Source organism: Podarcis bocagei, assembly GCF_964188305.1.
Source record: "Podarcis bocagei genome assembly, chromosome: 18".
NCBI classification, from domain to species: domain Eukaryota; kingdom Metazoa; phylum Chordata; class Lepidosauria; order Squamata; family Lacertidae; genus Podarcis; species Podarcis bocagei.
The window spans coordinates 3,461,475-3,532,328 of NC_138144.1; the positions used below are offsets into that span (position 1 = coordinate 3,461,475).

Here is a 70,854-nt window from a genome sequence, read left to right on the forward strand (position 1 = left end):
TGAGTCACTTACAGGATACTGCTAAGGGAGACCCCTCGTTTCCCAGTCTTATTTTCGAAGCGATGGGCATATATATTATTATATCATTATCATTATTTTATTATTCTTTCTTATCCTTGGAAAAGGATGTGGTGATTACTAAGACCCAGCATGGGTTTTTCAAAAATAAGTCATGGCAGACTAATCTCCTTCCTTTTCTTTTCTTTTAAAATGGAATTACAAACTTGGTTAGGGACGCAGGTGGTGCTGTGGGTTAAACCACAGAGCCTACGACTTGCCGATCAGAAGGTCGGTGGTTCGAATCCCTGCAATGACGGGGTGAGCTCCAGTTGCTCAGTCCCTGCTCCTGCCAACCTAGCAGTTCGAAAGCACACCAGTGCAAGTAGATAAATAGGTACCACTCCGGCGGGAAGGTAAACGGCGTTTCCGTGCGTTTCCGGCGTTTCCGAAGCGGCTTAATCCTGCTGGCTACATGACCCGGAAGCTGTACGCCGGCTCCCTCGGCCAGTAAAGCGAGATGTGTGCCGCAACCCCAGAGTCGGCCACGACTGGACCTAATGGTCAGGGGTCCCTTTACCTTTAGGGCCCCATCCCCCTCCTCAATTTTTTTGGTGTGTGTGTGTGTGTAGGGGAAAGTGGCTGCCTGATTCCCCCCTATATGGGAAGAAGGGTCCAACCCCCTCCCCTCCAATTTGCAATTATGGGTAGGGGGGCTTCTCTCTCCATTGGGGGCAGCCCCTGAAAGGAAGAATGGAAGGGGTGAATTAGGCTGCTAGGAATCGCAGGTGGGAAAGGCCGCGTTGAACCCACATCCTGCTAGCAAGCTTCCCTTTGGCCCAATCCGGCACTGTTTTCTTCCAGCTCAGCAGCAGAGTGCCGGCAAAAGAGATGAGCGTTTCGTGGTTGAGGGTGGCGGCGTCAGAGTATTCTTAAGTGAGTCCCTGGTGCATCTTCTCGTGAGTTTCTCCCACCTTGCTGCTAAGCAAGATCTCCAAGAGAACAGATTCCTTTATTAAACAAGTAATAAACAGGGCTGCCCTCTGAGGCCACGGAAAAAACGAGCGTCAGTCCAACCACAGAGCCTAGGGCTTGCCGATCAGAAGGTCGGCAGTTCGAATCCCTGCGACGGGGTTAGCTCCCATTGCTCGGTCCCTGCTCCTGCCAACCTAGCAGTTCGAAAACACAAAGTGCAAGTAGATAAATAGGTACCACTCCAGTGGGAAGGTAAACGGCGTTTCCGTGTGCTGCTCTGGTTCACCAGAAGCGGCTTAGTCCTGCTGGCCACATGACCCGAAAGTTGTCTGTGGAGAAACGCTGGCTCCCTCGGCCAATAAAGCGAGATGAGCACCGCAACCCCAGAGTCGGTCACGAATGGACCTAATGGTCAGGGGTCCCTTTACCTTTACCTAAAGCATTAAAAAAGAGAGCTAAAAAACAACAACAAAAACCACTTTATTTTTTTTATAAAAAAAACAATGAGGACTGGAATGTTACTTGATCTTCAGCAAAAGGCCCTCAGCTCAAGGGCAGAACATCTGCTTTGCATGCCAAAGCCCTTTATTCAATCCTTGACGTGTTTTTCTGAGTAGGGCCAGGACAGACTCATCCTCCATGAATTGGTCTAATCCTTTTTTAAAGTCATCCAGTCACTCGCTGTATCTTGTGACACTCTTACTGAGTCAACACTTGTTCTCTCCCTCTCTCTCTTTCCTAGTCAGAAGGCATACAAAAACTCCTGTATTTAGGCACGGATTCAGTTTTTACGCATGGGCACAAACACATAGCTCCTCTGCTGGCATCAAGAGTGGGAGGAGATAACTCTGTCTGTCTGTCTGTCTGCCGGTCGCGCGCGCGCTCTCTCTCTCTCTCTCTCTCACACACACACACATAAACACACCTTCCAAAATGTCATCGCTGCCTTGCCTGTGCCTCTCGGCTCATTGGCACACAGGACTCAGCCAAACAGCCGCTCCCAGGGGCCAGACAGCCCCAGGAAAAGGCAGACAGAAGGACGTGCGAGGAAAGGCCAAACAGGTGCAGCTCTCGAACGCTTTGCAGAATGGTGCATCGTGTTTTGAAAGGATCCCACCCGGCAGAAAAGTGAGGAGAAAGAGGGAATGGTGAAAGTCGTTCCGAGGCAAAGGTTCAACAGCATCGTAAGGACAGAAGTCGAGCCCTGATGGATCAGCGCCCCATCTGTCCCAACACCATGTTCTTAAAGTGGCCGGTCCGCAAGCAAGATTTAAGCACACAAGGGCACATTCCCCTTCTGTGGTTTCTGGAAGCGCCGCTGCTGTGGACACGGGGCAAAGCCATCGTGGCTTAGCCATCAACAGCCCTTGAATTTGTATGTTGGTATCTATCAGGGACGCGGGTGGCGCTGTGGGTTAAACCACAGAGCCTAGGACTTGCAGATCTGAAGGTCGGCGGTTCGAATCCCCGCAAAGGGGTGAGCTCCCGTTGCTCGGTCCCTGCTCCTGCCAACCTAGCAGTTCAAAAGCACACCAGTGCAAGTAGATAAATAGGTAGCACTCCAGCGGGAAGGTAAACAGTGTTTCCGTGCACTGCTCTGGTTGGCCAGAAGCGGCTTAGTCCTGCTGGCCACATGACCCGGAAGCTGTACGCCGGCTCCCTTGGCCAGTAAAGCGAGATGAGCGCCGCAACCCCAGAGTCGGCCACGACTGGACCTAATGGTCAGGGGTCCCTTTACCTTTATCTATCTGCCTTGAGAGGCAATGGGGTTCACCTCCAGGGGTGAAGTCAAACCGCTGTGCTAGCAGCACCCAAGCGACCTCCTGTGGGGTGTGCTGCCCAGACGACAGGACCACCCCCCCTCAGCCTCAAAGATGGGGGTCCGAAGGAAAGCAGAGTGAGACGTTTGGCACCGGCTTGGCTGCAGCAGTTGCCAGAAGGAGGCGTACAAGGCGCCAAGCAACCACTCCAGATTTGTGTAGGGTTTACAACAGTTAACGGAGAAATCTGAGGGCTCCCTTGGACAAAAAAAAAGGATACCAGCCAGGAATACCAGAGCAAAACAGCAGCCAGTAGGCTTGGTCTTTATTGAAGACTGCTGTGAGAGGACTCCCACCTGCCACAAGGTGGAACAAGATGGAAGCCCCGTACAAAAGAGAACCCCAACTTTTATTAGCTGCTAATTCCCATGTTACATCCCCTCCAAACTACATCACTCATACATCACGGTTACATCATGAAAGGGGAGGTCTGGTGGCAGTAATCTGGCTCGATCTTTTGCTAAAGTGCTCAGCCCCAGCCCAGCTTCTGGCAGCCTCACAGTTTAGGGGAGTTAGAACAATAAAACAATGAGATAAAACAATACCGTGGCACCTCGGGTTACAGACGCTTCAGGTTACAGACTCCGCTAACCCAGAAATAGTGCTTCAGGTTAAGAACTTTGCTTCAGGATGAGAATAGAAATCGTTCTCCGGTGGCAGCAGGAGGCCCCATTAGCTAAAGTGGTGCTACAGGTTAAGAACAGTTTCAGATTAAGAACGAATTAAGTACTTAACCCGAGGTACCACTGTAAATTAAAACAACAAAACAAAGCACTAAAAGGGGTTAAGAAATAAAATGGGAGAGAGGATAGAAACAAATGCTAAGGGTTGGTTATAGAGCAGAAACTTGCCTGAGAGCTCAAAGCCCTGCTTCAAACATACCTCTAGCTTGGTAGCTGTCGTCTAAACCACAGAGCCTAGGTCTTGCCGATCGGAAGGTCGGCGGTTTGAATCCCCGCTACGGGGTGAGCTCCCGTTGCTCGGTCCCTGCTCCTGCCAACCTAGCAGTTCGAAAGCACACCAGCGCAAGTAGATAAATAGGTACCGCTCTGGCGGGAAGGTAAATGGTGTTTCCATGCGCTGCTTTGGTTCGCCAGAAGCGGCTTAGTCATGCTGGCCACATGACCCGGAAAAACTGTCTGCGGACAAACTCCGGCTCCCTCGGCCAGTAAAGCGAGATGAGCGCCGCAACCCCAGAGTCATTCGCAGCTGGACTTAACTGTCAGGGGTCCTTTACCTTTTTTTTTTAAGCTTGGTAGCTGTCCCTGCAGGAGTGAGTTCCGTAGTTTATGCACCGCATGAAGTTCTACATTATTTTTTGTATCCCTTCCGAACACTTAAAGGAGATCTGCATGGTCGCATCATTTAAGCGCCACAATAACCCTGCAAAGTAGGTCGGGCTGAGAGGATGTGAGCAGCTAGCCTAGTTCTTTACTCCAGATGTTTTCAGACAGCAGCTGGCATCATCCCCGGCACGAACTCAAAACATCTGGACATTGTTCAGTCAGGGAAGGTGGATCTAACCACTACACCTTCCCGATTTCAGAACACGAACTCCCGTTCTGCCAAGGATGTAAACTGGAGAGCAAGGCCAACGTTGGTCCTCCGGCACAGATTCGCAAGCCACTTCCCCTCAGTTTTGCTGTCTGGAAAATGGGTGCCCAAGCCCGAGAATAGCCTGCTCCATGGGGCTGCTTTAAGGGCCAATGCAAGGCTGAAATGCTTTCTGCATCTAAAGCAAAATATGCACAGCCGATTCCCTGCTTCCCATCCAGCCACCACTTCCACTTAATTTTTTATTTTTTTAAAAAAACGCCTTCATGCATTTGCATATGAAATTAGGCTGCTCTGCATCCCGGGACCTGAGTATTATGGGCTGTGACACTAATACTATTTCGCCCTCCTTCTTGAGGATGGGCAGCCTAAATTAGAAGCCTCTCCGGCGGCAAAATTTGGCCCTGGGGAGGTGGGTGGCTGAGCATGGAAATTCTGGGTCGCATCAGGCCGCAATCTTATCCCACCAAGACAGACCAAGCAATTGGGCTGAAATCTCCTCCATAATCTATCAGAAGAGGCCTGCAGCTCAGTGAGGCTGAATGTCCATCTTAGTCCAGCACTCTGTTCTCATAGCGGCCAAACAGTTGCCCCAGCCGGCGTTGCATATAATCTAATCGCCAAATGGCACCTTAAACCTGGGGTAAAGGTAAAGGGACCCCTGACCATTAGGTCCAGTCGTGACCGACTCTGGGGTTGCGGCGCTTCTGGGTCAGGTGGCCAGCAGGACTAAGCCGCTTCTGGCGAACCAGAGCAGCGCACGGAAACGCCGTTTACCTTCCCGCCGGAGTGGTACCTATTTTTCTACTTGCACTTTGATGTGCTTTCGAACTGCTAGGTTGGCAGGAGCAGGGACTGAGCAACGGGAGCTCACCCCGTCGCGGAGATTCGAACCGCCGACCTTCTGATCGGCAAGTCCTAGGCTCTCTGGTTTAACCCACAGCGCCACCCAAACTTGGGTTACGGTCACCATAATGGAAAGTCGAGGCACCATTTATTCCATCCCCCTGCACTTTGGACCTTCATTCCCACCTTCTCTGGCATTCTGCTTTCTTCCCATTTATTATTCCTTTCTCTCCTTCCTTCTACTAAACCTTCTTCCCTCCCTCTCTCCTTCCTCTCCCTCTCCCTTGACCTTCTCCCCCAGTTCTTTTCCTTCTCCCCCTTAGCCAAAGCAATCCCTCTTTGACCTTCCTTCCTCTCTTGACCTTCTTCCCCATCTCCCTTTTCCCCTTCTCTCTGACCTCCCTCCCTTTCCTCCTCCCTCCTCCTCTCTCTTGACCTTCCTCCCCATCATTCCTACCATTGCACTCCCCTAGGTCCCCCCCTCTCTGTCTGACCTCCCTCCCCTCCCTCTCCCTTTACCTCTCCCCTCCTTCCCTCTCTCTTGACCTCCCCTCCTCTCCATCTTTTGCCCTTGTCCCCCTCTGTTTGACCTCCCTCTCCCCTCTCTTGACCCTACCCCTCCTTCTCCCCCCCATCCTTTGCCCTTGTCCCCCCCTCTCTGCTTGACCTTCCTCTTCCCCATCCCTTGACCTTCCCCTCCCTCCTCTTCTCCCCCCTCTATCCTTTGCCCTTCTCTCCCTGCTTGACCTTCCCCTTCCTCTCCATCCTTTTGCCCTTGTCTCCCGCCCCGGTTGACTTTTCTCTTCCCCCTTGACCTCCCCCCCTCCCCTTCTCTCCCCTCCCCCCTGTTTGAGCTTCCTCCCCTCCCCCTCTCTCTTGACCTCCCTCCCCCTCCCTCCTTTGCCCTTCTCTCCCCTCTCTTTGACCTTCCTCCTCTCCCCCTCTCTTGACCTTCCCCTCCCTCCCTCTCCATCCTTTGCCCTTGTCCCCACTCTCTCTCTTTGACCTTCTTTCTCTTGACCTACCCTCCCTCTCCTTCTATCCCCTCTCCCCTCTGTTTGACCTTCCCTCCCCCTCTCTCTTGACCTTCCCCTCACTTCTCTCCCCCTCTCCATCCTTTGCCCATCTCTCCCCCTCTCTCTGCTTGACCTTCCTCTTCTTCCCCTCCCCCTCTCTCTTGACCTTCCCCTCACTCCTCTTCTCCCCCTCCCTCCTTTGCCCTTCTCTCCCCCCTCTCTGACCTTCCTCCCCTCCCCTCCCTCCCTTCTCTCCCCTCCCCCTCTGTTTGACCTTCCTCCCCCTTCTCTCCCCTCCCCCTTTTGACCTTCCTCCACTCCCCCTCTCTCTTGACCTCCCCCTCCCTCCCTCTCCATCCTTTGCCCTTGTCCCCCCTCTCTTTGACCTTCCCCTTCCTCCCTCCCTCTCTCTTGACCTCCCCTCCCTCCCTCTTCTCTCCCCTCCCCCCTCTGTTTGACCTTCCCTCCCCCTCTCTCTTGACCTCCCCCTCCCTTCTCTCCCCTCCCCTCCCTCTCCATCTTTTGCCCTTGTCCCCCCGTTTGACCTTCCCCTTCCCCTTCCTCCCCTCCCCCTCTCTCTTGACCTTCCCCTCCCTCTCCTCTCCCCTCCCCCTCTCTCTTGACCTTCCCCTCCCTCTCCATCTTTTGCCCTTGTCCCCCCCCTTTGACCTTCCCCTTCCTCCCCTCCCCCTCTCTCTTGACCTTCCCCTCCCTCTCCTCTCCCCTCCCCCTCTCTCTTGACCTTCCCCTCCCTCTCCTCTCCCCTCCCCCTCTCTCTTTGACCTTCCCCTTCCCTCCCCCTCTCTCTTGACCTCCCCCTCCCTTCTCTCCCCTCCCTCTCCATCCTTTGCCCTTGTCCCCCCCTCTCTCTTTGACCTTCCTCTTCCTCCCTCCCTCCCCCCTCCCCTGCCAGCCAGCCAGCCCCTCCCCGGGGCCTCGACGCTCCTCCCCCTCCCCTCCCCTCCCCGTCTCTGCCTCTCCTCCCCGGTCTCCTCCGCCGTCGCCGCCGCCGCTGCAGCAGCAGCAGCAGCCGCCGAGGGGCTGGTGGTTCTGGCTTGCGCGGCGGCGAGTCCATCATGCGGACCGGCGGCGGCGGCGGCGGCGCGGCCACTGCAGCATCCGCAGCATCCTCGGGGCGCGCCTCTCCGGCCGCGTCTCCCCCGGCGGCGGCGTCTCCGGCCTCGAAGGGGCGGCTGCTGTCCCTGCGCGGAGGCGGGATGGGCAGCCGCGCCGCCAAGGGGGGCTCCCCCAACGGGGAGTGCCGCCGAGGGGGCGGCGAGGAGGGAGTCGGCGGCGGCGGCCCCGATCCGGCGCCCTCTTCCCAGCCCAAGGTCTCCTTCTCCTGCAGCGCCGACGGCTCCCCCAAGGCGGCCGAGGAAGGGGCATCCTCGGGGGCGGCGGGCGCCCCGTCGGAGGGCGAGCCGGGCGGCAGCCAGGCCAGCTTCATGCAGCGACAGTTCAGCGCCATGCTCCAGCCGGGCGTCAACAAGTTCTCGCTGCGGATGTTCGGCTCGCAGAAGGCCGTCGAGCGGGAGCAGGAGCGGGTCAAGTCCGCCGGAGCCTGGATCATCCATCCTTACAGCGATTTCAGGCGAGTGGGCCTTTTTCCCCTTGACCCCTAGCCGGGGAGTGGACTCACCTGTGTGGGTGGGGAGTGGACTCACCTGGGGTGACTCACCTGCGATTTGGGGAAACAGGGAAGGGGGGGTCTGGGTTAGATACATACCTGCAGTGATTTCAGGCCAGTGGGCCTTTTTCCCCTTGACCCCTAGCCGGGGAGTGGACTCACCTGTGTGGGTGGGAGTGGACTCACCTGGGGTGACTCACCTGCGATTTGGGGAAACAGGGAAGGGGGGGAATGGGATAGCTTGCCATGGAGATACATACCTGCAGTGATTTCAGGCCAGTGGGCCTTTTTCCCCTTGACCCCTAGCCGGGGAGTGGACTCACCTGTGTGGGTGGGAAGTGGACTCACCTGGGGTGACTCACCTGCGATTTGGGGAAACAGGGAACGGAGGGGGGTCTGGGTTAGATACATACCTGCAGTGATTTCAGGCCAGTGGGCCTTTTCCCCTTGACCCCTGGCCCTCACCTGTGTGGGGAACTCACCTGGGGGGTGGGTACTACCTGCAGAGCAGCGGAGCAGCTGAGGGGAACTGTCCTTGCCAGGAGGGGTTAGAAACCGACAGGGATTTTAGGCAAGTGACTCACCTGCGATTTGGAGAAACAGGGAAGGGGGGTCTGGCTTACCTGGCCTTGGGGTTAACTACCTGCAGTGATTTCAGGGAAGGTGGGGGAATCGGAGGTAACTCACTCCTGGGGTAACTCACCCCTGGGGTAACTCACCTGGGGGATGCTACCTTCAGCGATTTGGGGGAACAGGGGGTGGTGGTCTGGGGTAACTAGCCTTAGGGATAACTACCTGCAATGATTTCAGGCAAGTGGGGGAGATCAGGGGTAACTCACCCCGGGGGAACTCCTCTCACGGGGGAACTACCTGCAGAGATTTGGGGGTAGTGGCGGAGTTGGGGGGAGACTCTGGGGGGAATCTCCTTGGGAGGGGGGTAAGCAACTGCAGCGAATTTCAGGCAATTTGGCTAACTCACCTTGGGGGTAACTACCTTGCGGTTTGGGGGAAGAGGCGGTTTTTGTAGTAACACATATTGGGGGGTAGGGCATTAACTACCTGACACTTTTATGGGGTATGGAGCAGAGGGAGACCTGGGGTATCTAAACTTGGGGGGAACATACTTGGGGGGGTAACTGCCACAGGGTAGTTACCTCTGGTTTGTACTGACAGGGAGCCTTAAGGCAATTTTAGGCAAGGTCACTACTTTGTCTAGGGACAGAAAACCCTATATGTACTTGAATATATCTGTCACACAGCAAATTCGGGCCTAGCAAGGGGTTTTTCCCACTCCTTGCCCCCCCCCGAATTGAGGGAGGAGCAACTGGGGTAACTAACCCAAGGTAACTACCTCAGTTAGGGACGGAGGGGGATATTCAGCGTGGCCGAGGCGCCGTGGAGAAATCTGGGCTGGATCCCACTGTGGCAAGGTCTCTCGGGGGTGGGAGAGAGGTAGAAATCCTTTGGTGGGGGGTTAGTGACAGAGGGTCACTTTTCCTGCTGGAAGGTCCTGTTGTGATTTGGAGAAAATCAAAAACCCATGGAAAACCTGGCAACCCCTGGGTAACTATCTCGGGGTTCGAGATGGTCCAGGGCTGGGTGCCGATCGAACGGCGCAAGGAGATTTCCGGCGAATCAAAATTTAGGCGGTTAAATTGGGTGGAGGATCTGGTGGGGGGCAGCGAAAAAGGAAGGGTGGTTATTTGAGGGCAACTACCTTGGTGGCAGTAATCTGGGGTAACTACCTCTGGAGGTGGGTTGAGCGGTGGAAAAGATGGAATTTTGACTCCCTAAAGTGGTGGAGAATGTTTTGTATTGCCAGTCACCCCCATGGGTGATTTAAGGAAGGGAACGGGGGGGGGGGGCAGAGCTGGCCGGGTGAGGTTAACTACCCTGGAGGGGTAGTATCGAGGGGTAAGGCTCATAAGGATCGATGCCATAAGCTGGCCATGATTTCTTCGGCCGTTTCATTTCTTATTACGGTTCCTCCAGGGATCTACTCTGGGGAGTCTTTAGGGTGGGGGCTCAAAGGCAGTTCCCACCAGGGTAAGGGGGGGGGGCTTTTTCTAGGGAGCAGAGAAAGGCCAATACAGAGGCAACAGGGCAATGGAGACAGAATCGAACATTCACATCTCTCTTTAGTGATTTAAAGCTTCTGTTTTATTCAGGGGTGGGGAGACAGAGTTGGCAGTTCAAGGCAGTGATTTTTTTTGGGGGGGGTGATCCAATGTGCGTTGACTTGAAAGCAACCCCCTCTCCCCTACCCTTGCGTAGGCGAGTCTGTTTTAGGATCGCTCCCCTCCAAAGTTAATAATCAGCCAGTATAATCTGGCCGCTGCTTGTGGTCTGTAAGGCAGGGGTATGTGTGGGGGGGGGAGAGAGCCTTTGGTCTACTGGGTGCTACTGAACTACAACTCCCATCAGCGCCCAGCGATGATGGGAGTTGTAGTTCAGGAACATCTGGGGGGGGCAGAGGTTCCCCAGACCCTAGACTAGATGAGCCTTGGAGTTTCCTCCCAACTTGATGGTTCTAGGTTCTTCAACCGTCTAGTGGTTTGAGGGGAGGGGGACGTTGTTTAGTGCAAGGTGCCTTTCTATGGGGTGGGGTGGTCAGGATCCTCACTGCCCAGTGACTTCGGATAACGTTGGAGGGTCGCTGTCGTTTCCCCCCACACACTTCAAAGGTGGTGAGTGGAAATATTCGTGAGATGTTAAAGGTTGAAACCCCTTAACCTGATTGAGTTCAGCTCCACAGAACGACCTTCTGTGCAGAACGTGGGATTTGCACTGAAAATGACTTTGCAAAAATCTTGATTTAACTCCAAGAAGCTCTGCTGGGGGGGGGGGGCGGCGTTGGCAGGTGTGGGGTCACCTGTTAAGCCTCTCCGTGGGATGTGGGCCTCTAGAGAAGTAAGGTAGGGGGTCCTCTGGGGTATGGAGCCGCCAATCACCTTTTCAGAGGCAGAAAACTCATCCTGGGGTAAGCCTGGCGTAACAGAGCCCAGGAGACATGTCTGGTTACCCCCACCCCACCCCAAGGTAGCTGGTTCACTCCCATAAACCCTTAAAAGAGGAAAATCGACTTTTGCCCACCCACTTGGTGTCCAATTCCACCTCTGGGATTTGTGGAGGGTCAGTTTGAAGCGCTCTGGAGTTTGGGCAACTATTTAAAGGTAAAGGGGCCCCTGACCATTAGGCCCAGTTGTGGCCGACTCTGGGGTTGCGGCGCTCATCTCGCTTTGCTGGCCGAGGGAGCCGGCGTACAGCTTCCAGGTCATGTGGCCAGCAGGACTAAGCCGCTTCTGGCGAACCAGAGCAGCGCACGGAAACGCCGTTTACCTTCCCGCCGGGGCGGTACCTATTTATCTACTTGCACTGGTGTGCTTTCGAACTGCTAGGTTGGCAGGAGCAGGGACCGAGAAACGGGAGCTCACCCCGTCATTGCGGGGATTCGAACCGCCGACCTTCTGATCGGCAAGCCCTAGGCTCTGTGGTTTAACCCACAGTGCCACCCATGTCCCTGGGCAACTATTTAGGGAGACCCAAAAATGGCAGGTTGGGGAGAGGGGAGGGGAAGCAGCTAGCCACGAGGTTTGGGGGGAGACGACGACTTGGTGGTCTTAACCGCACCTTTGATGCCCTTCAAAATGGGTGGGGTGCTGGAAGGGGACCCCAAAAAGTGTTGTTTGCCAGCAGAGATTTGCCGAGAGCACCCCGGCTGAAATTAGGGGGCCGCTGATTTCAACCGGTCTGCTCTGAGCAGGGCCTGATGTCGGAGACAGCTCCAGGAATCCGCCCCAGATTTAATTTATTTATTCTATATCCACCTCCTCTCACCCCCCCCCCCCCCGCTAAAGATCTTTTAATCTCCACAACAACCCTGTGAGGTAGACTGGGCCAAGAGAAACGGCGAGTGGCCCCCCCCTCAAGGACACACACAGAGAGCTTCATGGCCGCGTGAAGGGGGGACGGATTCGAACCCCGGTTTCCCAAGTCATTTCCAGTTACCCCCATATATATTTTTTTATTTTGGGGGGGGCCTGTAAAGCTGGACGACCCCTCCAGCGATTTTGGGGTGCTGACCCAACCCAAAGAATCAACTTCAGATATCTGGTCCTTGTAAGTGTATGTGTGGCGGGAAAAGATCTCTCGCCCCTTTCTTAATAGTTTTGAAGTTTTAGGGCGTGGTGGGGGGCAATATCTAGGTTTTTGTGTGTCGGTTTTGCTTGCGATCTCCCCCCTTTTCACAGCAGCTCCAAGTGGAGGAATGCTCCTGTATCAATAACTTCTGCGTGTTAATCCCTGCCAGATAGGTGGCTTATTATTAGTGTTATTATTATTTATTATCGTTATTTTGTTGGGTTGGGGGGGCAATATATGTTAGGGCAAGGAAAAAGCGACTTTCCTGAGTTCCTTCTGTTGTTATGGGAAGTTGGGGTGCCCACCGGGCAATGACTTTGCGGGCAACCCCCCCGGGCGCCCTTGTGGACTGAAGGCTCTGGTGGGGAGGGGGGGCGCCTTCCCAAATGTGCCCCCCTCCCAAGGACCGGCTGGCTGGGGATGAAGATAGAGGGAGACCTTTGAAATCAAGCTCTGCATCCCATAACCGGCAAGGAGAGTAGAGTATGGAGAAATTGGGGGGGGGGCTGTTTGAGGAAAAAGCTGGATTGACACTTGAGTAACACCAAAGGAAGGAAATTACTCGGTGTGTGAATTATTTTTTTTGGGGGGGGCGCTTTACCGGGTCTGGGAGAGGGGCCACCCACCGCGAGTCGAATTAGCCAGCAAGGGGGGGGGGGAAATGTGCATTTTCATTTTTTTGTGTTTTTAAAGGCTTGAACTAGGAGAAAAGGTTATCTCTCTCTCCTCCCCCCCCCCCACCCCATCTCCCCGGAACCTATGCGTCTTCCTTCTCCCACCCCCCTTGGTTTTTGGTACCCTTCTGCGCCCCCACCCCTCCCCCAAATTTGGAGAGACGGGGATGCTTGAAAGGGCACCTTGAGACGTTCAGAGAGAAGATGCTGTCTGAGATCATGTGTTTTGGGGTGGCAGAAACGAGCTGCTGTTCCCCCCCTTCCTGTATCTGCACCACTATAGATATGTGTCTGATAACTAATCTCCCCCCCCCCCAGTTTTTCTAGATCTCTGGCAATCCCCACAATTTGGGAAACGCAACAGCCCCTTTATAGAATCAGCAGTTGCCTGGGGGACTGGGGGGGGGGGGGGAGAGAATCCATTTTGAACAAGGATGTACATTGCCCCCACCCCCCGTATTTTTTTTTTCCTGTGCGTGCTTCCCGTCCTTGAGCTTTTATGTTGTTGTGGGGGGGGGGGCAGGCGCAGGATCATAATATAACTCATCCTTTTGCAAAAAAACCCACGGTCAGGCGACAGATAGATTTGGGTGGTTGTGCTCTGTGTGTGTGTGGTTTTTTTGGGGAGGGGGGGTTGCATCTAGAGGCATTGCAGGAATGCTGATATTCCCCCTCTCATCTCAAAACCGCCCCCCTCCCGCATTGCATGCTCTTAAACCGCTAATCCCTGCCAACTACATTGTCCTTTTTTTTTTTGGACAGGCTTGCAAAAAGATTTATGACGCCGATTTCCTCCTCATTTCCGTGCAACATGCCTGGGCGCTGAACTCTCAATTTGCCGGCTTTTTCTGCGGTGTGTCCCCCCCCCCTGCTCCCAGCCCCCTCCCTCCCTCCCTCCTTTCTCAGGTGTGTTTATAAACTGGATCTGGCGTGCCTTGAATTTTGGGAGGGAGACGGTGGAGCGTCACTGCTGCGTTTTGCAGCCGATGGCAATGCTGTCTGCCTCTGCTGAATGCTCAGGAATGTATCTGGAAATTCAGCTTGGGAGGGGGCTTTTCCGAGACTCGTGGCAGCGCCGTGCAGTGGTTAGAGCAGGTTTCGGCTGGAGATTTTGGACTGGACTTCTGGAGGCTAGAGGCTGTGCTACAGACAAGGGAGAGAGAGAGAGAGACAGTGCCACACTCCTTCTCAATCGCATGACTCGCTAGGCGACTTTGGCCTGGCCTACCTTGCAGAGCTGTTGTGAGGATAAAAAGTACCCTGTTTCCCATGGCATTGTTTTCTTTCAAGGTAGGCAGGGAACCGTTAGTGATTCTTTTAAAAGGTCCCCATTGCTGCATCTGATTCCTGATGTCAGGGGAACCAGCAGCTCGTTCTCGAAAAACTGGGTGCAGAGGCACTCTGCGCATGCACAAGGAACTTAGTGGCCAAAGTTTAGTTCGATTTCATAATAATAATAATAATTTATTATTTATACCCCGCCCATCTGGCTGCGTTTCCCCAGCCACTCTGGGCGGCTCCCAACAGAACACTAAAATACAATAGCCTATTAAACATTAAAAGCTTCCCTAAACAGGGCTGCCTTCAGATGTCTTCTAAAAGTTTGGTAGTTGTTGTTCTCTTTGACATCTGGTGGGAGGGCGTTCCACAGGGCGGGCGCCACCACCGAGAAGGCCCTCTGCCTGGTTGCCTGGAACTTGGCTTCTCGTAGCGAGGGAACCGTTTGAAATTGGAGCTCAATGGAGGTGACCGGTCTCCCACCACCCAGACCTCACCCTGTTTATCTTCCAAAAAGTGTTGATTCGTTTAAAAGGTCCCCATTGTTGCATCTGATTCCTGATGCGAGGGGAACCAGAGTGCAAAGGCACTCTGCGCATGCACAAGGAACTTAGTGGCCAAAGTTCGATTTCATTTGAAAATGGAGCTCAGTGGAGGTGACCAGTCTCCTACCACCCAGGCCTCACCCTGTTTATCTTCCAAAAAGTGGGGGCACCCCCCCCCACCTCGAGACCATGCCTCTGGGAGCACATTGATGTCAGGAAGAGATTGTTGGTATTGACCTTTAAAGCCCTAAATGGCCTCGGCCCAGTATACCTGAAGGAGCGTCTCCACCCCCATCGTTCTGCCCGGACACTGAGGTCCAGCTCCGAGGGCCTTCTGGCGGTTCCCTCCCTGCGAAAAGCGAGGTTACAGGGAACCAGGCAGAGGGCCTTCTTGGTGGTGGCACCCGCCCTGTGGAACGCCTTCCCACCAGATGTCAAAGAGAAAAATAACTACCAAACTTTTAGAAGACATCTGAAGGCAGTCCTCTTTAGGGAAGCTTTTAATGTTTGATGGGTTATTGTATTTTAGTGTTTTGTTGGAAGCTGCACAGAGTGGCTGGGGAAACCCAGCCAGATGGGCGGGGTATAAATAATAACTTATTCTTATTCTTATTTGTATTCGTATTCTTATTTTTGAAACAGCGTGGCAGGTGCTGTATTGATGTCAGAAAGTGACTTTGCCCAGGCAGTGAACTTCCAGGTTTAAGCCTTAGTTCAGGGGCAGGGAAACCTCAGGCCTGCAAGCTGAATGTGGTCCTCCACACTTTGCCACCCGGCCCTCGAGAACTCTCCCAAAGTCACACCCCTCCCGGGTGCTGTTGCTTCACATCCACGTGTCTGGATGGGATGTGTCCTCAACCTCTGCCTCTTGCTTGCCTTGGCCTTTCCCTTGAGGGCCACCTCCCTTTCTGGGCAGCGTCCCGGGGGCCGCACGGCAGTGATGGGTGGGGCCAGGTGAAGCCACAGGTGCCAAAACGACCTTTACCTCGGGAACATCTGAGTTCAAGGGCAACACCCCAGGCTGGCGGAAAGACTCAAGGAGGGTGTGAGGAAGGCGTGGCCTAGGGGAGGGGTGTGGCCTAGGGGAGAAGCGCAAGGGCCGGGTGAAGGTACAGAGGGCCGCATTCGAAACCACCCCGGATTTCGCGACTCCCTGTTTCTGAAATCCATGTCTGTCAAAAGTTAGAATCGGATCTGATCAGAGGCTGAAATAAATGTTAGGGGGGTTTTTTGGTGAAGATTTTCTGTTTTGATTTTATAATGGCTATAAAACAGGGAGAACAGCTATGCAGGCTTCAATGTTGATTGCTCGATAAAGTTCTATTTTGGAAGGAAGGAAGGAAGGAAGGAAGGAAGGAAGGAAGGGGAAAAAAGAAAGAAAGAAAACAGGAACCCACGCTCCTGTGTTCGAATTCTGCTGGCAGGTTCCCCACAAAAACCTTCTTGGCCACTGTGAGAGAAGGATGCTAGATTGGCCCGCAGGCTCTTATTGCATTGTTACCTCTTTGCAGCCTCAAATTCCCTTAACTCTGCAAAGAATTCCTGCTTTTGTCTGCCACGGATTTCTCCTTGGGCGGCCCAGGGTTCCACAGCGTTACGAGAGAGGGAGAGAAGTGGTACTTTGCCTTCCGTCTCCAAAGTGTGCATCGTTTGTCCACAGTTATCATGTCTTCCTCTTCTATATTCTCTACTTAAAAAAGCCCTAGATCAGGCTTCAACAACCTCGGCCCTCCAGATGTTTTGAGACTACAGTCCCCATCATCCCTGACCGCTGGTCCTGCTAGCTAGGGATCATGGGAGTTGTAGCCCAAAAACATCTGGAGGGCCAAGGTTGTGGAAGCCTGAGCTATAGCAACAGATGAAAATTAAAGGATTAATAATAATAATAATAATAATAATAATAATAATAATAATAATTTATTATTTGTACCCTGCCCATCTGGCTGGGTTTCCCCAGCCACTCTGGGTGGCTTCCACAAAGACAAAAAATACACTAAGATGTCACACATTAAAAACTTCCCTGAACAGGGCTGCCTTAAGATGTCTTCTGAATGTCAGGTAGTTGTTTATCTCTTTGACATCTGATGGGAGGGCGTTCCACAGGGCGGGCGCCACCACCGAGAAGGCCCTCTGCCTGGTTCCCTGTAGCTTTGCTTCTCGCAATGAGGGAACCGCTAGAAGGCCCTCGGCGCTGGACCTCCGTGTCTGGGCTGGACGATGGGGGTGGAGACGCTCCTTCAGATATACTGGACCGAGGCCTTTTTGGGCTTTCAAGGTCAGCACCAACACTTTGAATTGTGCTCGGAAACATACTGGGAGCCAATGCAGATCTCTCAGGACCGGTGTTATGTGGTCTCGGCGGCCTCTCCCAGTCCCCAGTCTAGCTGCCGCCTTCTGGATTAGTTGTAGTTTCCAGGTCACCTTCAAAGGTAGCCCCACGTAGAGCGCATTGCAGTAGTCCAAGCGGGAGATAACCAGAGCATGCACCACTCTGGCGAGACAGTCTGCGGGCAGGGAGGGTCTCATCCTGCGTACCAGGTGGAGTTGGTAGACAGCTGCCCTGGATACAGAATTGATCTGTGCCTCCATGGACAGCTGTGAGTCCAAAATGACTCCCAGGCTGCGCACCTGGTCCTTCAGGGGCACAGTGACCCTATTCAGGACCAGGGAGTCCTCCACACCCACCCGCCCCCTGTCCCCCCAAAACAGTACTTCTGTCTTGTCAGGATTCAACCTCAGTTAGAAACAGTGATGGCTTGGGGTCTTGTAATGGGCAACCTCCCATGTTATGGATTCACACGTGTGTGTGTGTGTTTTACTTTATTAATCTTCCCCCAGCGCTCTGTTTTGGCAGGTGTTCTTGCAAACCACAGCTGGACATTTCATGAGAAACATTTCCTTTTTTTTTGTTTGTTAGATCATTAATTTTCCAATAAAAGACATCCAATTAACATATCAAATCATAATCATGATCACCATTTCCAAGAGGTCCTGCCGTTCTCCCTTGGGGGTGGTGATTCTCCCAGTTTTGTAGCCCTACAGTGGTACCTCGGGTTAAGAACTTACCGGTAATTTGTTCCGGAGGTCCGTTCTTAACCTGAAACTGTTCTTAACCTGAAGACCACTTTAGCTAATGGGGCCTACCGCTGCTGCCGCACAATTTCTGTTCTCATCCTGAAGCAAAGTTCTTAACCCGAAGTACTATTTCTGGGTTAGCGGAGTCTGTAACCTGAAGCATATGTAACCTGAGGTACCGCTGTACTTTACAGGACTGTTGTGAGACTCTTCAAAATCGTGTCTGGGAAAGTTCTGTACGGTTGCAAAGAATTACGATTATTACCCTGCGGACATGAAGCATTGATATCTGGCCCCCTGCCCAACGCTTTTTAAAATCTGATCAACGTAATAGAATCTGCTCTTAAGATGGCTTAATTTTTTTATTTTTTTGACACACATCTGTCTCTCTGCAAAGTGAAACGGACCAATGGGCTGGCATCTTTCTTGCGCCGTCATTATTCACAGTTCAACGGCAGGGAGGAGGGAAGCGAATGCCAGCCTCCGGCATCCGATAAAACGTTAAATATTATTTAAAAATACTGTCTGATTAGGAAGCAGCTTGGATAAGCGGTTGTAGCTTCTTAGAAGCCGCAAATCCAATTGAAAGCGGTGGGTGTTTTGTGTCTTATTGCAGATTGCTGCGTCGATTTTAAGGCAAGACCTAAACAGGAAAGTCTGGGGTGTGCGTTTGATTTAAAACGGTGGCAATATAGGTAAAGATGGACGTAATTTCTTCAGAGCCTTAGAAACTCTAAAGCAGAAGGCAAAGGAATACGCCCCCTTAGAACTTTCTGATGTGACCCTTCAGTCTCTCCCCCCATGCCAAACCCTCTTCTGAGCTACACCTCTCACCAGTCCTGATTTGCAGTCCTCCCTGTGAGCAAAAGTCGCAGGGTTTTTCAATCAATCAATCAATCAATCAATCAATCTTTATTATGGCAAACAGCCAGCATACTCAAGTCAGAATTTCTGCATTTTTGGACTTTTTTTAGTTTAGAGAAAAGGGGATTAAACGGGAGGCATGCGCTGTGGGTTAAACCACAGAGCCTAGGACTTGCCGATCAGAAGGTCGGCAGTTTGAATCCCCGCGACGGGGTGAGCTCCCGTTGCTCGGTCCCTGCTCCTGCCAACCTAGCAGTTCCAAAGCACATCAAAGTGCAAGTAGATAAATAGGTACCACTCTGGCGGGAAGGTAAACGGCGTTTCCGTGCGCTGCTCTGGTTCGCCAGAAGTGGCCTAGTCATGCTGGCCACATGACCCGGAAGCTGTACGCCGGCTCCCTCGGCCAGTAAAGCGAGATGAGCGCCGCAAACCCAGAGTCGTCCGCGACTGGACCTAATAGTCAGGGGTCCCTTTACCTTTACCTATGACAGATGTTAATAAAAATGATCCACAGAACTGATCCATGACACTAAAACTCGGGGACCCCCAACGAAGCTGAATGTTGTGAGACCCAGGGCGAATAAAAGTAAGCACTTATTCACTATGCGAACTATGGAACTCACTGCTGCAGGGGGCGACTTTGAAAAAGGATTCGGCAATTTCATAAGGTTATTGATGGTTATATTCTGCCTCCACAAGTTGGTTGGGGGGTTTCTCTTTGGGGTCCCTAGTTGGCCACTGTGGGAGCAGGCTGCTGGGTGGTCCCGATCCGGTTGGACGGTCTTTGTTATAAGAAAGAAAATTCCTGTTATTTGATTGTCAAGTATAGTTCAGGATTTTCCAGGCTTGTCTTGAAAACGACGTTTCTGTTGCTTATGTATAATAAAGGAGTGCTAAATCATATAAAAATTGCATGGAGGTTCTGGTCCTCTCCAAAATCTCAAATTATATGTAATTTTCTCTGTTTTAGCTATATTAGGCAAGCGTCCAGATTTTGAGCTGTTTCCCAATTTGTTGCAATTGCTTCTTTCGCTGCCAAGATAATATAGAAGGCCAAATCTTTTGAATTGTACGATCGTAAGTCGTACCTTGGAAGTCGAACAGAATCCATTTCCTGGAGCTCTGAAAAATCCATCATCCTCACCTGCCATTCTTCTATCGTTGGTAATTCTTGGAATTTCCACTTTTTAGCTAACAAAATACGAGCCGCAGCTTAATTAAACTGCGGCTTCATATTGTTTCTCAACTCAATTTCTCTCCGTCGTCAATCGAATGCTAGCATAGATAGCGAACCTTTACTATATTTTTGAACATAAATCTTATATCTATCCCATTTTCCCATAATTTATTGTTTTGAATTGCCTCTCAGCCTATTTGTCAACTGCACTGCTTGAGTTTCCTGGCTGACTCTTGTTGTTTAGTCGTGTCCGCCTCTTCGTGACCCCCTGGACCAGAGCACGCCAGGCCCTCCTGTCTTCCACTGCCTCCTGCAGTTTGGTCAAACTCATGCTGGTAGCTTCGAGAACACTGTCCCACCATCTCGTCCTCCGTCGTCCCCTTCTCCTTGCGTCCTCCATCTTTCCCAACATCAGGGTCTTTTCCAGGGAGTCTTCTCTTCTCATGAGGTGGCCAAAGTCTTGGAGCCTCAGCTTCAGGATCTGTCCTTCCAGTGAGCACTCAGGGCTGATTTCCTTCAGAATGGAGAGGTCTGATCTTCTTGCAGTCCATGGGACTCTCAAGAGTCTCCTCCAGCACCAGAATTCAAAAGCATCCATTCTTCAGCGATCAGCCTTCTTGATGGTCCAGCTCTCACTTCCCTACATCACTACTGGGAAAACCATAGCTTGAGCTATACGGACCTTTGTTGGCAAGGTGATGTCTCTGCTTTTTAAGATGCTGTCTAGGTTTGTCATTGCTTTTCTGCTTTTCTGACTCTAGTCTCCCTCAAAGCCACTGGGATGGAGGAGGCAGTGAGTCAGGCAGGAACTCTGAAGATGATGAAGCAGCGCTTAGTTAGTTGCATGCAAAGCTTTCTGGAGAAAATGCGTGCAGGGGAGAAAGTGCAGGGAAACACCTGTGCAGCTCTGCGCCAACAGCTTCCACAGGCACTCTCAGTCCTTGTTGCTCCAGTGCTGAAGCAACAGCTCTCTTATAGCTCCAAACTCTGTCTCGTGTGCAGGCTGAGACCCTGCCTGTCTGCGAACTGCCTCGCCAGAGTGGTGCATGCTCTTGTTATCTCCCGCTTGGACTACTGCAATGCGCTCTTCATGGGGCTGCCTTTGAAGGTGACCCGGAAACTGCAACTAATCCAGAATGTGGCAGCTAGACTGGGGACTGGGAGTGGCCTCCGGGACCACATAACACCGGTTCTGAGAGATCTGCATTGGCTCCCAGTACATTTCCGAGCACAATTCAAAGTGTTGGTGCTGACCTTTAAAGCCCTAAATGGCCTCGGTCCTGTATACCTGAAGGAGCGTCTCCACCCCCCATTGTTCAGCCCAGACACTGAGGTCCAGCTCCGAGGGCCTTCTGGCGGTTCCCTCATTGTGAGAAGCAAAGCTACAGGGAACCAGGCAGAGGGCCTTCTCGGTGGTGGCGCCCGTCCTGTGGAAACCCTTCCGTCAGATGTCAAAGAGATAAACAACTACCTGACATTCAGAAGACATCTGAAGGCAGCCCTGTTCAGGGAAGTTTTTAATATGTAACGCCGTACTGTTTTTAACACTTGATTGGGAGCCGTCCAGAGTGGCTGGGGAAACTTAGCCAGATGGGCGGGGTATAAATAATAAATTATTATTATTATTATTATTATTATTATTATTATTATTATTAATCATTTCACGCTGCAGCCGTAGCTTCTATCCACCACCCAACCCCCGTGCAATATGATCCGCTTCCCTGTTGTTGAAACGTTAGGAGGATTTATCGATTTTATGTTTTTTATGAATTTTGCATGGTTTATTAGTTGAGGCCGTGTTGCAGTTGTCCCGTGTTGCCGTTCTTCCTTAGGTGTTGAGCTGAGATACTCCTGGAGCATCTCTCTGAGTAGCCGGGGATTCGCTTAAAGGAAAGTGCACCATTAATTCAGACTTGCGAAAGTTAATGGGCATCTTTGGGTCCATTAATTTCAATGGGTAGAGCTCATTTGGGCCCAACCCTGCGACTGGGTACTTTGTCATGCTGCATTAGCTTATGGGAACATAAGAGAACACATTTTTAGCTGGATCAGTGCTTGTCCGCTCTGAGAAGCTTGCAGGAAAAGCATCTCTCCCTACTTTCCTATTCCGAGATATGCCTTCTCCCCGCAGAAAAGGTACAATATAACTATTGTGGCACGTAGCCATGGTGTCTTGAGAAAGCTGGCAGTAAATTGCACGATGCAAATGGAGTTCCCGTATTTTTCGCTCTATAGGATGCACTTTCCCCCCTCCAGAAATTAAGGGGAAATGTGTGTGTGTCCTATGGAGCGAATGCAGGCTCCTTGGCTTCAGCGATAGCAACGCGAAGCCTTCGAAGCACAGAGGGAGCGCACCGACCCCTCTCGCTCTCCAAGCTTCAGGGATAGCCGCCTGAAGCCTTTGGAGCGCAGCGGGAACTCGAAGGCTTCGGGTTCCTTTTGCTGAAGCTGGGAGAGCAAGACTCTCCTGGCTTCAGCAGAGAGGGAGAGCTGCGCAGTGCCTCTTCAGCGAAGCAGGAGGAGAAATGGAAGGGGCTCCGTTTCTCCTGCCGTTTCGCTGATGGGGCGCTGAGCAGAGAGGGGGAGATTTTTTTTTTCTTGCTCTCCCCCTCTAAAACAAGGTGCGTCCTATAGAGCGAGAAATACAGTGACTATTAGCAAAAGCAGGATCAGGCCAATGAGCGCAGCAATTCTTCTTCGGTAGGTCTTGCCCTCCACGAAGCATTTGCTGAGACCATAGTTGTCAACTTTTCCCTTTTCTTGTACGCCGGCTCCCTCGGCCAATAAGGTGAGATGAGTGCCGCAATCCCAGAGTCGGCCACGACTGGACCTAATGGTCAGGGGTCCCTTTACCTTCACCTTTACCTTTTAATCGATGAAAGTAACAGCAAACCACAATGCATAAAATGCCACAAAACATACAAAACCACGTAAAAGGGTCAAATTGCGAAACGAAGAAGCAGAACTTATAAAACTATTTTTTATAAATATATATCCCTGAACTGTTTTCCCTGCTGCTGCTGCTGTTCTCAAAGTCAGAGGTGGAAATGCCATTGCCTCGTGAAAAACAGAAAATCTCTCTCTTCCCCTGTTGTGATTACTTGCTTTCTGGAGTTTTGTTAATAAGCCTGCACCTTTTTTGAACGGGGAATAATCGCTTGCCCTCTTATCTAATGGTCGGGTTTTCAACAGCGACAAAAAAATGTGGTGCGAGATCATCTTGCCTCCTCCGCTCTTAATAGCGCCGCGATAACCTGATAAGGAGGTTCCCGGCTTTATCCTTGTCAGAAACCGATAGGGGATTAAGTTTTGAAGCAGCCAGGGATATGACGGATGGGTACAGCAGGGGAAAAATCATTCACCCTAGTGAAGAAATTATATTAAGATCAGGTCGGATTTCGGTTTGATGAGGCCCTCAGCTACTGAAGGTAACGGGGCCCTTTATATGTCCAGCTGTCCTTTGCCAACAACAAATTGTCACTTTTTGTGTGTTGAATATGTGCTATATGGTAATTGATGGACCTGACAGGTACCTGAAGCCATTTGCACATCACAAAATGTGAATTTTATCAAAGCCATTGTTGAACTGAAATACAGTGGTACCTCAGGTTAAGTACTTAATTCGTTCTGCAGGCCTGTTCTTAACCTGAAACCGTTCTTAACCTGAAGCACCATTTTAGCTAATGGGGGCTCCTGCTGCTGTCGCGCTGCCGGAGCCCGATTTATGTTCTCATCCTGAAGCAAAGTTCTTAACCTGAAGCACTATTTCTGGGTTAGCGGAGTCTGTAACTTGAAGCGTATGTAACCTGAAGCGTATGTAACCCGAGGTACCACTTTACCCTGACTGCCATGGGGTTTAACTTCCTGAGAACCTTGGTTTAATTTTTATTATTATTAAATCTTGTTTCTAGTCCTCATTATTGCAGCAGTGATGGCTCACATCTTGAACACCAGCATTAGAGGGGGGTGGACTTTTCACTTTTGTTCAGGAAGTGTAAACCTACAGTCTGTTGCCCTGTAAGAAGGATGACTTTATGTCCCTTTTACAGAGGGGGATACTGAGGCTGAGAGAGTAATTGTGGGAGCCCAGATATAATGAGTTCCTGCTGGAAAGACTGAAACTCGGGTTTTCAAATCCCAAGTGAAACATCCAGGGGTTTAAAAACTTCCGTCCCTGGACTTGGGTAGGCAGGCTGCGGTGATGGTAAGGAACTCTGCGCGTGCTCAGAGGCGGATTTGCATGTTCCTGAGTTACAGCAGGGAAAACACCTTCCATCCAGTCTGGGTTTGTTTGTTGGTTTTATTTTAGGACTAGAGTTTTTAATTCCAATCTAAAGCACTTAAATGTTGCTAAGGGCTGTGCAGAAATAGCCTCTGGTTTTTTTATATCAGGCTAACATAAAGGAGAATAACATGAGGGAAAGTGCATTGTATGCTGTCCATTCATGATGGCTGCGATTTGAAATACACTTGTTGTTTAGTCGTGTACGCCTCTTCGTGACCCCCTGGACCAGAGCACGCCAGGCCCTCCTGTCTTCCACTGCCTCCCACAGTCTGGCCAAACTCATGCTGGTCGCTTCGAGAACACTGTCCCACCATCTCGTCCTCTGTCGTCCTCTTCTTCTTGTGCCCTCCATCTTTCCCAACATCAGGGTCTTTTCCAGGGAGTCTTCTCTTCTCCTGAGGTGGCCAAAGTCTTGGAGCCTCAGCTTCAGGATCTGTCCTTCCCGTGAGCACTCAGGGCTGATTTCCTTCAGAATGGAGAGGTTTGATCTTCTTGCAGTCCATGGGACTCTCAAGAGTCTCCTCCAGCACCAGAATTCAAAAGCATCAATACGCTTACAAGTGTCTATGTCCCGTTGAGTTTAGTGGGACTTGACATCTGAGTAAACGGGATTGCGCTATGCTTGCAATCGATCGCCAAATGGTGAAAAGCACCCTGGATTTTTTTGTGGGGGCATGGACTGTCCCTTTCCCCCTCCCCAAAAAATGGTGGAAAACAAGGGAGCTACCGTATTTTTCGGACTATTGGACGCACCGGTCCATAGGACGCACCTAGATTTGGGGGGGGAAATAAAGGGGGAAAAAATTTATCCCCCCCCCCGCCAGGCGCGGGGCTGGGGCGGGGAAGCCCGAGCTTCCCCCTCCCCCAGAACGGGACTCAGAGCCATGCCGAAGCTGCGCGCAGCTTTGGCATCGCTCTGGGAGCTTGCGGGGCTGGGGGAGGAGGAAGCCTTCCGCCAGCCTCCAAACCAAGTCGGGGGACAGCAGGAATGGCGCGCTATTCCGCGACCTGATCTGGAGGCTGGGGGTGGGAGAAGCAAGCCTGCTTCTCCCCCCCCCACCATCCCCACAACCTCCAGATCAGGTCGGGGAATCGCGGGATGGCAGCGCTCTGCCATCCCGCGATTCCCCGACCTGATCTGGAGGCTGGGGGTGGGAGAAGCAAGCCTGCTTCTCCCCCCCACCAGCCCCACAACCTCCAGATCAGGTCGTGGAATAGCGGGATGGCAGAGCGCTGCCATCCCGCGATTCCCCGACCTGATCTGGAGGTTGTGGGGATGGTGGGGGGGGGGAGAAGCAGGCTTGCTTCTCCCACCCCCAGCCTCCAGATCAGGTCGGGGAATAGCGGGGTGGCGGCTCTGCACCTCCCCGCTGTCCCCAGCTTTTGGGTGCAGGCTGCTGCCCGCAAGCCTTGCAAGCCCGCGGGACATCCCGCCGGGCTTGCAAGACTTGGGATAGCTTCCTGAAGCCTGGAGAGTGAGAGGGGTCGGTGCGCACGGACCCCTCTCGCTCTCCAGGCTTCAGCAAAAGCCTGCATTCGCACCATAGGACGCACACACATTTCCCCTTCATTTTTGGAGGGGAAAAAGTGCGTCCTATAGTGCGAAAAATACGGTAGTTTGGGACATTGCAAGGGAGCAGTTATCAGCTGAGTCCCAGCCATCAGAAATCCTTATTCTCAGGCTGCTCTCCGTGGTGCTGAAAATGAACTTCAGCTACAGTGGTGCCTCGCAAGACGAAAAGAATCCGTTCTGTGATTCTCTTCGTCTAGCGGTTTTTTCGTCTTGTGAAGCAAGCCCATTGACGGATTAGCGGATTAGCGCTATTAGCGGCTTTTTAGCGGCTTATCTGCTGATCGGATCTGCTGATAAGCGGCTTAGCGGCTTAGAAAAAGGGGGGGAAAGGGAAAAAAACCAGCAGGAACTCGCAAGACATTTTCGTCTTGCGAAGCAAGCCCATAGGAGATTCGTTTTGCGAAGCACCTCCAAAACGGAAAACCCTTTCGTCTAGCGAGTTTTCCGTCTTGTGAGGCATTCGTCTTGCGGGGCACCACTGTACTCAAAACAACTTGGAACCCAAACACTGCAAACCCGGAAGGAAGTGTTCCGCTTTGCAAACTTTTTTCGGAAGCTGAACATGCTCCATTTTGAGTGCCACGCTTCCGTTTTGAGTGTTACGCTGAGGTCTGTCTGTTTTCGCTATTTATTTTGCGTTTTTGCTGCTCTTTTTTGTTTTGTTTTTGTGACTGTGTGGGAACTCAGTCCAGCTACTGAATGATTGATTGTGTGACTACAGTCCCTCGTTTATTGCTTTCATTTTATGGACCAATGGTCTCGTTAGATAGCAAAATTCATGTTACATTGCTGTTTTAGGGGTTGTTTTTAAAAGTCTGGAACGGATTGATCCGTTCCGCATTGCTTTCTATGGAAAAGCACACCTTGGTTTTGGAACGCTTTGGTTTTGGAACGGACTTCCGGAATGGATTAAGTTTGAGAACCAAGGGACCACTGTACATATATTTTTATTCGGTATCAGACTCCTAGTTATTCGTTATTTCGTTTACAAGGCTGCCCACTGAGCCCCAGGGCTGAGTGGGAGGATTCGAATCCGGCGCTACACAGCCCTAGTCCAACCGGTATGTAGGGGAAGAAGACCCCTCTTTAGCGGAGATGTTACCATTTCCTGAGCATTTTGCACCAGCCCCTCCCACCTTTTTCCCTTGTGTGATTTGCAAATGAATGGAGTGTTCTCTCTCTGTCTCACACACCCCATTTGGGCTGTCTCTCCCATTTGAACAGATTACAAACGACTCTGGAGAGAGAAGTGTTCAGCTCTGAATCATTTATAAAGTGTGGAGCATTAAGAGCATTTCAGGACCACTTTCTGGATCGTACCACGGTAACTCCAAAGCAGAGACCTTGGACGTAAATCGGCACGGCGGGGGAAATTTTACTCATGACCCTGGACCTTGCGATACTTTTAAATGGATATCAATGTTGTTGAGCCGCAAATCCCATCATCCCGGAGTCCATTTGCCAGAGTCTGATGAGAACGGATGTCAAACAACTTTTGGAGGGCAGTGTGATAAGCTAAAAACATGTTGTTGTTGTTTAGTCATTTAGTTGTGTCCACCTCTTTGTGACCCCATGGACCAGAGCACGCCAGGCCCTCCTGTCTTCCACTGCCTCCCACAGTTTGGTCAAACTCATGCTGGTAGCTTCGAGAACACTGTCCCAACATCTCGCCCTCTGTCGTCCCCTTCTCCTTGTGCCCTCCATCTTTCCCAACATCAGGGTCATTTCCAGGGAGTCTTCTCTTCTCATGAGGTGGCCAAAGTCTTGGAGCCTCAGCTTCAGGATCTGTCCTTCCAGTGAGCACTCAGGGCTGGTTTCCTTAAGAATGGAGAGGTTTGATCTTCTTATAGTCCATGGGACTCTCAAGAGTCTCCTCCAGCACCAGAATTCTAAAAACAAGCACATGTCAAAATTCCACAAATCCTACGTTGGCTCCCAGTACGTTTGTGAGCAGAATTCAAAAACTTGGTGCTGACCTTCAAAGCCCCAAATGGCCCAGTATACCTGAAGGACCATCTTCACCCCCATCGTTCTGCCCGGACACTGAGGTCCAGCTCCGGTCCAGGGCCTTCTGGCAGTTCCCTCCCTGCGAGAAGTGAGGTGACAGGGAACCAGGCAGAGGGCCTTCTCGGTGGTGGCGCCTTGAAAACTGGATGGCCATAGAATCATAAAGTTGGAAAGGGTCCATGAGAGTCATTAGTTCAATACCCAGCAATGCAGGAATCTGAAGCTTCCATCTTTTCACGTGGCAGCACTGCCACTTTCAAACCCCCTGCCTGTTCATAGCAGGCTGTACTCTTTTCGTTTTTGTTTTTTGTTTTTTTTAACAAATATTTATTAAAGTTTTCACAATATTACATAATGAAAAACAAAAAACAGTTAAAAACAATTCCATCTTTTTGTCACTTATCTTTCATTTGCTTGTTTCCCGGACCTCCTCATACCTCCCTTTTTTGTATTCCAGTTCAATTTATTAGATCAGCAATTCCTTTCCCTCCTTATTTTATCCTGATCTTTAATCTTAATATATTATAACATTAAATTTTTACCTGTTAAAAATCCATTTTTTTCATATTCTTTTATACCATTACAGCTAGAAACCACTTAAGTTCAATCCAACATCATTCTAACATTCATTAATTTTGCAATATTTCTGTAAATAGTCTTTAAATTTCTTCCAATCTTCTTCCACCGACTCTTCTCCCTGGTCTCGGATTCTGCCAGTCATTTCCGCCAATTCCATGTAATCCATCATTTTCATCTGCCATTCTTCCAGAGTGGGTAAGTCTTGTGTCTTCCAATACTTTGCAATAAGTATTCTTGCTGCTGTTGTAGCATACATAAAGAAAGTTCTGTCCTTCTTTAACACCGATTGGCCGACTATGCCCAGGAGAAAGGCCTCTGGTTTCTTCAAGAAGGTATATTTAAATACCTTTTTCAATTCATTATATATCATCTCCCAGAAAGCCTTAATCCTTGGGCACGTCCACCAAAGATGAAATAATGTACCTTCAGTTTCTTTACATTTCCAACATTTATTATCGGGCAAATGGTAGATTTTTGCAAGCTTGACTGGGGTTATGTACCACCTGTATATCATTTTCATAATATTCTCTCTTAAGGCATTACATGCCGTAAATTTCATACCTGTGGTCCACAACTGTTCCCAGTCAGCAAACATAATGTTATGTCCAACATCTTGTGCCCATTTAATCATAGCAGATTTCACCGTTTCATCCTGAGTACTCTTTTCGGTCCCTGCTAAAACTTTCTTCTTTAGGCACGCTTACTCAAATATAATAATAATAATAATAATTTTTTTACTTCTACCCCGCCCTTCTGGCTGGGCTTCCCCAGCCACTCTGGGCGGCTCCCACCAGAATATTAAAAACACGATAAAACGTCAAACATTAAAAACTTCCCTAAACAGGGCTGCCTTCAGATGTCTTCTAAAAGTCAAATAGTTGTTCATTTCCTTGACGTCTGATGGGAGGGCACCACCATCGAGAAGGCCCTCTGCCTGGTTCCCTGTAACCTCACTTCTTGCAGGGAGGGAACCGCCAGAAGGCCTTTGGAGCTGGACCTCTGTGTCCGGGCTGGACGATGGGGGTGGAGACGCTCCTTCAGGTCTAGAGGGCTGTTTGGGGCTTTGAAGGTCAGCACCAACATTTTGAATTGTGCCCGGAAACATACTGGGAGCCAATGTAGGAATTGTAGAATTTTGACAAGGGCTATGTTTTTAGCTTATCACACTGCCCTCCAGAAATTATTTGACATCAGTTCTCATCAGCCTCCGCCAAATGGACTCTGGGATGATGGGATTTGTGGTCCAACAACATTGATATCCATTTAAAAGTATTTTCTAAAGATGCTAATGTTTTGAAGGGTGTCTGAGCGGTGCACAGCACCACAAAACAGAGGGACGCGAGCGATGTTGTAAGAAGAAAAATGTAGGTGGTATGGGGCTTAGTTTTATGGGTCTCAGAAAAACTGTGCAAATAATTGAAGCTGGGCTACTGCAGCACACTGCTCCTGGGGCAACCCTTGGAAGCCTCGCAGGAATTTCACAGCGCAGCGGACGTTTTGACCGGGGACTTTTTGCAGTGCGTCTAAGGTGAAGACCATGTACGGCTATCATCCTGTCACCCGCATCGTTAAAACGATTCCATATCCCCCAGGGTGATAACCACAGACAGTGTAAAAAGAAAAACTGAGAACGCTGCTTAGTAAATGAGGCTTAACGACTTAAAAATAGCAATAGTGGCGAAAGCTTCCTGGAAGGGAAATGATGATGATCTGTGTGCTTTGAGACAGGGATGTGCAAGAGAGCTATAGCAGCTGGTATTTAAGAACGGGAAGGAATAAGAACAAGAATATTCCTGTTTTACCATATGTGGCGGAGTTGTAAAGTAATCAGAAATTATTGGGAAATGATTTATAATGAACTGAAGAAGATGTTCAAGATAACTTTTTTTTGTGTTAAAAAGAGCAGAAGCATTTTTGTTAGGTTTTATGGGACAAGAATTACCAAAAGAACAGAAGAAGCTATTCGTGTATATCTACAAGAATGTTGTAAAGAATTGGACTCCTTAGCAGGATTTGAATAAACACTCACAACCAAGAAAACAAATGTAAAGGTTAAGAAATAGCAATCTGGAAATTAATGAAGTGCAAGACATAATTGGAAAGAAAATATTGTATTAAAAAATGATAAGAATATAAGAGCATTTAATTTAAAGACGAACAAAATAAGGAAAAATAAATTAAGCAGAAGTAGCAAATTTTTTAAGTGCCGAAAGGGAAAGTTGAGGGAAGTCATAGGCTGGGGGGATATTCGGATTTTAGTTTTTATTTTCCTTTACCTCAGGTTACAGGCGCTTCAGGTTACAGACTCCGCTAACCCAGAAATAGTCCCTCAGGTTAAGAACTTTGCTTCAGGATGAGAACAGAAATCGCGCAACGGCAGCAGCAGGAGGCCCCATTAGCTAAAGTGGTACCTCAGGTTAAGAACAGTTTCAGGTTAAGAACGGACCTCTGGAACGAATTAAGTTCTTAACCCGAGATACCACTGTATATGATTGATATGTGGAATATAAGAATATAAAGTGGATATATATATATATAAAAGGTAAAAGTTCCCCTGACCATTAGGTCCAGTCGTGGCCGATTCTGGGGTTGCGGCGCTCATCTCGCTTTACTGGCCGAGGGAGCCGGCGTACAGCTTCCGGGTCATGTGGCCAGCAGGACTAAGCCGCTTCTGGCGAACCAGAGCAGCGCATGGAAACGCCGTTTACCTTCCCGCCAGAGCGGTACCTATTTATCTACTTGTGCTTTGACATGCTTTCGAACTGCTAGGTTGGCAGGAGCAGGGACCGAGCAATGGGAGCTCACCCCGTCGTGGGGATTCGAACCGCCGACCTTCTGATCGGCAAGCCCTAGGCTCTGTGGTTTAGCCCACAGCGCCACATGGGAAAAATCCGGTAGTTCTCCTTCAAGGAATGATAAGACGCTTTTAATGGGCTCCCCCGACCAGCCTCTCAAACCAGCCTGCTGCTGAAACTCTCCGCTGGCAAATCTCTCTCTCCCTCTCTCTGTGCATGTTCCTGTCCTATCCTCCATCCATCTCCGACCCTCCTTTTTCTCTGCCCCCCCCTCCAATCTCTGCAGCTCTGCATCCAAATAGCCACAAGGAAATTTTGCAGCAGATGAGAATCGGGGTCAGTTTACAAACTGGGGAGGTGGGGGAGAGGGAGGAAAGCTGGCTGGCCGGCCGGCTGCAGCCAGCTAGCCAAGGACAAAACATAGCCCTTACGGGTCACCCCCTGAAAGATGCCGCCTGCTATTTTTTGCCTCGCGCTGGTGCAATGGGACGCTGTCTTAAATAACAAAACGTCCCTGTGGATTGGCCAGCCTGTCTTTTGTTGAGAGAGAGAGAGAGAGAGAGAGAGAGAGGTACCGATGTCTGCGGGCATAAGAAATTAAAATAGGGGTGTTTGGAGAACTGAGAGAGGCCAGAACCTCCATGGACGTCTGGTTCTGGGCGTAACCTCTCAGTGCTGGCGCTGCCTCGGTTTTCCCCATCTGTTAAATGGGCTTTCAAGCCTGTGGCCAGAAATCTGCTTGTAGTTAATGCAGGAAGCAGGGCTGGGTCGCTTCTTAAAAATCCCATTTATCCTTTGCCCCTGAATTTGGGGGGAAAGTCTGGGGTCTCCAGTGCTCAACTTTGGGGCTGTTTGGATTTGTTGTAGGAGCATGTTAGGTTCTTGTTTTTGGTTTTTTTTAATGCTTTGGTCTTCCGTTGTCAATTGCTTTTGCTTACGAATCAATGAATGAATAGAGGAAATCAATTCTCACAGTTTCCTAACAACTCACAGCACCCTGAAAAAACTACAACTCCCATGACTTTTCCCCACCAGGGAAACTGCTGCTGTTAATCTTCGGCTTTTTCTAGCCTTGAAACTTTTCCATTCCAGCTGGTTATTGGGAGAAATCTTAACACCTAAGAACCAGTGTCTTGAGTTTGCTTTTTTCCTCCTCCCTCCTCCCTCCTCTTTCCTTCTGTGTCGTGTGTTTTAGGCCCTTATGTTACTCTGTGATGCTTAAAAAACAAAATACATAAATGCCCTTCAGTTTGCTTCATAACACGGCTGGCCGGCTCGCCTCTGTTCTCTCTCTCTCTTGTGATTTTTTTGGTTCTGGCTTTGCTGCAGTCGCTAGGGAGAGTTGAAGGGTACCCAGGAGCCAGCAGAGCATCCCTGAAGTCAAAATTGCGCGGCTGTGACATCACAGGCAGTTGCCGTGGCAACCCTCGGCTCCCAAACGCTGTCATTGGATTAAGGTCAGGAGTCAAACATGGCTCCCTCTCTCCTTTTCCACCCAGTTTACTGTCTCCAAGTTGGTGGGTTGACAAACCCTGGAGAGAACTGTCTCCCCAATTGCTGTTTCTTAAGATTCTGCCCCGGCTTTCAAAAATAACTTTGGTTGCATCCAACTGACGCTCTGTCTGCACTGTGCATTTAAAGCAGTATTGCACCATTTTAAGCGATTGTGGTTTTCCCAAAATCCTGGAAACTGTAGTTTGACGTGGGCGCTGTTCAGAGAACCCCTATTTCCCCTCCTTAGAGCTACGATTTTCTTCCATATATATAATTTTTATTAGTTTTTTTACCTATCATTTTCAACAGTAATTAAACATACTTTTACATTTTACTCCATTTTTTTGACTTCCATCAGTCCTGTCTGAAAATTTTCCAATCTAACCTCTTAGTATGCATTTCTTATTTTCCCTATTGCATTTCAAACTCATAACCAATCTATCTTTTTCTACTTTGCAACTCCTTCCAAAATTTCTTGTAGTCCTACTAGCGTAATTTGTTGATTGCAGTTGCTCTTCAAATACAGTGGTACCTCAGGTTAAGTACTTAATTCATTTCGGAGGTCTGTTCTTAACCTGAAACTGTTCTTAACCTGAAGCACCACCTTAGCTAATGGGGCCTCCTGCTGCCGCCATGCCACTGGAGCACGATTTCTGTTCTCATCCTGAAGCAAAGTTCTTTTTTAAAAAAGATATTTATTAAAAGTTTTTAAGATATAACAAGAAAAAAGAAAAATAAACATACAAAATAAAAAACAGTTAAAAACACACATTAATTTTCAATAACATAACTTCCATACACTTATTTCCTCGGACCTCCTCATACCTCCCTTCTTTGTATTCCAGTTCGATTTGTTAGTTCAGCAAATCCTTACCATTAAACTTTTACCCATTTGTAAAACCTCTTTTTTTCTCTTTTCATATCTCTTAAAGCATTACAGCTGGAAACTGCTTAGTTTCTATCCAACATCCTTCTAACATTCATTAATTTTACAATGTTTCTGTAAGTAGTCTTTGAATTTCTTCCAGTCTTCTTTCACCGACTCTTCTCCCTGGTCTCGGATTCTGCCAGTCATTTCTGCCAATTCCATGTAGTCAATCACCTTCATCTGCCATTCTTCCAGGGCGGGTAAATCTTGTGTCTCCTGAAGCAAAGTTCTTAACCTGAAGCACTATTTCTGGGTTACCGGAGTCTGTAACCTGAAGCGTATGTAACCTGAATCGTATGTAACCCGAGGTACCACTGTATAGAGCTACGATTCTCAAATAACCCCTCTTCGTGGGGAACTTTGGGAAACATAGCTCGGTGAGGGAGATGGAGTGGGGGTGTTGTTCTAACAATCCGTGGCGCCCTTAGAAAACTACAGTTCCCGGAATCCCTTGCTGTTTAAAAGTGGTGCGATAAGAGCTTTATCCTGGAAGCGGGGGCCTAAGCGTGGAATACAGAGTTAAATTCACTTAGCAGCATAACTCGGGGGAAATGTTGTTATGCAAGAGACTTGGCTGGGAGGTTGGTTCTGCAACAAGTTTCCCCGCAGTTGCTGCGTTGCGTTTTCAATGATGATGATGATGATGATGATGATTTATACCCTGCCCATCTGGCTGGGCTTCCCCAGCCACTCTGGGCAGCTTCCAAAAAAATATTTAAATACTGTAATACATCAAACATTAAAAGCTTCCCTAAACAGGGCTACCTTCAGATGTCTTCTAAAAGACTGGTAGTTGTTGTTCTCTTTGACATCTGGTGGGAGGGCGTTCCACAGGGCGGGCACCACCACCGAGAAGGCCCTCTGCCTGGTTCCCTGTAACTTGGCCTCTCGCAGTGAGGGAACCGCCAGAAGGCCCTCAGCACTGGACCTCAGTGTCCCGGCAGAACGATGGCGGTGGAGACGCTCCTTCAGGTATACTGGACCCAATGTAGGTCTTTCAAGACCGGTGTTATGTGGTCTTGGTAGGTGGAGGGAAGCTTTAATACCATCAAAGAAATAAATTTTAAGTTTGGGGTTCACCCAAGCATGCTGATCTCTCCCGTTTCTGCCCATCTTGCCAGCACCGAGCCATCGTGTTCGCTGCTGGAGGGACGGCTGACAATATATTGCCATCGACGTGTGAGGTTTCCGGGGCACAAGAGGACCATTCTCAAGGCGCTTTCAGCCTAAAGCAGGAATTGGGGGAAACTGGAGAGAAGGCAGTTTCCAGGCGTACATGCCTATCTCCCGGTATGCCCCACGGAGGACCTTAAGGTCCATGAATAGCAACACCCTAGAGGTTCCTGGGCCGTAAGGAAGTCAGATTAGCCTCAACCAGAGCCAGGGCCTTTTCAGCACTGGCCCCGACTTGGTGGAACGCTCTGTCTCATGAGACCAGGGCCCTGCAGGATCTGATTTCTTTCTGCAGGGCCTGTAAGAGTTGGGTCTTTGGCTTGGAATCAACTTGATCCCCTCCCCCTCTTTCCTTTCTCCTTTCTCCTTCTGTGACGGAACTCTTAACTGGAGACTTCCTTGGCTTTTTTTTGGCCCACGTAGGACCAGTCTGGATAGTTAGCCTTGGTGAAGACTTGACGTTTTCATCCCCCCAAAAGTTTTTGATTGAGTTTCCACTGAAATGAGGCTGCATTTTAATGTTTAATCTTGTTTTTCAAGCTGTATTTCAATCAATTGTTTTTATATTTGGTGTTCGCTGCCCTGAGCCCGGTCTTGGCTAGGGAGGGTGGGGTATAAATAATAATAATAATAATAATAATAATAATAATAATAATAATAATAATAATTAGTTGTTTAGTTGTTTAGTCGTGTCCGACCAGAGCATGCCAGGCACTCCTGTCTTCCACCGCCTCCCGCAGTTTGGTCAAACTCATGTTTGTAGCTTCAAGAACACTGTCCCACCATTTCGTCCTCTGTCGTCCCCTTCTCCTTGTGCCCTCCATCTTTCCCAACATCAGGGTCTTTTCCAGGGAGTCTTCTCTTCTCATGAGGTGGCCAAAGTTTTGGAGCCTCAGCTTCAGGATCTGTCCTTCCAGTGAGCACTCAGGGCTGATTTCCTTCCGAATGGAGAGGTTGGATCTTCTTGCTGTCCATGGGACTCTCAAGAGTCTCCTCCAGCACCAGAATTCAAAAACATCCATTCTTCGGCGATCAGCCTTCTTGATGGTCCAGCTCTCACTTCCATGCATCACTGCTGGGAAAACCAGAGCTTTAACTATACGGACCTTTGTTGGCAAGGTGATGTCTCTACTTTTTAAGATGATGATGATGATGATGATGATTGCTTTTCGCACTCTTGGCAGCTGGGTTAGGATGCAGACTTCCCCATCATTCTTGTCCCTGCCCCCCGATAGACACTCTTGTGAGAACCCCTCCCTGTATTCGAGTGTGTTTGTGTAAAGGGCTTGCAGCGTTTAATCTTGACTGACAATGCACAGCGATCTCCAAATTGCTGCATGCTCCCTCGTTCGACCTTGCAGGCTCTCCAAGAAGGTCGTTGACAGTTTGAGTTGCATGGCTTGTGGGGATCAGGGAGGAAGGGTGCGTGGATGAGCTTTGGGGAGCAGGAGCCAACTCCCCTCTCCACCCCCTGAAAGATGTACCTTATTTTTTACCCTGCAGATCTTTTTACATATCTCCAGGGTTACATCATGATCATCAGGAGTGCCCAGTGATGTGGGTGCCACGCAGAGTGCAAAGCCCTGGCACCGAAATTTGTGGGTGCCTGGCCTCTTCATGGGGAATTTTGTGGGTGCTCCCAGGTTCCCAGGGAGTTGGCACCTAAGATGATGATCAGTTCGGATCTGTCTTCTTTCCAGAACTGAATGGGTAGTGCTTTAATTGCTGCAATTTGCAAACTGTAAGAGTTTGTTGTGGTTTAGTTGTGTCTGCCTCTTTGTGACCCCCTGGACCAGAGCACGCCAGGCCCTCCTGTCTTCCACTGCCTCCCGCAGTTTGGTCAAACTCATGCTGGTCTCTTCGAGAACACTGTCCCACCATCTCGTCCTCTGTCGTCCCCTTCTCCTTGTGCCCTCCATCTTTCCCAACGTCAGGGTCTTTTCCAGGGAGTCTTCTCTTCTCCTGAGGTGGCCAAAGTCTTGGAGCCTCAGCTTCGGGATCTGTCCTTCCAGGGAGCACTCAGGGCTGATTTCCTTCAGAATGGAGAGGTCTGATCTTCTTGCAGTCCATGGGACTCTCCAGAGTCTCCTCCAGCACCAGAATTCCAATAGCATCCATTCTCCGGCGATCAGCTTTCTTTATGATCCAGCTCTCACTCTCACTGTAAGTGTAGGGCGTGTCATTTTAAGGAACTGAAACTTCCTTAGGGAGGTGGCTTAAAAACAGGGGTTTTTGGGGTGTGAGGGGTTCAAATTTGGTATTATTTTTGTGTAACTGGACAATGTTTAGCTTGGCAAGTACAGTGGTACCTCTAGTTATGAACTTAATTCGTTCTGGAGGTCCGCTGCTGCTGTGCCGCCGGAGCCCGATTTCTGTTCTCATCCTGAAGCAAAGTTCTTAACCTGAAGCACTATTTCTGAGTTAGCGGAGTCTGTAACCTGAAGCGTATGTAACCAGAGGTACCACTGTACACACATTTTACTTAAAAAGTGAGAACACCCATCTCCTGGCTTTGAACCTTCTTCCCCTGGGGGGTTCCCCAGCTGGTTTCTGCCATTGCATCCAATCAGTTTATGACACTTGCTGTTTGGTTGGTTCCTGTGTTCCTAAGACGTCTTTCCCCCTTCCCTCTCTAGGTTCTACTGGGACTTCACCATGCTTCTGTTCATGGTGGGGAACCTTATCATCATCCCCGTTGGTATCACCTTCTTCAAGGACGAGACCACGGCCCCCTGGATCGTATTCAACGTCGTGTCGGACACCTTCTTCCTCATGGACCTGGTGATGAACTTCCGGACGGGGATCGTCATTGAGGACAACACAGAGATCATCTTGGACCCTGAGCGCATCAAGAAGAAGTATCTAAAGACGTGGTTCGTGGTGGACTTGGTCTCCTCCATCCCTGTGGATTATATTTTCCTCATCGTGGAGAAGGGCATCGACTCGGAGGTCTACAAGACTGCCCGGGCTCTGCGCATCGTCCGCTTCACTAAGATCCTCAGCCTTTTGCGGCTGCTTCGCCTTTCGAGACTTATCCGTTACATTCACCAGTGGGAGGAGGTAGGATTGTTTATTCATTTGCAGCCTTCCTTAACCCAGTGGTCCCCCCATATTTTGCTGGACTACAGCTCCCTTCAGCAGCAGTGGTCAAGGATGATAGGAGTTGTGGTCCTGTAGTCTTTCAGCACGATGGAGAGCTCTGAGCTTGGGGTAGTTGTTTCCCTGAAGCGCAGAGAGCTTCCAAGTAGGTGGGGAGCTCAGGCAAGTCATGCAGTACCACAGAGAGCTCTGAAGTGGCCGTTCAGTGTTATAAAGGAATTTGAGGTTGTGTTTCAATACCATGGAGAGCTCCAAGAGCTCATTCAGCGCAATGAAATTTCAGGTGGTCTTTCAGTACCACGGAGAGCACCAAGTGGTTGTTCAGGACCACGGAGACCTCCGCAATTGTCTTTCCGTGCTGTTGCTCCCCATTTGTGGAATCCTTTCCCCAGGAAGGCTCGCCTGGCGCCTTCATTAACATATCATTAAAATTAGGCTCCAGGCATAAATGTTTCTCTATAACCAGGCCTTTGGCCTTTGAAATGTGTTTGTGGTAGGGGGTTGTTGGTCTGGTTTTTTTTTGTTCTGGGACCCAAAATTTGGATTGAGCCCAGAACAAAACAGGGGCTGGCTTTTGGGCTGAGGTTTTCCCCAGAGTTACAAATCCAGATGGGATTAAACTGCCCCCCCGGCAACCTCTGCCTGTTCTCTCTTCCATGACCTAAGCTACCTTGAAGGGTGGGAGGCTATGACGATGGGGGAGAACCTTGAGATCCTTGGAGGAAAATGGAATTGTACATGAAAAACACAGGAAACATACATTTTTAATAGATAGTGGTTAAAGACATATGGTTGAATAAATGGAGACAGCCTGGCCTTCCCACTTTTCAGGAAGAAATGTCAAATGTGGAGGATTGATGGTCCTCAGAAGGATATTGCAGAGCTGGAGAGGGTTCAGAAATGGGCGATCCAATTTATCAGGAAATAACCCACACGCCTCCCTCTGATGAGGAAGGGGTACAACATCTGGGATTTTTTAGTATAGGGGGAAAATCAGCAAGGGGGAATGTGATGGAGGTGTGGAAAATAAATGCATGCCATGCAGAAAGGATAGGGACGCGGGTGGTGCTGTGGGTTAAACCACAGAGCCTAGGACTTGCTGATCAGAAGGTCGGCGGTTCGAATCCCCGTGACAATGGGGTGACCTCCCGTTGCTCGGTCCCTGCTCCTGCCAACCTAGCAGTTCCAAAGCACACCAGGGCAAGTAGATAAATAGGTACCGCTCCGGCGGGAATGTAAACAGCGTTTCCGTGCGCTGCTCTGGTTTGCCAGAAGCGGCTTAGTCCTGCTGGTCACATGACCTGGAAGCTGTACGCCGGCTCCCTCGGCCAATAAAGTGAGATGAGCGCCGCAACCCCAGAGTCGGCCACGACTGGACCTAATGGTCAGGGGTCCCTTTACCTTTACCTATGCAGAAAGGAAAGTGGGAGAGTTTTTTCTCCTCTCGCAGTTTAGGGAAGTTTTAAATGTTTGATGTTTTGTTGTGTTTTTAATACTCTGTTGGGAGGCGCCCAGAGTGGCTTGGGGAAACCTGGCCAGATGGGCGGGGTAATTGTGTATGTGTGTGTGTGTGTGTGTGTGTATAAATAAATAAAATCATCACCATCACCACAACAACACTAGAACTTGGAGCAATCCAAGCAGTGTTAGAAACTCAGATAATATAAGCTAGGAGCCAAACGGCTTCTTAGTCCAAGCTTGCAGCCACAAAAACGGAATGCCTTGTTGCCATTTTGGGGCAAGACAGCTCTAAAGCCTTTTTGATTGATTGATTGATTGATTGATTGATGGGCTGTCTTTGATTCTCAGTGAAATATCTGGCTAGTCCAGGTGACAACCTTGAGCCCACTTAAGAGCTTTGAGAACTTAAAGAAGAAAAGTCCCTTGATCCAGGGACAAGTCCACATAATTATTAACCTGTCCCTACCTCATTTTCTTAATGGTGACACGGATCATTCATAACTTAAGAATATTCTTCACCACCGTCTTCCATTGTCTTCCGTGTACAATGGATATTGTGTGGGAATATGTTGTTGTTTAGTCGTTTAGTCGTGTCCACCTCTTCGTGACCCCCTGGACCAGAGCACGCCAGGCCCTCCTGTCTTCCACTGCCTCCCGCAGTTTGGTCAAACTCATGCTGGTAGCTTCGAGAACACTGTCCCACCATCTCATCCTCCGCCGTCCCCTTCTCCTTGTGCACTCCATCTTTCCCAACATCAGGGTCTTTTCCAGGGAGTCTTCTCTTCTCATGAGGTGGCCAAAGTCTTGGAGCCTCAGCTTCAGGATCTGTCCTTCCAGTGAGCACTCAGGGCTGATTTCCTTCAGAATGGAGAGGTTTTATCTTCTTGCAGTCCATGGGACTCTCAAGAGTCTCCTCCAGCACCAGAATTCAAAAGCATCAATTCTTCGGCCCTCAGCCTTCCTTATGGTCCAGCTCTCACTTCCGTACATCACTACCGGGAAAACCATAGCTTTAACTATACGGACCTTTGTTGGCAAGGTGATGTCTCTGCTTTTTAAGATGCTGTCTAGATTTGTCATCGCTTTTCTCCCAAGAAGCAGGTGCCTTTTAATTTTGTGGCTGCTGTCACCATCTGCAGTGATCATGGAGCCCAAGAAAGTAAAATCTCTCACTGACTCCATTTCTGTGTGGGAATAGACTTGCCATGAAAGGCTTTTGTGATTTGTGGGACGGGAAGGGAAAAAACCCCAATCTCTCTCTGACCTGGAGGCAAATTTAGTCCTCTGTCCACGGTGCTGAAGCCACACTCCTAAGTGGTTTCTGCAAGTCTATGATTTTCTCCCTCGATTTGACACTTCGTCGCTCATTAACAGGGAGAGTTCCTCAGTTTTGCCACCTTAAATGACAACGAGCGACAAGGAGGAACAAGACATGGGCAGCTAAGTTCCTAACTGTGTCCCCTGAGCAAATTATGCAATAGGAAGCCGAGACCGGTATAAACAAGGAGAAAAATAAAGGGCTTCAGTTTGGCATATGCAGCTACTTACTTGAAAGTAAATAATGCTGAACAGAGTGTGATGTACTTGGAATCTTATAATTTTAGGGTTGGAAGGAATCTTGAGGGACACCTTCGCCTCTGCAAGGCAGGAATCTTGACTAAACTTCTTAGAGAACATGTTATTAGCAGCGCGAGTGTGGATAGCAGCCCAGGATACAGTCATACCTCGCGTTACAGACGCTTCAGGTTGTGTTTTTTTCGGGTTACAGACTGCTGAAAGCTGGAAGTACCGGAATGGGTTACTTCCGGGTTTCGGCGGTCGCGCATGCGCAGAAGCGCTAAATCACACTTTGCGCATGCGCAGAAGCCGCCCGGGACGTTCAGCTTCCGAAAATACCATGCTTTTCAGTGTATAAGGCTATTCTTTTTTTACTCTAAAATAAACAACGGAGCCTCTTGGGCTTGCCGACCAGAAGGTCGGCGGTTCAAATCCCCATGACAGGGTGGACTCCCGTTGCTCGGTCCCTGCTCCTGCCAATCTAACAGTTCGAAAGCATGTCAAAGTGCAAGTAGATAAATAGGTACCACTCTGGCGGGAAGGTAAATGGCGTTTCCATGCGCTGCTCTGGTTTGCCAGAAGCGGCTTAGTCCTACTGGCCACATGACCTGGAAAAACTGCGGACAAACGCCGGCTCCCTCGGCCAGTAAAGCGAGATGAGCACCACAACCCCAGAGTCGTCCGCGACTGGACCTTTACCTTTTTAATGTTCAAAATCTGGGCTCGTCTTATACATGCATAGTAAAGTGGTACCTCAGGTTACAGATGCTTCAGGTTACAGACTCCGCTAACCCAGAAATAGTACCTCGGGTTAAGAACTTTGCTTCAGGATGAGAACAGAAATCGCGCAGTGGCAGCAGTGGGAGGCCCCATTAGCTAAAGCGGTACCTCAGGTTAAGAACAGTTTCAGGTTAAGAACGGACCTCTGGAATGAATTAAGTTCTTAATCCGAGGTACCACTGTATCTCCCCCCCCCCCCATTTTCTTAAATCGGAGTCCTCCAAAATAGAAGGCGTCTTATGCATGGGGGCGTCTTATAGACGGAAGGTACAGTAGTTTGCGAACAAAGGTCTGTATAGTTCAAGCTCTGGTTTTCCCAGTCGTGATGTATGGAAGTGAGAGCTGGACCACAAAGAAGGCTGATCGCCGAAGAACAGATGCTTTTGAATTCTGGTGCTGGAGGAGACTCTTGAGAGTCCCATGGACTGCAAGAAGATCAAACCTCTCCATTCTGAAGGAAATCAGCCCTGAGTGCTCACTGGAAGGACAGATCCTGAAGCTGAGGCTCCAAGACTTTGGCCACCTCAGGAGAAGAGAAGACTCCCTGGAAAAGACCCTGATGTTGGGAAAGATGGAGGGCACAAGGAGAAGGGGACGACAGAGGACGAGATGGTGGGACAGTGTTCTTGAAGCTACCAGCATGAGTTTGACCAAACTGCGGGAGGCAGTGGAAGACAGGAGTGCCTGGCGTGCTCTGGTCCAGGGGGTCACAAAGAGGCGGACACGACTAAACGACTAAACAACAACAACACAGTAGTTTGCAAACTGGAACAGTCACTTCCGGGTTTCGATCATTCGGGAGCGGATTTGTTCGGGAGCCAAGGCATTTGAGATCCAAGATAGATGCTTTTGGTAGGGTAGGGGGCACGGCGGATGAGTTTATGGAGCTGGGGGGGGGTGAGTTTATGGAGCCACTGGCTTGGAGCGGGACAAGGCAGGACCCCAAAGGTGGACGCTGCCTCGTGTCAGTGCTTTTGCCCTGTCCTTCTGTGTCTTCCAGAGAAACTGCAGCCCGCTCTCCATGTCCGCGTCATAATTTCTGCCAGGAGGGGAGCATCTGTGCATCGGCTGCGAGCTTCCACATGCCGGCTCCCCCCCCTCAACGCAGGCCATGCGCCGCAGAGAGGCCCTTGTCTCTCCCCTGACCCCAGCTGTAATTACCCACTAGATTGAATGTTGGAACAATTAATACGTCCTCGTCAAACGACGAGCCTTTTGTGATTGCATTTCCTCCGCGCAGAGAGAGAGAGAGAGCTATTTCCACGCTGCCTCGAGCCTGCGATCAAAACGGTAGCGTTGGTGGTCCGCAGGGCAGGTGGGGGAGTGCCCCATCCCCCCGCTGCAAATGATTGCGGTCGCCGGTTCGAATCCTGCCTTAACTACTTCCGGGAAGCGGGAGCTGTTTTATTAGGCTGCACTTGTGACGTCTGCAAAACCCTGGGTTCAATTTCTGGCACAGTGGTACCTCTGGTTACGTACTTAACTCGTTCCGGAGGTCCGTTCTTAACCTGAAACTGTTCTTAACCTGAAGCACCACTTTAGCTAATGGGGCCTCCTGCTGCTGTCGCACCACTGGAACACGATTTCTGTTCTCATCCTGAAGCAAAGTTCTTAACCCAAGGTACTATTTCTGGGTTAGCAGAGTCTGTAACCTGAAGCGTATGTAACCTGAAGCGTATGTAACCCGAGGTACCACTGTAAGAGTTGGAATACCAGAGGGCCTCCTCTCTCGATCAACCTTCCTGCTCAGTCGCTTGGCGATATTTCCAACCTTTCTTTAAACACCAACTGTTCAGCGCTTCTGCACATGCGTGACCGCCAAAACGCGGAAGTAACCTGTTCCGTTACTTCCGGGTTTCAGCGGGTCTGTACATCTTCCAAATATTTGAAGACAGCAATCCGGTCACCTCTCAGCCTTTTATATGTACAGTGGTACCTCGGGTTACAGACGCTTCAGGTTACAGACTCTGCTAACCCAGAAATAGTACCTAGGGTTAAGAACTTTGCTTCAGGATGAGAACAGAAATTGTGCTCCGGCGGCAGTGGGAGGCCCCATTAGCTAAAGTGGTGCTTCAGGTTAAGAACAGTTTCAGGTTAAGAACAGACCTCCGGAACGAATTAAGCACTTAACCTGAGGTACCACTGTATTTAGCTTTCTGTGTGTTTTTTGTGTTGTTTTAATTTGCGTAAGCTGCTTCGAGCCCCAGTCGGGGGGGGGGCAGGATATAAATATAATGATAACTTTAATAATTGTTCCTTTTGCTCTTGGGAGTGCGGCATCGAGAGGAGTCTGCAGACCCGTTTTCTCTTTTAAATTTAAAGTAAAATAAAGAAGGAAACGGAAAATCAATGGCCTGGCCAGCTTGCTCTATTTTATAGGTGCAGGAGAGTCTTTGTAGTGGCTCTTAAGACCATTTTAGTCTGGTGAGCTTTTCAAAGAAACAGAACAAAGCTTTAACAGCAATTGCACCCCCCTGTTTTCAATCTGCTGATATATATATATATATATATCTCACCCAGTTTATTGTTATTTCTCTAGAATTCGCCTTTAATCTGTCTCGATTGAGATTTTTGTCTTCCAAACTGGCTTATCACAGAAATGTGGGGTGTAGATCATAGAATCGTAGAATCTTAGAGTTGGAAGGGACCTAGCGGTCATCTAGTCCAATAATAATAATAATAATAATTTATTATTTATACCCCGCCCATCTGGCTGGGTTTCCCCAGCCACTCTGGGCGGCTTCCAAAAGAATATTAAAATACTGTGATACATCAAACATTAAAAGCTTCCCTAAACAGGGCTGCCTTCAGATGTCTTCTAAAAGTCAGATAGTTGTTGTTCTCTTTGACATCTGGTGGGAGGGCGTTCCACAGGGCGGGCGCCACTACCGAGAAGGCCCTCTGCCTGGTTCCCTGTAACTTGGCTTCTCGCAGTGAATCTCGGCTAAAGCATCCCTGACAGATGGTCACCCAACCTCCGCTTAAAATCCTCCATGGAAGGAGAGCTCGCCACATCTTGTGGGAGTCTGTTCCACTGCTGAACAGCTCTTACCGTCAGAAAGTTTTTCCCATTGTTTAGTTGGAATCTCCTTTCTTGTCACTTGAAGCCACGGGTTCGAGTCCTACCCTCCAGAGCAGGAGAAAACAAGCGTGCTCCCTCTTCCATGTGGCAGCCTTTCAGATATTTGAGGATGGCTATCATATCTCCTCTTTTTCCAGGATAAACATACCCAGCTCCTTCTACCATTCCTCATCAGGCTCGGTATCCAGACCCTTAATCATCTTGTTTGCCCTCCTCTGCACACGTTCCAGCTTGTCAACATCCTTCTTAAATTGTGGCGCCCAGAACTGGACACAGGTGTGGTCTGGGCTGGGCAGAATAGAGCGGGGCTATGGACTATGACTTCCCTTTTAGGGACACAGGTGGCGCTGTGGGTTAAACCACAGAGCCTAGGGCTTGCCGATCAGAAGGTCGGTGGTTCGAATCCCACAATGGGGTGAGCTCCCGTTGCTCGGTCCCTGCTCCTGCCAACCTAGCAGTTCAAAAGCACACCAGTGCAAGTAGATAAATAGGTACCACTCCGGCAGGAAGGTAAACGGCGTTTCCGTGCGCTGCTCTGCTTTGCCAGAAGCGGCTTAGTCCTGCTGGCCACATGACCCAGAAGCTGTACGCCGGCTCCCTTGGCCAGTAAAGCGAGATGAGCACCGCAACCCCAGAGTCGGCCACGACTGGACCTAACGGTCAGGGGTCCCTTTACCTTTACTTTATGACTTCCCTTGATCTGGACACTAGATTCCTGTTTGATGCAGCTTGCAATAGCATTCGCCTTTTTTGCTGCTGCATCACACGGTGGGCTCATGTTCAGCTTCTGGTCCACCAAGACCCCTAGATCCTTTTCACACGTACCGCTAGCAAGCCAGGTGTCCCCCATCCTGGTTCTTCCTGCCTAAGCGCAGAACCTTACGCTTGTCCCTGTTGAAATTCATTTTCCGAGCCTGGGCCCAGTTTTCCGGTCCGTTACAGTCCTGAAATAATATATGCGTTTCCCTTTCAGATCTTCCACATGACCTACGACCTGGCCAGCGCCGTCATGAGGATCATCAACCTCATTGGAATGATGCTTCTTCTATGTCACTGGGATGGCTGTCTCCAGTTCCTGGTTCCCATGCTCCAAGATTTCCCCAGCGACTGCTGGGTCTCCATCAACGGGATGGTGGTGAGTCCGGTTGCCTCGACATCTCCCCCCCTCTTGGCTCTTGCTACCGGGAGCCGGCCTCCATAATAATGATAATGATAGTGATAATGATAATGATAATGATAATGATAATGATAATGATAATGATAATGATTTATTATTTATACCCCGCCCATCTGGCTGAGTTTCCCCAGTCACTCTGGGCGGCTTCCAATCAAGTGTTAAAAACAATACAGCGTTAAATATTAAAAACTTCCCTAGACAGCCTTCAGATGTCTTTTAAAGAGAAGATAGCTTCTTATTTCCTTGACATCTGCTGGGAGGGTGTTCCATAGGGCAGGCGCCACCACCGAGAAGGCCCTCTGCCTGGTTCCCTGTAACCTCACTTCTCGCAGGGAGGGAACCGCCAGAAGGCCCTCGGTGCTGGACCTCAGTGTCTGAGCGGTACGATGGGGGTGGAGATGCTCCTTCAGGTCTACTGGGCCGTTTTGGGCTTTCAAGGTCAGCACCAACACTTTGAATCGTGCTCGGAAACGTACTGGGAGCCAATGCAGATCTCTCAGGACCGGTGTTATGTGGTCCTTCTCCGTTACTTCCGGGTTGCCACGGAGCGCAACTCAAACACGCTCATCCTGAAGCACATTCAACCCGAGATATGACTGTACATAAATTTGGCACTGGTTGAGTTAGTACAGTGGACGCTCGGGTTGCGAACGTGATCCGTGTGGGAGGCACATTCGCAACCCGCATCCGTGCACGCGCGAGTTGCGATTCGACGCTTCTGTGCAAAGCTCGATTTAGCGCTTCTGCGCATGTGCGACTGCTGAAACCCGGAAGTAACCCGTTCCGGTACTTCTAGGTTTTGGCAGTGCGCAACCCAAAAAAACGCATACCTGTAACCCGAGGTATGACTGTAATAGTGAAAACACAGACCTGTCAGACAGGAGGACTGGCTTGTATTGTGGCCACGCTGCCTGCTTCCTCCTGTGTCTCAGTCTCAGTCAGTTTTATTGCTCATAGCCAAAGGCTGCCGCAATGTACACAGAATTATTTGGCAATTAAAGGAAAATATACTGAATTGATAAAAAAGACTTAAAACATTTATATTATCAAAGCATTACGTACTCTAAACAGAGCTATAAAAGTACCCCAATGTACAAATCAAGACATTAAACAATAAAATTCGTACGCTAAAATCATCACATGGTCACTAATGTTAAAAGCAAGGTCAATTAATACAGTGGTGACATAGATAGAGCATAGCCTGAGGTAGATAGATAGGATCAAATAAATTCATCTCCTTTACAGTTGATGGCTACCTTGGCTATATAATTTGCTCTAATTTTCCTAGCAGCGGTTGCATAAAGTGCTACATGCCAGGTCACATACTTATCTGTGTCTGCGAGGAGATATAAAATCGTGTCCGAGGGGTTCTGGCCAGGGGACCTTGTCATTATAGGTACTAAAAATCTTTTTCTTGCATCATTATATAAGGGACAGTGCAAGATATAATGCATAAGGTCCTCTACTTCAGGACATCCCCTGATGCAAACACGTTCGTTTTTTGGTCTGCCTCTGTGTCTCCCATCTCTATAAGCAGAGCTTATTGTATTTAGTCGTAACTCTGTAAAAGCTTTCTGAAGTTGTGCAAAAGTCAATTCATTAAAATAAGTGTACATTCAGGATCCCGTTGGGCCAGAGTTTCTCCGAGATTTGGTGTTCAATATTAAGGACTATCAAAAAAACCGGCAGAGAGGAATTGAGAGAGAATTAAGAGCCTCGGATGTGAGATCTCCAGGCTGATAGTAGATTAAGACTGATAGACATTTATTGGGGACTGAAACCGGGAAAGGGGTGGGTGGAGTTTGGGAATCCAAAGGGTACATAATTATAATTTGTTTTGTTTTTGTTTTGTTTTGTTATTTGTATGAAAATTGGGAAATTCGTGGAAGGGAATTTGGATCGACTTTAGAAAAAATGTTTTAAGAATGAGTATTGATGTATAAGTATTGATGTTTAAGTTTGGATAAGGTAATATTGGTTTTTTTAAAATGAACTAAATTAAATGAAAATAAGGTTAGCAAAAATAAATTGAGGAAATGGATGAAAGAGAAAAAGTAAAATAATAATATGTTAAATTAAATTATTAAGTTAAAGTTGAGAAATAAGTAATAAGGATTTGCTGAGCTAATAATTTGAATTGGAATACAAGAAGGGAAGGTGTGAGGAGCTCTGAGAAATAAGTTAAAAGAAATAAGCAATTTAAACTTTATGTGTTTTTAATTGTTTTTAAGTTTTACATTTTTGTATGTTTGTTATATATTTTTTGTGGTTGTTTATTTTTGTTTTTGTTATAGAAAATGCTAATAAATATATATTTTTTTAAAAAAATAAGTGTACATTCTCGGCCTTTTGGCTAAGATCAAGTGTAGCTTCCTCCTGTAACCTGCCTCTCTCTCTGTTCCAGAATGATTCCTGGAGCGAACTGTACTCTTTCGCTCTCTTCAAGTCAATGAGCCACATGCTGTGCATTGGGTACGGCCGCCAAGCGCCAGAGAGCATGACCGACATCTGGCTGACAATGCTGAGCATGATCGTGGGAGCAACGTGCTATGCCATGTTCATTGGCCATGCCACAGCCCTCATCCAGTCTCTCGATTCCTCCCGGCGACAGTATCAAGAGAAGGTATTTGTTGGGCAGGGAAGGCGAGGTTGCGCAAAGACGCCTGGTCCGTTGGGTGGCGTTTCCGCGGCTGAGACAGGGCAACCAGCGGCTCGGATCCCATTTAATAATAATAATAATAATAATTTATTATTTATACCCTACCCATCTGGCTGGGTTTCCCCAGCCACTCTGGGCGGCTTCCAACAAAACACTAAAATACAATAACCTATTAAACGCTAAAAGCTTCCCTAAACAGGGCTGCCTTCAGATGTCTTCTAAAAGTTTGGTAGTTCTTTTTCTCTTTGACATCTGGTGGGAGGGCGTTCTACAGGGCGGGCGCCACCACCGAGAAGGCCCTCTTCCTGGTTCCCTGTAGCTTTGCTTCTCGCAATGAGGGAACTGCCAGAAGGCCCTCGGAGCTGGACCTCAGTGTCCAGGCAGGATGATGGAGGTGGAGACACTCCTTCAGCGTCTTGTCCCAGCGTTTCTTTGTCCCAGGGAGAGCACGAGTGTGACAAACCTCATACGTTCCTGCTCTTTCGCATTTATTCCTACGGCGGTAGACTGCTCTTGAATGTGGAAGCTCCATCTAGCTGGGAAAAAGGAAAGCTGAAACAGAGCCCTGCGGTCATTTCCATTACAACCTCTCCTTTCTCCCACTGCCCTGAGACACAGTAGATATGATTTTATTTAATCTATCAATATGTATGTCAATATATAGGGAGCAATAAGGTCTCCTATTTACCGTATTTTTCGCTCTATAAGACGCATTAGACCAGAAGACGCACCTAGTTTTTGGAGGAGGAAAACAAGAAAAAATATATTCTGAATCTCAGAAGCCAGAACAGCAAGAGGGATCGCTGCGCAGTGAAAGCAGCAATCCCTCTTGCTGTTCTGGCTTCTGGGATAGCTGCGCAGCCTGCATTCGCCCCATAAGACGCACACACATTTCCCCTTACTTTTTAGGAGGGGAAAAGTGAGTCTTAGAGAGCAAAAAATACGGTAATTTTTCCTTCAGAACCAAGAGTCTTTTAAGATCTCAATCTTCTTTTCTTTTGATCAGATTGTTTTGTTGAGATTTCCCCATAATAACAATAAAATTGCAGCTGTGGGGGGGGGGAGGAAAGAAAGGAACAATAGAAATAAAGGGAAGAAAGAGAGAGAAATGGAAAAATAAATGCAGCAATAAATGAAAAAATATTTCCACCTGGTGTTTACGTGAAAGAACACAGGATTGCAGTATTAAAAACCTCCGACCCATGCGAACATCCGTCTTCTCTGCTTTCTGTTAGAGAATATTTATTTTCAATTGGGGAATCTTTCCTTTCCTTTCCCTGTGAAAATCTTTAAAGGATAGACGACAGCTTGGTTTTAGAGCCGACGGCTGGAGGCTGTTTTGACCAGCCCTCTTCCTGTCTCCTGAAGCAAAAGGCTCTTTTTCTGACAACCTCGTTGGGTCCTCAGACACACACACCCCACCAACCCCCCCCCCCACTTCGACTGAGTGTTCTCCGGATGCGACTGCCACCCGTCTTCTGACAGCCATGGCCTTGTGGGGTTGGCGATTGGTGCAAGATGCAGAAAGCAAAGAGAATTCACTCTTGCCAACGCCTTGGCATTCCTGATAGGCAAATCTGTAGGGCAAATCTCACCTCCCTAGGCTTTTTAGGTCAAGTGGTTTTTCAGGCCGTGGTGAAGATCTCTGGCTTTCTATCTTTCACAAGAGGAGGCGGCTTATTAAGGAGGTTGCCGTCTCAAAGAAAGGACTGTTTTGCCTGTTTTCTTTCCATCTATATGGGCTTTCCTGGCGTCCAATGATGCTTTGCGGTCGACTAAATGTTCTGAAAATAGAAGGGAAGAAATGGAGGCGGTGAGAGATTTTACTTTCTTGGGCTCCATGATCACTGCAGATGGTGACAGAAGCCACGAAATTAAAAGACGCCTGCTTCTTGGGAGAAAAGCAATGACAAACCTAGACAGCATCTTGAGTTGTTTAGTGGTGTCCGCCTCTTCGTGACCCCCTGGACCAGAGCACGCCAGGCCCTCCTGTCTTCCACTGCCTCCCGCAGTTTGGTCAAACTCATGCTGGTAGCTTCAAGAACACTGTCCCACCATCTCGTCCTCTGTCGTCCCCTTCTCCTTGTGCCCTCCATCTTTCCCAACATCAGGGTCTTTTCCAGGGAGTCTTCTCTTCTCATGAGGTGGCCAAAGTCTTGGAGCCTCAGCTTCAGGATCTGTCCTTCCAGTGAGCACTCAGGGCTGATTTCCTTCAGAATAGAGAGGTTTGATCTTCTTGCAGTCCATGGGACTCTCAAGAGTCTCCTCCAACACCAGAATTCAAAAGCATCCATTCTTCGGCCATCAGCCTTCCTTATGGTCCAGCTCTCACTTCCGTACATCACTATTGGGGAAACCATAGCTTTAACTATACAATATATCTGCTTAGCTTAGCTTAACTTTGTGAAATCAGTCTACACATATCAGTAAATGAAGGGTTCGAAATGCCTCCGCGCTCACTGCAGTTTCTCTCTCTTCTCCCCACAGTACAAGCAAGTGGAGCAGTATATGTCTTTCCACAAGCTTCCTGCCGACTTCCGACAGAAAATCCACGATTACTACGAGCACCGCTACCAAGGCAAGATGTTCGATGAGGACAGCATTCTTGAGGAACTGAACGAGCCTCTGAGAGAGGTAAGAGTTGTCTTTGGACCCCGGGGAAAAAGAGGCCAGCTTGTGAAATGGGTTACGGTTTAAAGGGTGGCTTTTTAAACTGGGGTGGCGCTGTGGGTTAAACCACAGAGCCTAGGACTTGCCGATCAGAAGGTCAGTGGTTCGAATCCCCGCGATGGGGTGAGCTCCCATTGCTCGGTCCCTGCTCCTGCCAACCTAGCAGTTCGAAAGCACGTCAAAGTGCAAGTAGATAAATAGGTACCACTCCGGCGGGAAGGTAAACGGTGTTTCCATGCACTGCTCTGGTTCACCACAAGCGGCTTAGTCCTGCTGGCCACATGACCCGGAAGCTGTACGCCGGCTCTCTTGGCCAATAAAGCGAGATGAGCGCCACAACCCCAGAGTCGTCCGCAACTGGATCTAACGGTCAGGGGTCCCTTTACCTTGACTAATAATTATAAATAGCAGAATGTAGGCACCCTATATATAGAAAGGAGCAAAACAGGGATATTTTAGGGAGCAGGCTAGCAGGCGGGCCCCATGACTTACATCACAGGAGCCTACACAAAGCAATGTTGCTGGATGTAGGATTTATTTTATTTGTTTTTTTATCTTATATCTTGGAAATGTACATCTTGTTGTTTTTTCCTTTAATTTTTTTTGGGGGCCCCAAGAGAGTGGGGCCCAAAGCTATAGCTTGTTTAGCTTATAAATAGCAGAATGTAGGAAACCTATGAAAAGGGACACGGGTGGTGCTGTGGGTTAAACCACAGAGCATAGGGCTTGCTGAACAGAAGGTCGGTGGTTCAAATCCCCGCGACTGGGTGAGCTCCCGTTGCTCGGTCCCGGCTCACCGCCCCCTGTTCCTTTTCCTGCTCTTCTCTCCAGGAGATTGTCAACTTCAACTGCCGCAAACTGGTGGCCTCCATGCCTCTCTTCGCCAACGCTGACCCCAACTTCGTCACCGCCATGTTGACGAAGCTCAAGTTTGAGGTCTTCCAGCCGGGCGACTACATCATCCGGGAGGGCACCATTGGCAAGAAGATGTATTTCATCCAGCACGGCGTGGTCAGTGTCCTCACCAAGGGCAACAAGGAGATGAAACTCTCAGACGGCTCCTATTTCGGAGGTGAGGCTCAGGGTCTAAAATATAGGGCATGGGGGGGTTGTCATTTCCCTTCCCTAAATGTTGTTTAGTCATTTAGTCGTGTCCGACTCTTCGTGACCCCCTGGACCAGAGCACGCCAGGCCCTCCTGTCTTCCACTGCCTCCCGCAGTTTGGTCAAACTCATGCTGGTCGCTTTGAGAACACTGTCCCACCATCTCGTCCTCTGTCGTCCCCTTCTCCTTCTGCCCTCCATCTTTCCCAACATCAGGGTCTTTCCCAGGGAGTCTTCTCATGAGGGGGCCAAAGTCTTGGAGCCTCAGCTTCATGATCTGTCCTTCCAGTGAGCACTCAGGGCTGATTTCCTTCAGAATGGAGAGGTTGGATCTTCTTGCAGTCCATGGGACTCTCAAGAGTCTCCTCCAGCACCAGAATTCAAAAGCATCCATTCTTCGGCCATCAGCCTTCTTCATGGTCCAGCTCTCACTTCCACACATCACTACTGGGAAAACCATAGCTTGAACTATACGGACCTTTGTTAGCAAGGTGATGTCTCTGCTTTTTAAGATGCTGTCTAGGTTTGCCATCGCCTTTCTCCCAAGGAGCAGGCGTCTTTTAATTTCCCTAAATGAGGTCCCTATAAATAGCCCCAGGGAGAGAGGGGAAGGGATTCAAAGCTTACTTCTCACCCTGATTTTATTATTCCTTCTTCAGCATGCCAGCCACGAATGCAACTGCACTGAACCCTTGTTTTGGACTTTATTTTTTGTGGGGAGGGGGGTAGTTCCTAATTCCCCCCCCCCTTTGCAATTTGGCATTGACTACGTTGACAAGCACCCACAAAGGCCAAATCAAAGCTCCCTAGACTGCACTGCCCCATTTCCCTCCCCCGAAATGCAGACAGACTCTCCATTTCAGCATCGACAGCCCAGCTCTCGTTTCCTGGAAAACACCAGGGAAACCATGGCTTGCAAAAACAGTGTAAAATAAAAAAATAAAGCAGGAACTAAACATGGATGATATGGACAGGGAATTTGGACATCACAACTAACCCACCCCCAACAAAAATACCAGTTCTTTCCCGCTGCTGTCCCTTATAGATGATGTCCCTTAAATTTCCTGGGTTTCAAAGGAAGCAGTTCCTCTCCCTCCCTCCCTGCCGGCCAGGGAGGAGGGAGGCTCCAACTGTGTTGCTTGGCTGCGTTGCTCACCCAATAAAGAGTCTAAGGACGACTGGGGGGTGGAGCTTGCATGCCTTGTGCCAATCAAGTCGGCTGCGTTGCCTGGGGACTCGCCTTTGCTCAGCGCTTCCCAGCAGAGAGGTGACGGTGGTTTTCCTTGCTGCATCCCCTTTGCCGGGTTGCTGCGCTGTGGGAACCACCGCTTGAGGCTTCGTTTGGCTGCTGGCTGGGCTTTCTGCCTTTGGCTCGGAGGGGCTCAGAAGTCGAACATACCTGTGCTTGGAGAATCCCTTATTTTGGCTGCTGATCCCTTATTTTCGAGGCTGCTGGTCCCTTATTTTCAAATCTGTAAGTCGACAGCTATGTATGGTGTGGTGGGGTTTTATTCCCTTGGCGGGGGTCGCGACCGAAATCCATGTTGCCTGTGTGTGTTTGTGTGCTGGAAAAAAAAGCTTTTTCCCTATCTTGCCTTGCAGAAATCTGCTTGCTGACCAGAGGCCGGCGCACCGCAAGCGTCCGAGCAGACACGTACTGCCGCCTCTACTCCCTCTCGGTGGACAACTTCAACGAAGTCTTGGAGGAATATCCCATGATGAGACGAGCTTTCGAAACAGTCGCCATCGACCGCCTGGACCGCATAGGTATTTTGTGGGGTCCCCCACCCCATGGGGGAAATTCTGCCCCATTCCTCGACTTCAGAAGGGGTAGAAGAGCCTTGGCAGACTACTAATAATTATAAATAGCAGAATGTAGGCACCCTGTATATAGAAAGGAACAAACTGGTGATATTTTAGGGAGCAGGCGGGACCCATGACTTACATCCTAGGAGCCCGCACAACCATAGCTGTTAACTTTTCCCTTTTCTTGCGAGGAATCCTATTCGGAATAAGGGAATTTCCCTTTAAGAAAAGGGAAACGTTGACAGCTATGTACACAACGCAAAACACTGTTGCTGGATGGTTTTATTTTATTTGTTTTTTATCTTATATTTTGGAAATGTACTGTATTTTTTGCTCTATAAGACTCACTTTTTCCCTCCTGAAAAGTAAGGGGAAATGTGTGTGCGTCTTATGGAGCGAATGCAGGCTGCGCAGCTATCCCAGAAGCCAGAACAGCAAGAGGGATTGCTGCTTTCACTGCGCAGCGATCCCTCTTGCTCTTCTGGCTTCTGAGATTCAGAATATCTTTTTTCTTGTTTTCCTCCTCCAAAAACTAGGTGCGTCTTGTGGTCTGGTGTGTCTTATAGAGCGAAAAATACGGTACATCCAGAGTTTTTTCCAAAGGGGCACCTCTATTCTAGCATCTTGCCCTTGATCAGAATCAGAATTGTAGAGTCGGAAGGGACCCCGTGAGGCATCTAGTCCAGCCCCCTGCAATTCAGGAATCCTTCGCCCAACCTGGGGCTCGAACCCACAACCTTGAGATTAAGGGTCGTGCTCTGCCAACTGAGCTCTCCCAGATTCACAGAGACTGAGCAGAGGGAACATCGGAAGGGCCTTGGTGGGTCAGTCCAGTGGCCGGCCACCCTTGTCCAGCAGCCTAACCAACCAGATCAGGGAAAGTCTCCACGGGATTTGAACACAAGACTCTCCCTGCTTGCGGTCTCCGGCAGTACCACTGAGAGTGATGATGATGATCATCATCTTCATCTTCTTTGGTGATCACTGGTAGCCGAGTAAGATTGTCTTCCATGAACACGGTCTTAACAGTGAGTCCGTAAGCGACTGGGGAGGCCAGTTCTGGATCCACACGTCCTTCCACAGTGGGGACATTGGTTTCCGGGTGGGAGTTGATCCCAGTGTCGATTTGCCAAGCGTGCCTTCCTCTTAGCACGTTTCTCCCTCTCGCCCTGAGTTCGAATGTCTTCAAAGCCCACGACATCTTTGGCAAAGGCTGTTCTCCAGCTGGAGCGCTCGCAGGCCAGTGTTCCCCAGTTGTCAGTGTTTATACTACATTTTCCGTGCGCTGCTCTGGTTCTCCAGAAGCGGCTTAGTCCTGCTGGCCACATGACCCGGAAGCTGGACGCCGGCTCCCTCAGCCAGTAAAGCGAGAGGAGCGCCGCAACCCCAGAGTCGGCCGCAACTGGACCTAACGGTCAAAATATTCTTTAAACTTCTTCCAGTCTTCTTCCACCGTCTCTTCTCTCTGGTCTTGGAGTCTCCCAGTCAGTTTGGCAAGCTCCCTATAGTCCATCATTTTCATCTCCCATTCTTTGATAGTTGGTAAATCTTGTTTCTTCCAATTCTTCACTGGTAATATTCTCGCAGCTGTTGTGGCATACAGAAAAAAAGTAACATCCTTTTTGGGGATTTCATCCCCCACTATACCAAGTAAAAAGGCTTGTGGTTTCTTAATAAATGTGTTTTTCAACACTTTTTTCATTTCATTATAAATCCTTTCCCAGAAGTCTTTTATCTTGGGGCACATCCGCCGCATGTGGTAAAAGGTTCCTTCCTTTTCCTTACATTTCCAGCATTTATTATCATGAGTAAGGTAAAGGTAAAGGGACCCCTGACCATTAGGTCCAGTCGTGACCGACTCTGGGGTTGCGGCGCTCATCTCACTTTATTGGCCGAGGGAGCTGGCGTCCAGCTTCCGGGTCATGTGGCCAGCAGGACTAAGCCGCTTCTGGCGAACCAGAGCAGTGCACGGAAACGCCGTTTACCTTCCCGCCGGAGGGGTACCTATTTATCTACATGCACTTTGACGTGCTTTCAAACTGCTAGGTTGGCAGGAGCAGGGACCGAGCAACGGGAGCTCACCCCGTCATTGCGGGGATTCGAACCACCGACCTTCTGATCGGCAAGTCCTAGGCTCTGTGGTTTAACCCACAGCGCCATACCTATTATCATGAGTATGATGCTACAATGTTGACCCTCTCTCCTTTTTCCCCTCTCCCCGCCAGGCAAGAAGAACTCCATCCTGCTGCACAAAGTCCAGCACGACCTCAACTCGGGCGTCTTCAACAACCAGGAGAACGAGATCATACAGGAGATTGTCCGCTATGACCGCGAGATGGTGCAACAGGCAGAACTCCATCATCACGCGGCCATGTTTGCCCCTGCGCCTCAGCCCCAGGTGACGTCGGCCATCGCCACGCTCCAGCAGGCTGTGGCCATGAGTTTCTGCCCGCAGATGGCCAGCCCATTGGTGGGGCCCCTGGGACTGGGGTCCCCGCGCATGGTGCGCCGGCTGCAGTACCAAGGTGCCGTCCCGGGGCCCTTCGCCATCTCGCCGGCGCTGCTGCAACAACACCAACAGCTCAACCTGCAACAACAACAACAACAACAACAGCAACAACAGCAGCAACAGCAGCAGCAACAACAACACGGCGCGCCGCAGCCGCCGCAGCGCCCACCGCCGCAGCAGCCTCCTGCCCCCTTCCCCGCCGTGGCGCCAAGGCCGCCTGTCCAAACCCCCCTGGCCAGCCGGACGTTCCCCTACGGCGGCGCCAAAGGCCAGTCGGGCTCCCAGCTCTCGCTGACTCAGCAGAAGGCGCCCGGCTCGCCGCAGCGGCTAGCGGCGCACAAAAGCACGCAGGCGCTCCCCACCAGTAGCCTGAGCCAGGAGACGCGCCCACTGTCGGCCTCGCAGCCGTCGCTGCCGCACGGCGTCTCTCAGACCATGGGCCAAAGCCCGCCGCCATCCGCCGGCGAGTCCTCTTCCTCCATCGCCACCGCGGCGGGGCAAGGCCAAGGGGCGTCCCCGGCCTCCTCTTCCCCCTCGCCGGCCCCCTCCGCCCAGAGCCCCGGAGGTACGCCCCGGGGGGCTGCGCCTCCGCCCCGCGGGGGCCCGCCCCACCCGGTGCCCGTGGGCTCCCCTACGCCGCCACCGCCGGACTCGGGCGGCGCCCGCAAGGACTCTGCCATTAGCACGCCCGACACGGACCCAGCGAAATCCAGGCTTCCTTCCAACTTGTGACCTTTGACCTGAGCGGCTGGCGGCACCGTGGTGGCCGTGGGGTGAGGGCGGCACCCCCAACCCGGCTGGCGGCAGGGCGGCACTGCAATGCCCATCGCGGCGGCGCCTTTTCTCTCTTGCGGACCGTTCCTTTTGCTGCACAAAACTGGCGGCGGGGAGGGAAAGGGGGGCAGGCCAGATCTTCGGGGGGGGCAGGTGTCGTGCCCCGGTGCCCGCTGCAACACCCGGTGCCCGCTGGGCAGTTTACGAAGCCTGCTTGCGGGGAAAGCGGGGCAGGAACCCCCATGGCTCGTACAGAAGCTGGGGAAAGTTTAGGGGGGAGCCCTGTTAGGGGGGTGTTGGTATTTGAGTGTGTGTTGAGAGAGAGAGAGATTAAGAGAGCCAGCTGCGCCCCCCCATCACCCGTCGCTCCTGACCAAAGTTTGGCTCCCGGTGACCCCATATCCTCTCCATCCCACTTCGCCCTGCTGTGACTGCACCACCGAAAGCCATATCTAGACTTACCGCGCAACTTTAACCCAATATGTGTAAGATATATACATGCATAAATACATATATATCTCAAAACAGTTAATATCAATTATAGATATCTATACGATAACAGACCACATGCGCAGAGCCTTATGCAACCTGCTCCACGGAGAACCCCGGAAGGAAGGGGATTTGGGGGGGGCACTTAGGAAAAAGTGGTGTCGTTGGAAAGAGGGGATTTGCGGCGGCGGCCCCACACTTTGCCAGCAGTCGAACCCTCCGCCTCCTGTGAAAACCTGGTTTTCTTGTCTTTGCATGGCTGCTAAAGGCTTTATTTTTTTGCGGGGGGGACGGGGACGTATTAAATACCGGGTGCGACATTTGGGGAAATGGCGGGCCACTTCTCTGGAAGTCCCCAATCCGTGGAGAAGGATTTGTGTGTTGTTGCCTGTCTGCTATTCCGCCCCCCCACCCAAACTTTCAGCTCTAGTGCCTTCCTGTTGAAAGCCTGTCGTTAGCAGCTTATGGAACTCACTGCCACAAGGTTTCGGGCAAATTCAGGGAGGGCAGTTCTAGCGACAACCTTTCCCCCCCTGTTTGTTTCCTCGCGTGTGCGTTGGCAGGATTTGCGGGTTTCGCGGCCCTTTGGAGCGTCGCAAAAAAAAAAAATCATCGCTGAAGGCAGTATATCACTGGCTGCTTCCTACTGGTGTTGGGAGTCGGGATACTGGTCTTGATGGTCTGGTGATCTGTTCCAGCTGGGCTAATTTAGCTTCTTAGCGTTCCTTCCATGTGGCTTATTTTATTTTGCTTTCTTAACTGCAAAAGTTAAAACAGAGCGTCCACATTCAGAAGCAGTTTACCTGACGGTGGTGATCGGTGGAAACGCAATTGCATGGGGTGTTTGTGTGTGGAGGGGGGGGGAATTTGGAGACCCTCTGTGTGTGCCCCTTCAGAGACCCCAATTCCCGTCAGCCCCCCCACCCAAACAGCCAGCATAACCAATGGTTTAAAACAAATGCGTTTCACAGAATATATACAGTGGTACTTTGGTTCTCAAACCTAATCCGTTCTGGAAGTCCGTTCCAAAACCAAAGCGTTCCAAAACCAAGGCGCGCTTTCCCATAGAAATGAATGCGAAACGGATTAATCCGTTCCAGACTCTTAAAAACAACCCCTAAAACGGCAACGTAACATGGATTTTACTATCGAACGAGACCATCCATAAAACGAAAGCAATAAGCAATGTGCAGCTGTCACATAATCAAAAAATCCATAGCTGAACTGGGTTCCACGCAGTCACAAAAAAGAGCCGCGAAAACGCAAAATAAATAGCAAAAACAGACAGACCGCAGCGTAACACTCAAACCGGAAGCGTAACACTCAAAACGGAGCAGGTTCGGCTTCCGAAAAAAAGTTCAGAAACTGGAACACTTCCTTCCGGGTTTTCAGTGTTTGAGTTCCAAGATGTTTGAGTACCAAGGCGTTTGAGAACCAAGGTACCGCTGTACGCCTTTAGGTGCCAGGCGAAAAGGTTCCTCTTCAACCGGGCCTTGGGGCGATTGACGTCCTATGCCCTTTAAAATCTGTTGTGGAAGAAGGGGTTGTTGCTTTCCTTCTTGTTGTTTTCGTCATCTATTTTGCATTTTTCATATTGCAATTTTACGTTGTCGAATGCCTTGAGATCTATGGCTATCGGGCAGTATGCAGATTTTAATAATAATAATAATAATAATAATAATAATAATAATAATAATAATAATAATAATAATAATAATAATAATACTGGTCCCCGCCAGTCTCCTCCAAGATACCGCAATGTACCAAATATTTGTCCTCCTTGGAGCATTGAAATAAATGTGACTCACAGGCATTCATCTCTCTCTCTCTATATATATATATTAATTACCGTATTTTTCGCTCTATAAGACACACCAGACCACAAGACGCACCTAGTTTTCAGAGGAGGAAAACAAGGGAAAAAATATTCTGAATCTCAGAAGCCAGAACAGCAAGAGGGATCGCTGCGCAGCGAAAGCAGCCATCCCTCTTGCTGTTCTGGCTTCTGGGATTGCTGCGCAGCCTGCATTCGCTCCATAAGACGCACACACTTTCCCCCTTACTTTTTAGGAGGGAAAAAGGGAGTCTTATAGAGCAAAAAATATGGTAGTTTTCTAATATATCATTTTCAACAGTCATTCAACATAGGTCACACCTTATCCAGTTTTTTTGGACTTACATCAACCCCATCTGAAAATTTCCCAATTTTCATTGAAATCTTAATTTCACTATGGTTTTCATTATCTATAGACTCTCTCATCATAGCTTTCCTTACAATATTTCATATATTCCTCCTTACAGAACTTCTTGCAGTCCTGCTAACATAATCTGTTGATTAGACTTGCTTTTCAAATAGCTGGCATGTTTATTCCAGTCTTCTGAGAATCTCTGGTCCCTTTATCTCAATGGGTCTCCTCTGAGTAGGACTTCGTTGAAGGCAACCCATCAATATCTTTTAAAAACCAGACTTCTTTCAATAAGCAGAAGGGATGGCAGGGTTTGAAAATCTGCCAATATACCGTATTTTTCGCTCTATAAGACGCACCAGACCACAAGACGCACCTAGTTTTTGGAGGAGGAAAACAAGAAAACAAATATTCTGAATCTCAGAAGCCAGAACAGCAAGAGGGATCGCTGCGCAGCGAAAGCAGCAATCCCTCTTGCTGTTCTGGCTTCTGGGATAGCTGCGCAGCCTGCATTCGCTCCATAAGACGCACACACATTTCCCCTTACTTTTTAGGAGGGAAAAGGTAAGTCTTATAGAGCAAAAAATACGGTATTCAGGGCCTCCGTGGCTGCTGGTGACTGGCTGCTCTGTGGGTGGTGAAATGAATTCTCCAGCGGAAATAAGTTGGCATCTTCAAGAGAGCGAGGCTTGGAGTCTCTATTCCCATCCCCACTCTGTTCCTCTTTTGAAAAAAAAAGAAGCAAAAATCAAGCTGTAAATCAAGTCTTTTCCTTCCTTTCCTTCCTTTCTCTGAATGCAATATGGTCCTTTCACATGCACCCACGAACATCTGTGCTTCCGCCTTTAAAAAATGGCAATAAATCTATCCAGCGAAACGGGCCACAGATGGAAATGAGAAAATCCTTGGGAGGGACCGGTAGGGAAACGGCTGTGTTTCACTCCCTGGGAATCTCTTCGGCAGACTTCCGGGGGATGTCACCAGTCCTTATTCTGCATAGATGGAGAGCAAGAGGATTTGTGCAAAGATTTGCTGATCAGAAGGTCGGCGATTCGAATCCCTGCAATGACGGGGTGAGCTCCCGTTGCTCGGTCCCTGCTCCTGCCAACCTAGCAGTTCGAAAGCACGTCAAAGTGCAAGTAGATCAATAGGTACCACTCCGGCGGGAAGGCAAACGGTGTTTCCGTGCGCTGCTCTGGTTCGCCAGAAGCGGCTTAGTCCTGCTGGCCACATGACCCGGAAGCTGGACGCCGGCTCCCTGGGCCAGTAAAGCGAGATGAGCACCGCAACCCCAGAATCGTCTGCGACTGGACCTAATGGTCAGGGGTCCCTTTACCTTTACCTTAATGGCTGGCAGTACCTGCTCAGCACCTCTGGATCAGGGGCTGTTGAGCAGTAATAATAATATTAATAATAATTTATTATTTGCACCCCGCCCATCTGGCCGGGTTTCCCAAGCCACTCTGGGCGGCTCCCAACAGAACATTAAAAACACGATAAAAGAGCAAAGATTAAAAACTTCCCTAAACAGAGCTCCCTTCAGATATCTTCTAAAAGTCAGATAGTTGTTTATTTCCTTGACATCTGATGGGAGGGCACCACCACCGAGAAGGCCCTCTGCCTGGTTCCCTGTAACCTCACTTCTCGCAGGGAGGGAACTGCCAGAAGGCCCTCAGAGTTGGACCTCAGTGTCCGGGCAGAACGATGGGGGTGGAGACGCTCCTTCAGGGATACTGGGCTGTTTAGGGCTTTCAAGGTCAGCACCGACACTTTGAATTGTGCTCGGAAACGCAATGGGAGCCAAGGTAGGTCTTTCAGGACCGGTTTTATATGGTCTCGGCAGCCACTCCCAGTCACCAGTCTAGCTGCCGCATTCTGGATTAGTTGTAATATAATAATAATAATTGATTATTAGTACTCCGCCCATCTGGCTTGGTTTCTCCAGCCACTCTGGGTGGCTTCCAACAAAGATTAAAAATAGATTAAAATGTCACACATTAAAAACTTCCCTAAACAGGACTGCTTCAGGTGTCTTCTAAAAGTCGGATACAGTGGTGCCTCGCAAGATGAAATTAATCCATTCCGCGAGTCTCTTCGTCTTGCGGTTTTTTCGTTTTGCGAAGCATGGCTATTAGTGGCTTAGCGGCTTTAAGAAAAAGGAAACAAACTCGCAAGAACTCGCAAGACGTTTTGTCTTGCGAAGCAAGCCCATAGGGAAATTCGTCTTGCGGAACGACTCAAAAAATGGAAAACTCTTTCGTCTTGCGCGTTTTTCGTCTTGCGAGGCATTCATCTTGCGAGGTACCACAGTTGTTGTTTATTTCCTTGACATCTGATGGGAGGGCGTTCCACAGGGAGGGCGCCACCACTGAGAAGGCCCTCTGCCTGGTTCCCTGTAACTTCACTTCTCGCAATGAGGGAACTGCCAGAAGGCCCTCGGAGCTGGACCTCAGTGTCCAGGCAGAACGATGGGGGTGGAGACGCTCCTTCAGGTATACTGGGCTGTTTAGGGCTTTAATGGTCAGCACCAACACTTTGAATTGTGCTTGGAAACGTCCTGGGAGCCAATGTAGGTCATTCAGGACCGGTTTTATATGATTGATGGCTGGTGTCTGGATGATTGGCAGCAGACTGGCAGGGGTTTTTGCCGAGTGCCAGTTTGCTTAATGGTTCCCCTTCCGACAATAAAAATAAAAATAACATTAGCACCCTTCGTCAGTAGTAGCTTTGCACTTTTAAAGGGGTCCCTCCCCCCTGTTTACTATAATAGACTGCTTGCTATTAAACAGAAATAAAAGGGTTTGCAATTTTAAAAAATCTCAAAACTCTGAAACATCTGTTAAAACAAGATTGACCCAAAGAATAATGGGAACTGTAGTTTTTTTCTATGGGAGCTGAAAGCCTAGTTTAGAGATTCCCATATTCGTCTCTCAGAGTTACAATTCACCGAGTTCCCTGGGAAGAGAAATTTATGGTGAAACCACTCTACGGATTGTAGCTCTATGAAGGGAATAGTAAGAACTCTCAGCATCCTTAAGAAACTACAGCTCCCAGAATCCTTTGGGGGAAGCCATGGCTGTTTTAAAGTGGTGTGATACTGCTTTAAAATGTGCAGTGCGGACAGGTGTGCCCAAATTACAAGGAAGTTGGTTTACAAGGCTGGTGGGATCTGTTGCTCTTGAAATGTTGAGACTCCGGCAAGTGAAAACGCTACCTGGATTAAGGTAAATTCAGCAGTGTAAAACACAATAGAGAAATATAATTGGGTGGAGAGGGGAAACTAAATTCAATGATTTTTGTTTGTTTGTTGGTTTTGTTCTTAGAACATGCAGAAATTATGGGGAAATTTAAAGAACCGCGGAAGGGGAAGGAGGGAAGTCAATGAATGTACGACTGCAACGGTGGATATTTAATGATGGAAATGTAAATTTGATTTTTTAAAATCAAAATCAGTTTTATATAAGCAATGGTCAGGGATAAATGGAGTCCAGCAGCAGGCTGATTATATATATATATATATCAATCACCTGAAGTAACTTTACAGCTTTGCTCTTGAGGTTGCTACAAGAAGCAGGAGTTCTTCCCTGCTCCTTAATAATATTGGCCTCTGCACCTGTAGCCTCTTAAATTCAGGATTTCCACCTGGGTGCTCTGTTGGGGAAGGAACAGGTCAGTGAGAAGTTTTTTGGCAATTAAATCTTAATAGCTCCTTTGCCAGCTTGTGAAATGGGTTACGGTTTAAAGGCTGGCTTTTTAAACTCTTTTAGTGCCGGCAAATGAAACCAGCCAGCCCTTTTTCGAGAGACAGTGGACTCACGAGTAGGCCCATTGCAACCGGTGGGTTGCATTGCAGCTGAATTGTAACGGAAGCAATGCATTAGTTGTGCGCGCGCGTGCCTTTGTTTCGACGGGTCTTCTCGTGAGTAAGGCTAATGTCGGCTTGCAGCCCGGTGAGTAAGATTTAGCTGGATAGGATATCCCGATTTGTGGAAGGCTCAGTCAATAATAGAATCCTTGATGGGTTTTTCGGTAACATGCAGGGTCAATTTATGGAGCCGTGAAACACATTTTTATTCCCTCCCCCCCAGGACTGTGATAGAAATTTGATTTATTCTTGTTGGGATTTGACCCCCGCCCCTCAGTTGCTTTGTTTTCGTTACATCAGGGCCAGATTTCGGTTTGATGAGGCCCTCAGCTCCTGAAGGTATTGGGACCCTTTATATGTCCAGCTGTCCTTTGTCAACAACAAACTGCTGCTGTTTTTTGTGTTGAATATAGGCTAGATGGTCATTTATGGACCTCATAGGTATCTCAAGCCATTTGCGCATGTTGCGCTGCAACCAGTCCATGCAGAATGTAGGCACCCTCTATATAGAAATGAGCAAACCAGTGATATTTTAGGGAGCAGGCTAGCAGGCGGGGCCCATGACTTACATCATAGGAGCCTGCACAACACAAAACACTGTTGCTGTAGGTAAAGGTAAAGGTAAAGGGACCCCTGACCATTAGGTATAGTTGCGGACGACTCTGGGGTTGTGGCGCTCATCTCGCTTTATTGGCCGAGGGAGCCGGCGTTTGTCCGCAGACAGTTTTGGGGTCATGTGGCCAGCATGACTAAGCCGCTTCTGGCGAAGCAAAGCAGTGCACGGAAACGCCGTTTACCTTCCCGCTGGAGTGGTACCTATTTATCTACTTGTACTTTGACGTGCTTTCGAACTGCTAGGTTGGCAGGAGCAGGGACTGAGCAAGGGGAGCTCACCCCGTCATGGGGATTCGAACCGCCAACCTTCTGATCGGCAAGTCCTAGGCTCTGTGGTTTAACCCGCAGCGCCACCAGCGCCCCAATGCAGAATGTAGGCACCCTATATATAGAATGGAGCAAAGCAGTGCTATTTTAGGGAGCAGGCTAGCAGGCGGGGCCCATGACTTATATCCGAGGAGCCTACACAACACAAAACACTGTTGTTGGATGTAGATTTTATTTTCTTTGTTTTGTATCTTATATTTTGGAAATGTACATCCTGGTTGTTGTTTTTTTTGCCCTTTAAATTTTTTGGGGGGCCCCAAAAGAGCGGGGCCCTAGAAGGGGCGAAAGACTGTTTAAGCAAACTTTTAAGAAACACCAGATTGATCTATATGCGGTGATGCCCCTGTTCCGACAGACCACCTTCTTGAAGGTGATACTTGCGTTTCACTCTGAAAAGATACCATCTATTATTGCCAGGCGGAAAACGCTTAAGCTGTGGCTTGTTTAGCTTATACGTAAATCCGGCACCACATTACATTATAGACATTCTTATGATGTCTGGGGTCGGTTTTTCACGAAGAGTGGGCTACACAAGGGCTAAATCAATCAACCAACCAACCAATCAATCAATCAATCAATCAGAGGGTTGCAAAAAGATTCGGTGCATGTATGCATTGGGAATCTGGGCATGAATTGAGGATTGTTTGAGCACTGCGTCAGATTTTGCATGGGGTTAGGAGGTCCAACGGCACCTTCTCCCATCCCTCCTTCCTGCCTGAAGTATGTGGGGAGGATAACAGATCCAGTGGCGTAGCGTGGGTTGTCAGCACCCGGGGCAAGGCAAGTAATTTGCGCCCCCTAACCCGTGGATTTGCACCCCCTAACCCGTGGATTTGTGCCCCCTAACCCTAACCCCCAGATGATGCGCCCGGTGCGGCCGCCCCCCCTGCACCCCCCACGCTACGCCACTGAACAGATCTCCAAAACAGACTCACAAGGCTGCCTGCCACCTTCCACGGCTAGCCGGGCCCCCTTCCTTGCTTTCGTGTCGTAACAAACTAGCCTCAGGTTTTGTGCCTCTCCCTCTGCCAGCCTCTTGTGAGAGGTGTTGTGGTGCGCATGTCTGTACGTCAACCTGTCGTTTCATCCCTTGTCTTCGGAATTGTGTGTTTGCGCGTGTGCATGTTTGAATTCCTGCTGGAGCCACAGCCGCGAGGAGGCAGCGACGCTTAGTGCTTAGAGCAGGCATGTCCAGAGTCCGTTTCGGGGGCCTAATCCGGCCTGGCGGTCGATTGAATCCGGGGGCGCCGTGGCAGCATGTGTCCTGGGGCGAAATCCTAAAATCCCCCCCCAAAAAAACATAAAAAAGCTCAACTTCAATCCTAAAAAAAGGTAAATAACTTTGGCCGGCCCTCACGCATGTTCACTTCATCAAATCTGGCCCCCTTGGAAAAAGTTTGGGCACCCGTGGCTTAGAACTTCTGCATTTCATACAGAATGTCCCACGTTCGATCCACAGCTGTGCTTTTTAAACATCTGGAGGGCACTAGGTTGGGGAAGTCTCATCCCATCATCCTCATTTGACCTCCATCTAACAAGATGGCGGCTCAGCCCTATAGATTCTGGTACCCTCTGGGTTATTCTGGGTTATTCATGCAAGATGATTGACTCCCCCTTTGGCCAAAGAGAGGTCTGCCCCCCTCAGTTGTGTGAAGAATAAATAATAATAATAAAAATTAAAATTTTATTTATACCCCACCCTTCCCGGTTCAGAAAACCGGACTCCGGGTGGCTAACAACATATTTAAAACACTTAATTGATGCAACAAAAGACAGCATAAAACGTGAATAACAATAAATTCAGAATTCAAAAATCAATTTAGGGGGGAAAGCCATCTAATAAACATTAGATGATCACCAGGGCTAGCTGGCTAAATTAGTCCTATTTGGGCCAGCGAGGAGACCAGGGGAGCATTAGCTGTGGGATCCCAGAGCGGGTAATCTTCATAAAAAGGGGAGGGGGAGGGAAGGAAGGGGAATAAAAGATCAGGCTGAATTCAAATTAAAGGCCAGGCGGAATAGCTCCGTCTTACAGGCCCTGCGGAAGGAGGTTAATTTGTCCCCCTGGCATTATGGCATTAAATGTGAGTCACTTGCCCAGGATGAGAAGGGGGTGGAGACAAGGAAGGAACTAGTCATAGTATTTTTTTTGGGGGGGGTGAGTTGTGATGTCCAAATTCCCTGTCCATATCATCCATGTTTAGTTTCTCCTTTTTATTTTTTTACACCGTTTATACAAGCCATGGTTTCCCTGGTGTTTTCCAGGAAACGAGAGCTGGGCTGTCGATGCTGAAATCGAGAGTCTGTCTGCATTTGGGGGGGGGGGGAATGGGGCAGTGCAGTCTAGGGAGCTTTGATTTGGCCTTTGTGGGCGCTTGTCAATGTAAAGATAAAGGGTAAAGGGACCCCTGACCGTTAGGTCCAGTCGTGGCCGACTCTGGGGTTGCGGCACTCATCTCACTTTATTGGCCGAGGGAGCCGGCGTACAGCTTCCGGGTCATGTGGCCAGCATGACTAAGCCGCTTCTGGCGAACCAGAGCAGCGCACGGAAACGCCCTTTACCTTCCCGCCAGAGCGGTACCTATTTATCTACTTGCACTTTGACGTGCTTTCAAACTGCTAGGTGGGCAGGAGCAGGGACCGAGCAACGGGAGCTCACCCCATCATTGCGGGGATTCAAACCGCTGACCTTCTGATTGGCAAACCCTAGGCTCTGTGGTTTAACCCACAGCGCCACCCGTGTCCTGAAAAGCAGGATAGGACAGAGAAAATATGGGATGGCGAAGAGGGTTAAGTCTAAGGCGGCGGACAGGGTTAAGCTCTGCCTCTCCCTTGCAGCTTCTCTGCTTAAAACTGTCGCTTTGAAATTAGAGCCGTATTGTAAATGTTGGCAGATAATACGCGCTTTCAGCTTGCCATCGTTGATTTTCAGAGAGCTGGGGGAAAAAATCTAAAAGTCACCCTCAATATCGTCTCCAAAAGGCAGCGTGGCTTTGGAAAATACGGGGAACCTGGAGCCCTTGGTTTTAGTAAGATTTTGTGAATCTATAGAATCAGCAAGACTTACAGCAGTGGTAAGAGGCCAAAAACCGAAAACTGGTTTTAGGAGACTTTATCTACACTGTTGTAGACGGCACCTTACTTACGCAGGAAACCTGGACGGGTCTCTATCCTCAAGGAGCTTGCAATCGGAGGACAGTGTGCAAACGTTGTCCCGCAAGTCAGTTACAGTTGAGAACGAGCTTTCCCCCCCTTTTTCTAAAGGGGTGTGGATATAAGTTTCTTAAAATGCAATTGGAGTGTGTGTGTGTGTGTGTTTTTGCAAGGTCCTAAGTCCCCTCGCAAAGGTGGAAGGCCGCTTGAAACATCTGCGGCTATTCCTTGCGAGTAATCCAGGTTTAGGATTGGATTTCTCCAAGGACTAGCCTTGGAACCTCACGGGGGGAGATCGCTTTCCACTCTCCCCTCCCCGTGAACCTCAGTTTCCGACCCTTGAAATCTTCGCTTTCCCACAAATACCTTTCCCGTCCCGTCCACGGTCTCAGTGTCCGGCTTTTTTGACCCGTGGAGAAGTCAGCCACCTTGACCATCTCCTCCGTGGGGCCGCATCTGAATCGCGAGGCGGTCCGGCTCACCTACCATTCTGCGGCGAGCAAACCGGTCGCTCGTCTTCCACTTTACGGCGAGCCGGCGTCCTTTTTCGCAAGGGGAGAGTCTGTGCCTCTCCGCAACAGCGTCTCTCACCAAAAACCACGCGCCTTTTGATGTTGAATGTACAACTGGTTTCAAACTGACCATGGCTTTGCTGACCAAATGTCCAATTGACGGAGGCAAGTGGGGTTTCTCTCGTTATTTTGCTAATTCAGAAGTGGCTGCTTTCTGTCCCGTGGACAAAACAAAACAAGTCTTACCTGTTCATCCGAACCCATCCTGTGTAATAAAACATGGCAGAACCAAAGTGCTCCTTTGCCGTCCACCGGCGTTGTTCTTCTGTCCTTCACCTCTTCCAAATTCACTTTTATTGAAGTGTATATGATGGTGGGGAGACGGGAGCGGGGTCTTCCTCTGGTGGAGAGGGGTCCGTGTGTCGAATTTCGGGACTGGGCCAATCCAGATTTTGAGGAGAATTGGCTGCCTATACGTTTCGGTTTTGCACCACTTTGCTTCTCCGGCAAAACAACAGTTTTATTCAATCACCGTATTTTTTTGCTCTATAAGACGCGCCAGACCATAAGACGCACCTAGTTTTTGGAGGAGGAAAACAAGAAAAACAATATTCTGAATCTCAGAAGCCAGAAGAGCAAGAGGGATTGCTGCGTGGCGAAAGCTGCGATCCCTCTTGCTGTTCTGGCTTCTGGGATAGCTGCGCAGCCTGCATTCGCTCCATAAGACGCACACACATTTTACTTTTTAGGAGGGGAAAAGTGAGTCTTATAGAGCAAAAAACACGGTATTTCTGGAATTTCAAGGCCGCCTGTTCCCCCGAGGTGGGGGCTCTTTGACGCTGCATTTTGTCCTCACAACGAACCTGTGAAGGTGGGTCAGGGCTGAGAGAGATGGTGACAGCACCCCCCCCACAACCCCCCCCCCAAAAAAATCCCTTTCAGTGACCGAGTGGGGATTTGAACCCCGATCTCCCAGGCGCTGGTTCAGCACACTAGCCATTATACCACACGGGCTCTCATTTCATGGGGAAATCTGGGTGGTATATAAAAGAGCCCTGCCCGGCCCCCCTATGACCACTGAGAAGCTTACCCAGCTTCTGAGAAAAAGGGTATTGTTGTAAACAAAAATCTGCCCTTTTCCCTTATGGGGTACCCAAGAGCCCATATAGAGTCCTTACGTAGGTTCCCTATTGGTAGGAGAAAATAACAGAGGCCAAGCAGAGAATATTGAGAAGCAAAGCAGCTAGTAAGCCTGATCTGTATTGATCTGTTGCAACGGGGTCCTCACTCACCACACGCAGGAGGGAGGAGGAATCCAGAACAAAAGTGTGCCTGCCCTTATACAGACATTTTAAATTCCCTCCCTGGAGTCCAAGACCACCCCCAGATTCATCATACCTACATCACAGAAAGGGCGGTCTACAGCAGAAATCTGAGTGCTTCGTTTACCTCTTGTCTGCACGGTTACCTGTTTAATGCTTACTTGATTGGATTTCCTGGGGAGCCTGGCCAGTCTTTTGTAATGATAAATACTTAGTTCCTGGGCCAGGTCACAGGCTCACACCCTATTCATATCTTAAACGTGCGCTTAAGACAGGATTTGTGAAGGAAAAGACAACGGGGAGGCTTTTCCATTTTCCTTTGACCTTGCATGGAAAACATTTGGTCAGTTTGGGAATCAAAAATGGTTCCAGGTCGGTCTTCCTGTGCTGATCTATGTACGTGCTTGCTTGGTACACATACGGACATTTAACATATATCTAAGACCTCAAAATTCCTATCACGATATTCTCTCTACGCCTTTTCCACCATAAGGCCTAGAAATTGGATGGTGATCTTTTAAACGACAGGGTTCTCAGGAATTCTGCATCTGGTAAATACTTCCTGCTAGCATAAAGGGAGCCTGCAGGATCAGACCAGCGGCCCGTCTCACAGTCGCCAACCAGATGCCTGTGAACCACAGGATTTGAACACGAGACCGCTCTGTGCAAGAGCACAGCCATTCTGGCTGGTAGGCATCAATAGCCCTCACCTCCTTGAATTTGCCCTGTCCTCTTTTAAAGCCGTCCCATCAGTCGCCGCCTCCTGTGGCGGGTAGTTCCACAGTTTAAACTTCACGCTGTGTGAAAAATTCCTTTTGTCTGTTCCGAACCGCCCAACCTTTGGCTCACTTGGGGGCCACGAATTCGAGAGAGGGAGGAAAAACGTTTGCTGCTCTCGGTCCGAAAGGTAAGCCGCCTGGAATCTTAAGTCAAATTTACTTGAGTGTTCTGATTATTTCTTCTAGGGGGGGAGAGAAGGATGGTGATGATTTTTATTTTTTTAAGGCAGCAGGAAAGTTACGGGATGGGAAAGGGAGGAAGACAGCAGCTCCTCGGTGTAGATCATTATCACAGGAACTGATTCTTCACAGATTTCCAGGCTAATTAATCACAGCATCTTTGGATAGCACCCCCCCCCCTGCCAAGCTTCCCTTCTTTCCCTCCTCGGTTTGCAAGCTGCTCTGTCTGGAGAGCATCACTCTCTGAACTGGAGGAATTCATTAACTTTCCAATCACTTTGTTGTAAACAAAAACTGCTCCCTTTCCCTTATGGCGTACACAAGAGC

General features: G+C 49.4%; 1 protein-coding gene across 1 annotated transcript; it reads left to right on the forward strand.

Annotated features, from left to right (window-relative positions):
* Window positions 1-7,339: 7,339 nt before the first annotated feature.
* On the forward strand, window positions 7,340-59,277 carry HCN2 (hyperpolarization activated cyclic nucleotide gated potassium and sodium channel 2). Its single transcript, XM_081177670.1, has 8 exons — window positions 7,340-7,799; window positions 37,059-37,482; window positions 45,375-45,536; window positions 47,983-48,201; window positions 50,725-50,871; window positions 51,739-51,979; window positions 53,613-53,777; window positions 56,042-59,277. Exons 1-8 carry the CDS (start codon window positions 7,426-7,428, stop codon window positions 57,055-57,057), a joined length of 2,748 nt encoding a protein of 915 aa, XP_081033796.1. The 5' UTR covers window positions 7,340-7,425; the 3' UTR covers window positions 57,058-59,277.
* Window positions 59,278-70,854: the final 11,577 nt, after the last annotated feature.

Excerpts from the sequence above, each read along its gene's own strand:
- HCN2 (XM_081177670.1), top strand. The coding sequence starts at position 7,426 with ATGGGCAGCCGCGCCGCCAAGGGGGGCTCCCCCAACGGGGAGTGCCGC. Across the intron at positions 37,483-45,374 it reads ACATTCACCAGTGGGAGGAG|ATCTTCCACATGACCTACGA; the intron begins GTAGGATTGTTT and ends TTTCCCTTTCAG. Across the intron at positions 50,872-51,738 it reads TGAACGAGCCTCTGAGAGAG|GAGATTGTCAACTTCAACTG; the intron begins GTAAGAGTTGTC and ends TCTTCTCTCCAG.